The sequence below is a fragment of the Loxodonta africana genome, chromosome 8 (genome assembly GCF_030014295.1).
Source record: "Loxodonta africana isolate mLoxAfr1 chromosome 8, mLoxAfr1.hap2, whole genome shotgun sequence".
NCBI classification, from domain to species: Eukaryota; Metazoa; Chordata; class Mammalia; order Proboscidea; family Elephantidae; genus Loxodonta; species Loxodonta africana.
Window position 1 is genome coordinate 24,289,334 of NC_087349.1, and position 72,089 is coordinate 24,361,422.

At 37.5% G+C, this 72,089-nt stretch overlaps 1 pseudogene; it reads right to left on the reverse strand.

Moving 5' to 3' along the window:
* Positions 1–7,528: 7,528 nt before the first annotated feature.
* On the reverse strand, positions 7,529–50,255 carry LOC100668621 (large ribosomal subunit protein uL11-like; annotated as a pseudogene).
* Positions 50,256–72,089: the final 21,834 nt, after the last annotated feature.

The following is a 72,089-nucleotide window of genomic DNA, read 5'->3' on the forward strand; positions in this document are numbered from 1 at the left end:
AAAATTCTATATATGACTGTAGGCCCAAAGTAGATGTGCCTTTCCTGACTCTTCCCTACCACCACCCCAGTTCTACAAAAATTAAAAAGAAACAAAAACTCTCGAGCAGCTTATAGCTTGCGATAAAAAGCCCAGCACTCAGGGAATTAAAATGCATTTCTTCCCTTCATGAACACAGTCATGGGTTCAAGACTTCATTCTTTTACTCAAGTCATTCTCAAAAATCATATTTACAGTTTGATGAATAAACTATCCCAGAAGTTATCAATTTTGAAATTTCAAACATTAATTTAATGCTTAGAATATAACACAATAGGGAAAAGCTGTTGTTAGTTGCAGTTAAGTTGATTTTAATTCATGGTGACACCATGTGTGCAGAGTAGAACTGCTCCATAAGGTTTCCAAAGCTGTGACCTTTGGGAAACAACAGATCACCAGGTCTGTCTCCCAAGGTGTCTCTGGGTGGCTTTTGGCTAGTAGTTGAGCATTTAACGATTTGCACCACCCAGGGACTTAGACATGCTAATTTGTTAATTATTAATCTCTATTAAAGCATCGAAAATAAACAAGCTTTTTTTTTTTTAACCAAATATTATAAATAGCATCCAATGTTTAAAACAACTACTGACAGGTTTTGGGTATTTGAATCCCATTTTAATTTGAATAAAAAAAATTTGAATAGTATATTTTAAAGACAAAAATTATAAGAATCACTAATGAAATAGGAACCCTGGTGGTAGAGTGGTTAAGAGCTCAGCTGCTAACCATAAGGTCAGCAGTTCAAATCCACCAGCTGCTCCCTGGAAACCCTAGGCAGCAGTTCAACTGTGTCCTATAGGGTTGCTATGAGTTCGAACCAACTCGACAGCACCTAACAACAACAACAATGAAATAAATACATTGTCACTGTTAGGTGCTGTCCAGTCAGTTTCGACTCATAGCAACCCTATGCACAACAGAAAAAAACACTGCCCGGTCCTGTGCCATCCTCACAATTATTCCTCTTTTTCACTGAACATCTACTTTACCAAGGATGATGTCCTTCTCTAGTGACTGGCCCCTCCTGATAACATGTCCAAGGGATGTGAAACGAAGTCTCCTCGTCCTTGCTTCTAAGGACCATTCTGGCTGTACTTCTTTCTTCCAAGACAGATTTATTCATTCCTTTGGCAGTCCATGGTATATTCAGTAAAAAAAGTCTTCACCAATTCCGTCATTCAAAGCCATCGATTCTTATTTGGTTTTTCTTATTCATTATCCAGCTTTTGCACGCACTGTGTAGTGTCCAAGCTGCAATACTGATGGCAGGCATACACCACTAGTCTATATTTTTAAAGGAGAGATCTGGTATATCACAGGCCTACACTACAGTTTCTTAGTGTTAGTCCTGGGACTTAGCGTTAGTCCTGCCTGTTTTTGATTATGCTGTTTTTACGTGCTATCTTTTCCTATTCCTGTGTACTTATTCATTTGAATTTCAGGTGCATAAAGTTAAGTAAATTGTATTTCTTAGATTATGGCATACCACTGCCATTAAAAGATTTTACTCTTATTTTATTTTATTTCCCTTTAGTTTTTACCATCACTTCCATCCCCCTCCTCCTATAAGCACTCAGTCATAAGATTTTAGTATATTTTTGTTCATTTACTATCATTGTCTCCCATAGAGGAAATTCTAGAACAAGATACTAAAATAAAAATGATATACAAGAAAATTCTGTTTTACAAAGACCCCTTGTTTTCGGTGCTTCCCGCAAAACTAAAAACAACAATAATGAAACAAACTAAAAAAATCACTTCTTTCAAATGTTTTGGATTTATCAAATTTGAAAGACCTATTTTCCAGAAATATTTGTGTGAGCACAAAATGGATTTTTCCCACAAGTTATACATTACCTGCTTGACATGTCTTCATGACCTACATTATACAGTCATAAGCATTTATTTGTTTTGATGCCAATAGAGACGAAAAGAACCTATCTCTACTCTATGTGAGCTGTAGAGGGTCTGAGTCATAATTACATAATTTTAAGAGGCACAGAACAACATTGCCACCACTGATTTACCACAGACACCTCAATAAGCCTCAATTTCTAATGAAATAGCAATTACACAGAAGGTGGGGAGGGACAGAGAGTGACAAATAAGAGTATTCAATATTAATTATAAATTGATGGTGTAAAAACAGTAGTGACCTTCTTCTCAGTTTTCTGACAGAATATAATGCTGTCGGTTTTCTTCAGATAGTACAGAGCGGGTGGGAGAAGGGGAGCTGGAATGCGACCCACCTAACATTTAATACAAATCATTGCCTCATAATTCAATGAAAAATGAAATCTATAGCAACTTTATATGGGATCAGCCCTGTTTATATAATAAGCACAGGCTATTGATTATTGGTTTCTAAAATGCTTTTATAAAAATGAAGTTTAATGTTTTTGTTGGTGGTGATGGCAGTAGTGTGTTTAAAAATTAGTAGTGCTGTAACTCTTATAGGGGAGAGTAAAGGGGAAAATCGAACCAGTTATCCCAGCTTCTTGAAAGAAAGCATCATGTCTTACACATGTTTTATATTACTGATGGTCCTTTGCATGATATTAGGCAAATGGAAGGACATTAAGTCTCTATCATGCAATTGTTGAAATCAGTTTTTGATGTTAAAAAATTGTATTTATTGTAGATCTTTTGTATCATTGATAGCACTTTAACACCATAGCATCACTGATAAATTGGTAGTATAGTACTTTAAACTCTTAAAAGAAAACTTGCTTATAAATTTTTTAACATGTCTCTTTATTGAGTTCTTAGAATTTTTTTTTTTTTTAAATAGTAGCACTGCCCCAAACTGTTTGCAAGGAGCACCTGGTGAATTCAAAATGTTGACCTTTTGGCTAGCAGCCGTAGCTTTTAACCACCACACCACCAGGGTTTTCTAGCTCTAAATTTAGGGTTTACATGCAATAGGGATATTCCATTCCTTCCTAAACCCTCAATATTTTACCTCAGACTCATACTAGCACATCAGTTCTACAAAAAGAGGTGTCTACAAACCAGTTTTTAAGCTTAATTTCAAAGGAAATTGACTGTTGTTTCTGTTGTTGTTAGGTGCCGTAGAGTCAGTTCCAACTCAGAGCAACCCTGGGTACCACAGAACGAAACGCCGCCTGGTCCTACACCATGCTCACAGTCGTTATGCTTAAGCCCATTGTTGCAGCCACTGTGTCAATCCACCTCGTTGAGGGTCTTCCTCTTTTTCACTGACCCTCTACGTTACCAAGCGTGATGTCCTTCTCCAGGGGCTGATTCTTCCTGATAACATGTCCAATGTATGTAACTGGATATAGAACATAGTTGTTAGGTTTTCTATGGTGTGTTTTCTAAAAGTACTTTGATAGTATATGAATAATTTGGTTAGATGATGGATTATATAACCCTGGAAAAATCACAATGCTATATATTTTTATACGTCTATGCTGAAAACTTAAGTCCAACACATCTACAGGGATGGAAAAACATAGAAAATAGATATTAGACTTCTATATAGCCTTGTAGCCCATTCTCAAGGTTATGGTTAAGTATACAAATGACTCTCAGATTTTACCTGTAGTTTCAATGGAGAGGGCTGTGTGTGAATAATTTTAAACTGCAAGCAATCTTAAAATCTTTGTATTGAGGTGTATTATGATTTTATTTTTGAAACATATGATTTGCCAGGGATACTTTTTCTAGTATAAAATGCATTTCCATTCTTTCAACATATAATCACTTGAGTAATGGAGGGGAATGACCTCAAAGTACAAAGAAACATAGAAAAAAAATCTACTCCAACACTGCAAAAGCATAGGAATTGGAACAACAAAAAAAAAATTCTTATAACTGGATGTAATAGTCAGATATTAATTAAAAAACAAAAAAGACTTGGGACATAACATTCATTTGGGTTCTGTTTTGGGGTTTTTTTTTTTTTTTTTTCATTCTAAAAATTGACTTACCTAATTCAGGTGTTTGTTTGTTTTTTTTTTTAACATTAATGTTCCTTGTACTCATTTCTGCCTTCTTTTAGCTATCAAAGAAACTATATCTGACTGCAAACAAGTTTTCCTGGCCCATTTGCTACGAGCAGTTCAATACTCTTCTTGGCAACATTTACAACGAATGAAGGAAAAGATGACAAATTGGAGCTGTCATTCAGTGAGATTTCTCTTTAGCAAGCTTTCTAACTGTTGTGCAATAGATCACTTTTGTGGGGCCTTTCTCTCCACGGTCTTGGAATTCCCATCTAAGTGACTAGGCAAGACTGTGATAGGGTAATTGTGGCCCACCAAAGGGATTGGTCAGTTTTGCCATCCCACTGGAATTGAAATGAGCCATCCAAGAGGGGAAAAAGAGAGAAGCCTACCATCACCAAGGAAGAACAGCCAGGAGTAGAGAGCACTTGCTTCGGACCTGGGAATCCCTGTGATGAGAAGCTTCTGGAACCAGGAGACAAAGAGAAAAAGTGGGAGGAGAGACAGAGAGAGAACTTAAACTCTGAAGATGGTGAGAAGCAGTGACAGCAAAGACCCAGTGGCAGGAAACAGTGTGGTAGGTAGGCTTCCTGGCCCACAGAGAGAGAAAGTTAAGTGCCTTTGGGCAGAGGCTGAGGGCCAGGGAGGGGCGTGCCTATGAGCACTCCTAGGAAGAGGCTATCCTGATGGAAGAACTATATCCTAAGTGTTCCTGACCCTGAATTATAACTCTTACACCCCTAATGGAAACTCTGGTGGCATAGTGGTTAAGTGCTACGGCTGCTAACCAAAAGGTCGGTAGTTCGAACCTGCCAGGCGCTCCTTGGAAACTCTATGGGGCCGTTCTATTCTGTCCTATACGGTCGCTACGAGTAGGAATCAGCTACACGGCAGTGGGTTTTTTGGGGAGGTATACCCCTAATAAATCCCATAATTGTGAGTATTGTCTGTGAGTTCTCTCTGGCCATTGCAATGAATTATCAACCCCAGCAGAGAAGTAGGGAGTGCTGTGGGAGGGACAGTTGGTGTCAGAATTGGTAAAGATGGTGGAGAAAGGAGGCATGTCTGGACTCCTTCTCATAGGAATCAGCCTTGGGCTATTGGTCTTAATTCTCCTTCCCCCTTGTGAAGAGAGAGGAGGTCAGAAACTTCTCCCTTGTTGTTTTTACAATAATTTTTAGCAAATTCTTGTTTCCATTCAATTTTGAAAGCATGTGTTCATTCCTAATTTTGAATGTTGGTCTTTTGTCACTGTGATGAATAGGCGGGTGCAATGTTTTAAAGCTGTCAGCTAGGAATGGGTCTATGCTCTGCACATCATTGGCAGGTAGGCCAGAGAGTTGTTTTACAAATTACATTCCCAGCAGGAGGGGATGCAGACACCCTAACAAACCCTGACCACAGTGACACATGTATCTGTGGAAAGGGACCAATTTGTATATCATCTGGCACCAGAGAGTTGAGCTACTTGAAGTCATAATGGAGACATTTTGACTTTGGCAGTCAGGGTTGCCACTATGTGGTGAGTTAAATGCTCCACACTAAGCTGGTGACAGGACTAAATATTATAAGCCTGAAAAAGACAAACTGGGTGGTATCATCAGGCTGGCTGGAATTATTGCACAAAAAGAAGGCACTTAAGTTGCGAATTTCTATTCTCTGGTGGAAAATTCAGAAAGGCATATAGTATTTCGTATCAGTTCATAGATTTGAAGTTCATCCTTTAAAATATATATATTAATTAATATTTTTAAAGTGTTAGCCTTGAGCCAGGGATGTTCTTTCTAAGGTGCAGCATACTGTGTCTGTAAGTAACAGCTTGAGAGACAATTACAGTCATTAGGGTGCAATGGTAAATAGTTTTTATTTCTATCTAATTAAAATTAAATTGGATTCAAAATACATGGGGAACAGGGGTGGGAATTGCCAGGAATGCTATTAAAGCTTCTGTTCAGCATTTCTATAAACCCTTTATTAAAACAAGACTGACAGTACCATGCTCCATGGCCCTTCTGTTTACTCCCTACATCACTACCCTAAACAAAATGACTTCCGGTTGAGAGTAGAATCACAAACAGGGAGGCAAAAGCAAGGGAAGGGTGGCATGAGTGGAAACAAATCGCCATTTCCAAATTTGGGTTTATAAAGAAGAAACTCTGCACTTGGTTTGTGGAACTTGCATTGGTTTGATTTCCTACTTCTCACAACGTCTTGTTCATGTGAAAGTCATTTTCATATATATTTCCACTAACCTGTAAGAAAAAAATGCTTACTTTGTCTACTTGTTTTAAAATTTTCTTCCCTCAAATTCCTGTGTTATTTTCTGCCCACCATTATTTATGATGATTAATTCTCTCTATGCATTCAGTTTTTTGGCTCTTTTACTATGGCTCTTTTTTTCATACTACCCATAAAATTGTTACTTGTAGTAAAGCATCTATCTGTCTTCCTGTCTTATTTCCTCTGTTCCTTCTTCTTTCCCTTTTTTTTTTTTTTAATTCCTGGAACTTTGTATTAGTTTCTTATTGCTGCTGTAACAAAGTACCATGAACTCAGTGGTTTAAAACAACTCAAATTTATTATCCTACAGCACTGGAGGTCAGAAGTTCTAAAATCTGTCGGCAAGGTTGTTTTCCTTTTGGAGGTTCTAGGGGAGAAGATTTTCTAGGGAGTAGCCTTTTCCATCTTCTAGAGGCTATCCACATTTCTTGAATCATGCCCCCCTTCCAGCAATGGCATCATTTGACCTCTTTTTCCATTGCCACATCTTCTCTGACTGTGACTCTCCTGTCTCCCACTTATACAGATCTTTGCGATTACGTTTATCCCACCTGGATAATCCAGGCTACTCTTACCATCACAAGATCCTTAACTTAATAACGTCTTCAAAGTCTCTATTGCCATGTAAGGTGATATTCACAAATTTCAGAGATTAGAAGATAGACAATTTTGGGGGGACATTATTTTGTCTGCCACATACATAAAAAAATACATACATAGAAGACATCAAATGAGTCAATGTTAGAAGGTAAAAATTCACATCAATTGCAACTGCTATTTTATTCCGACCCATGGTGGAGTGATAGTATAATCATCAGCCATGTTCCCTCGGGTGGAAAGAAAAGCAAGCGGACATTTCTAGACAGACATTAAATCACATATGCATGGACTATATTACTGAACAATACTCTGATCCTATGGAAGAAACAAACACTTCGTCTTCTGAAGAAGCCTAAAATCTACTATAAGCAAAAATATATGGAAATCAGTAATTATAATATAGGACAATATGGTAAGTACCATAAGAGTCAAATCAAATGCATCAAGAGACAGGCAACAGAGAGAGAACTTCCTGTCAAGATTATCAATGAAAGTATATTGATTGTTTGATTTAGCAAATACTTTTTTTTTTGCAGAGCTATATTCCAGATAACCTTTCTTCATGTTTTGCAAATATTCTTATAGCAATTCTTTTTTTTTTAATCAAATGATCCTTTATTGGAATATTTTCTTTGTAGTTCTTAGCTAGCTGGGCATTCCACAGCATCACTGTTGAAGTCATCTATGATATCATGAGGATGGTAGCCATCAACATTGCAGTCCACAGACTGGGCAGTCTCTAGGATCTCTTTAATAGTTTCAGAGAGTTCTCCCTCTAAAAATTACTGTCACATCTGAAGGACAATACTGACAATCTCATTGAAAGTGATATTTTCACTGTGTTTAATATTTTTTTGCTTCTTTCTGTCTCCATGTGGTTTCTTGAGGGGTTTGATGATTGTGGGAAAGGCACCACCTCAATGTGGGCCTGTTTGTTCTGAATGGTTGGTTTAACTGTAATCCTTAGTCCCTTCTGGTCACTAGTTGCCTTGGCAATGTCATCACCAATCTTTTTTAGAGACAGGTCTAGGGAACTGATCTTGGGGACCAGAGCAGATATGCATTGACTTCTCCACCGGTGCACCTCAGGTATGCAACTTTGATCTCTTTGGGGTCGAACACGGGTGGGAAGCGGAGGCCACTGGTGTTGGATAAACCCAAATGTGGGTAACTGAAGAAAGGTGCACCTACGCCTCCTCCAAGTCAAAAACCAAGAGTTATAGCAGCTCTCTGAGAAAAGTATTACTATTATCCCAATTTTACAGATGACGAAACCGACGCACAAATAGGTTAAAAAGTTAAATAAGGCCACAACTAGAAAAATATTTGAACCTAGGCAGTCTTACTCCAGATTCCCTTTATTAACCCCTGCATTAGGCTACCTCCTAGAGTTAGACGTATAGGGACCAGGCCTTCCACAGTTCTATATTAATAAGCTTTTAAGTAGAAAAGACAATGGGGAACATTCTGAGAGATAAAAACAGATTATCTGAAGACAGGAAGGCAAGGAAGGATGTGGTTCAGCTGAATATTATGGCCCAATTATCTGGAAGGGCCTGAAGACATGCAACTGTATGTAATTTTGCACCTCCACATCTATAGATCAACAAAACTCCAAATCCTTGGACTGTGCCACCTGTTCAAGGACATCTTAAACTTTCAATGCCCCTCATCTGAATCTTTGAGTTCAGCACAAACGTACAGTGCACAGAATCTTACTTTGTACCATTCATTATTATTAACAATGACCTGTCAGGTTATTTATATTATTTCATGTCTGAAACTTCCTCCCTCAGTTTTTGGAATATGCTGTTCTCATTACAGGAATTATTGAATTATTTATAGTTTTATAATACCAAGGGGCAAGACATTACAGTGGTAAAGGTAAATAGCCTTAGAATCAAGCAGACCTGGAGTTGAATCACAATTCCATTTGCTAATTGTGTGTAACATATTGCCTTCTAAAGGCTCAGTTTCTTTATCCGTGAAATGCAGAAAATCATTACCTACTTCTTAAAATGATAGTTGTGAATATTAAAAAGTATATATTGAAGCACACAATATAGAATCTGGCACCTATTAAGTACTCAATAAAAGTATTTATATTACTAGCTGATCAACTAATTTTTACATTGACATGGTATGGTAGGGCTTGGGTATGAACGAAAGCATTGATAATTTTTCAAAGTGAGAAAGTTTGATGTTTATGAGAGCTTATTTTTGGACAACGCAGTTAGCAATATATATTTTAGGGTAAGACAGACATGGGTTGAAATTCTAGCTCCATAGCTTACCATACTTACAGCTGTGTGATTTTGAATATTTCACTTAACTCAATGAGTTTATTATCTGCATCTAATTAAATAATAAAAAAAAAATTAAATAATATCAATACAATATTCATAGCATCATATTTTCAATGAGTTATACATATAAGCCTTCACACATCTGTCAGCCTGTCAACCAGATTCAGAAGACGTGAAATGAGGATATGACTGCTGATGTCTGGTGGGGCCTGGCTGAAGCAGAGAATACCGGAAAGATATTTGCCTGTGTTTTATTGACTATGCAAAGGCATTCGACTGTGTAACTCATAACAAATTATGGATAACATTGTAAAGAATGGGAATTTCAGAACACTTAATTGTGCTCATGCAGAACCTGTACATAGACCAAGAGGCAGTCGTTCAAACAGAACAAAGGAGATACAGCATGGTTTAAAATCAGGAAAGGTGTGTGTCAGCGTTGTATCCTTTCACCATACTTATTCAATCTGTATGCTAAGGAAATAAGCCAAGAAGCCGTGCTATATGAAGAACACGGCATCAGGATTTGAGAAAGACTCATTAACAACCTACAATATGCAGATGACACAACCCTGCTTGCCGAAAGTGAGAAGGACTTGAAGCACTTACTGGTGAAGATCAAAGACTACAGCCTTCAATATGGATTACACCTCAACACTAAAAAAACAAAAATCCTCACAACTGGACAAATAAGCAACATCCTGATAAATGGAGAAAACACTGAAGTTGTCAAGGATTTCATTTTACTTGGATACACAAATACCACCCATGGAAGAAGCAGTCAAGAAATCAAATGATGTACTGCTTTGTGCAAATCTGCTGCAAAAGACCTCTTTCAGGTGTTCAAAAGCAACAATGTCACTTTGAGGACCACAGTGCGCCTGAACCAAGCCATGGTATTTTCAATTGCCCCATGTCCCTGCGAAAAAAGGACAATGAATAAAGAAGATTGAAGAAGAATTGATGGATTTGAATTAAGATGTTAACAAAAAATATTGAATATGCATAGACTGGCAAAAGAACAAACAAATCTGACTTAAAAGAAGTACAGCCAGAATGCTCCTTAGAAGTAAGGATAGTGAGACTTCGTCTCACATACTTAGGACACATGTTTTCAGGAGGAATCAGTCCTGATGAGAAGGACATCATGGTTGGTAAAGCAGAGGATCAGAGAAAAAGAGGAAGACCTTCCACGAGATGGATTGACACAGTGGCTGCAGCAATAGGTTCAAACATAGCAACTATTGTGAGGATGGTGCAGGACCAGACAGTGTTTCATTCTGTTGTACGCTGGGTCACTATGAATTAGAATCAACTCGGTGGCACCTAACAACAACATGCATACATATAAGGGACCTAAACAGTACCAAAAACATAGTAGGTACCCAATAATTTTTTTTTAACAATTACAACTGGACTCCTACTATTCCCCGAAAAATGTTATTTATGATAAAATCTTCAACAATGAGAACATGAATGTTGAAAAACAACAAATCATTGGCATATCAATGTTTGATCACAAGTTTAACAATGGTTTCAAGATAACACATCACTAAATTATTTTATATTGGGCCACAAAAATTATTTGACAACTAAACATTGTATCTCGTGAGTTATTCTTCATTACATACATCTGTGCCTGGATTCACCCATTTGGTTTTGATGAAAGCAGTCAAATTGATTATTGTTTGGGGACCATTTTGTGTCTAATAAAATGTAAACTGAAAGTAGTATTATACCCAATTTTATTTAAATCGGAGTCTTAGAATTTATTTACATACTGTAATTAATAGTTGCTGACCAAATTAAAGAAATCAGGTTTGGAAAAATGTGGAACATTTCCTGGCATCTGTTCTTAGGTCATTATTCACTGAAGCTGCACTTTTACAGCAGAAGAAACAATTATTATAAAGTTAATTGATAAACTTAACATTTCTGTCAGCAGGGAAGAACTGATTTTACAACTACAAATGGGCCTGAAAATTTTAAAGCACATACTCAGGCAGTCCAAGATTTATATATACAGCCTTCCTAACACCAATAATTTCAGCTAGCATCTATTGAAAACTTTTAGTTCCAAGCACTTTGCAAGTATCACTTTTAACCGAGAGATTGAAACTATGTTTAAATCATTTTATTTTCCCCATTTTCCAGATAAGTAAACTGAAGCTTGAATGGATTAAAAATGTGCTCCTATGATGAACACCTATGATGGGCCCAAGAGCTAGAAAGGGCCACATAAACCAGAGACTTAATCAGCCTGAGACCAGAAGAACTAGATGGTGCCCAGCTACCACTGATGACTGCCCTGACAAGGAACACAATAGAGAATTCCTGTTGGAGCAGGAGAACAGTGGGTTGCAGATCTCAAATTCTCGTAAAAAGACCAGACTTAATGGTCTGACTGAGACTAGAAGGACCCCAGAGGTCATGGAACTGGACCTTCTGTTACCCCAAGACTGGAACCATTCCCAAAGCCAAATCTTTAGACAGGGATTGGACTGGACTATAAGACAGAAAATGATATTGATGAGGAGTCAGCTTCTTGGCTCAAGTAGACACATTTGACTATGTGAGCAGCTCCTGTCTGGAAGTGAGATGAGAAGGCAGAGAGGGACAGGAGCTGGTCGAATGGACACGGGGAATACACACGGGAGAGGAGGAGTATGCTGTCTCATTAGGGGGAGAGCAAAAAAAAAAAAAAAAAACTAGTGCAGCTAGGAGTAAATAGCAAGGTGTGTATAAGTTTTTGTATGAGAGGCTGACTTGATTTGTAAACTTCCACTTAAAGCACAATAAATTAAAAAAAAAAAAAAGCTCTCCTTCACCACTGTCTCCTTCCCCACCACCCAGCCACCCCAGAGAGACCCCACACTGCCTTCTTACCTGAGTGCCTTTACTCTCTTGCCGTACCTCTGCTGCCCTGAGTATCTGCAGTAAGGCATGCTGGGAGAGAAGATCAGAGCAAGTAATTCCTACTTCTTTCCATTGCAAACCCTGACATGCTAATTTTGAATGTTACTCAACAATGTTGATAAAATGACATTGAGTCTGGGACATTCTCTGAAAAAATATACATATTTTTCATGACTCCACAAACTCAAACCTCTGTTTATCCTTTTTTTTTTTCTTTCATCACTTTTGGGTCTAATTCCACAAAGTAACTATAGTAGAAGCTAGGAAGGGAGATTTTAAATTTTGATGTCCTTCCCTTTATAGCTTTCAGCAAAACTCAACAACAAGAAAAAAAAAAAAAAAAACCCCTTCCAAAACATAGTCCTTATTGGTGACCCTAGGAAGCTTTAAGGAAACCCTGGTTGCACAATGGTTAAGTGCTACAGCTGTCAACCAAGAGGCTGGCAGTTCAAATACACCAGCCGCTCCTTGGAAACTCTATGGGGCAGTTCTACTCTGTCCTATAGGGTCGCTATGAGTCAGAATCGACTCAGTAGCAATGGGTTTGGTTTGGGTTTTCAGGAAGCCTTGTGGCTCATTTTCTGTAGAGGGTCCAGGATAACAAGAAGCCAGGTGAAAAAGGAAAGAAAGATCCTTTGGAATGAAAATAAAGGGAAACCCAAACAAGAGAAATAAAAAATATGGAAGACAGAAAACTCACTCAAAAGCAGAAGTATCCACAAGGGAACACTAGCGCAGACCCACCATCACTGTCCACCAGATCCTCAAAACATTATGTGTTATAATAAATTACAAACTTGAATACAAATCTCAGCTCAGTCCCTCAAAGGATTCCAAGCCTGGGAGTCATGTCACCTTCCTGGGCCTCAGCTTCTTGCTTTAGAAAGTTACAGTAAAGACCACATGAGACAATATTCTGTGCACTGCACAAACCGGGCTTTGCACAGAGATATGGTTATAAGCAGGAGGATCAGGAAGCTGGAGAATAAATATGGGACACGTCCATTCAGTGACAATCTGTTTTAGGAGTTTAAAATAGCATTTGCATATTAAAACAAAGATGCATATTTGAGAGTAGAGAGCAAAATACCACTGTTTTTTTTCCTTCAGGTAACACTGAATTTTTCAAAAGTTAATATATGTGAAGTAGTCCAAATAGTGCTTGGCCTACTAAGTACTACTTCTTACCAAAAGAATATTACATATTCTGCGAGCTTTTATAAGGAATTGGGGATTTCATGGCAAAATGCATATGAGAAATATGGTATGGTGCATTTTAAACTCCATCTTGATGATTCATAATGCACATTAGTGTTAAAGACATTGAGAAATCCTGTAGTAAGAAAACCTGTTTAATTTCATTCAGCCACAGCATGAATCAATGTATTTACTCATGAAATTCGATTTTTCTATACATTGCCTATTAATAATTGTGAAACCACTAATAGTCTGAGGGAAAAGTTTGATAAAGCTGTTCTGAGACCATTGCCCACCAGATACCATAAATACTCCTCTTTCTCAAGGAGCACACAATTTGAATTTCCAATAAATATATTACAAAGAACCTTTGTGAACATAACTTATGTGTAAGGTAAAAGCTATTTTATGTGATACTATTTTTTTCTAAGAGTTGGACCCTTCCATAACATAACCTGTGGCCATAATGGGAAAAGTACTTCTATATCATGAAAGCTGACATATAGTGAGATTAAATATCTTCAATTCTGTATATAATTTCTCCCACAGAGTGCAACAAAGAATTTTTGAAAAAATGAAGTGCCCCATTAAGATCCTGAATGCTTCTACAATGCAGGACTAATGCCATTTATAAAACTATTCAAATAAATCCTGTTATTAAAACAAACTTTACACTTTAGTAAATATTGTTATTTCTCTGGAACCATTAACCAAGAATGTTCTAGAATCTGCAAAGTCCTTATCATTTCAATAGGGTTACTGCTTATATAAAAACAAGTAGAGGGCAAAAAAATTGTGCTGAGATGGACAGATGGGGCATTCACTTGAGCTCATTCTCTGGCTAAATAGAAGAAAAATCACTGTGCACTACTATTAAAATTTTTACTTCACCAAAATTGCACTGTATTATATAAATGGACTTCTAGATCATGCAGAATGGTCAAAATTGCAAATACTGAATTTGTGACTGCCAAAGTTCTATTCTCCTACATAAAAATATGTCCTAATAATGCCAAGTCACAGTTTTAGCAAATAATGTGTTGGTTAATTCGAGGAAAACTTTCAAATCTTTCATATTTGAATACACCAGTTTTTATGATAAGAGGTGAACCTCAACTTTCTAATAGTCCATTATTTAAATAAAGATAACTAGGTGTTCTGTATGTTCATTGACTTGAATGTATCAGAACAAAATTTGCCATATAGGCTTCATGGTTAGATGACAATACATTCAGCGATGTAGAAAACTACGATTTAAAATCTCCTCAGACACTATTGATTGCTTTCTCTGACTGCATTACATCAGATGAAAACAACCATGCAGACAATACTGATTTAAAACATTTGATAATTCAGGTGATGTGGCTTAAATTTCCTCTATGGAAAAATAATATCGTGGGTTTAGGAAAACAAACTACTTTTAAGCACCTTTTATATTTAAATATTTGAAGTGCTAACCATAAACTTGGAGCCCTGGTGGCCCAATGGTTAAGAGCTATGGTGAGCTACAGTTGCTAACCAAAAGGCTGGCAGTTCGAATCCACCAGTCACTCCTTAGAAACTCGACGGGGCAGTGCTTCTCTGTCCTGTAGGGTCACTATGAGTTGGAATCAACAAGACAGCAATGGGGTTGGGTTTTGTTTTGTTTTTTGGGTTAACCATAAGTTCTGGCATCCTTCTACTTTGTACATTAAAGTTGGTTTCTAATCTGTCAATACTGATTTGGTCATATTGGAGTTACTAGATTTAAAGATATTAATTCTTATTCCAAAATTCAGACCTTCAACCAATTCAGATTTTATTTCTTCCTTATTATTCCTGTGTAAGAAAAATTTAGTACATGTTTCTAGTTTTAAATAACTGATATTTGCTGCTTTACTGTTGTTGTGGCTCTTGTTCTTAAGAAAATCTCTAAGGCACATTATAATGTTTTTCAGACAATGACGAGAGTATTCACTTCCTTTAAAAAACATTTAGATCAGGACCGTTGATAGAATCTTATGAGTTACTAGTTATCTTGAAATTAAAGCCTGAACTCTTAAAATAGTTACCATAATAATAAAAAAACAAACCCATTGCCGTCATGTCGATTCCAAGTCATAGTGATCCTATAGGACAGAGCAGAATTGCCCCACAGGGTCTTTAAGGCTGTAATCTTTAAGCAAGCAGACTGCCACATCTCTCTCCTGAAGAACAGCTGGGAAGTTTGAACCACCAACCTTTTGGTTAGCAGCTGAATGCTTAACCATTGTGCCACCAGGGCTCCTTAGTTACCATAATATACAATTTTAATACTTCTAATAATAGTGGCTGATGTTAAATATATTTAATTTTGTGCCTTATATTTAAGAATATATATTTCAGAAAATGTAGAATGAGATTTCTAAAAACAAACCTTGTCACCGTGAAGCTAAGGTTATCTCAAATTATTACTAGAATTAATCTCAAAATGATATTGGCTCTACAAGTAAATCATTAAACATCTTAAAACACATATTTTTGAAGTACAATTTAAATCTATAGGCAATGCAATAATGTATTCAATTGTCATCTTCAACAAAGAAGGAATTGCAGAGATAATCACAGCCTGCTGAGTTTTTTCTATCATCAGAATCAGGGGAGCAGGGAGATGTGGATGATTACGAGGTATCAGCCACTGTAAGCAGACTGAGAAAACAGAAACCCAGGTTTGTTTTACAGCTGGAAAATTAGGTAAATAATAGCTTCTTTCATCTACCATATTTTTACACAAATAACGCATGTTGCACTTTTTTTTTCTTCCAGTCACACCCTCCTTCTATGAGGTATTTTCATAAATAAGCTATGCTAATTTTTTTTTTTTTTTTTTTACAGCATAGTGCACTTATGAAAATAGTCACAAGGGGTTGGTTGGCAAAAAATATATATATATATACATATATAACACATGCATTAATTGCATAAAATATGGTAAATGGACACATTCAAAATAATGTAATATAGTCAATATTTATTTCAAAATATATTTATTAAAGTAAATTCTACAAATCCTATCAACTGTACAAAGTGCTACTAAAGGGCCAAGGAGAAAACTGGCTCTGAAGAAGGGAAATTATGTAAATGTAACTATATGGAGCTAAAGGAATAGATTTGAAATATATGACAACACATATTTTGTAAATTATGTAAACAATCCTAAACTTGTTGGAGTTTCCCATCAGACTTCCAATTAACTTGAGTTAGCCTCCAAAGTAGCCCTTAAAGATGACTGATGAAGATAACTCAATTGTTTTTATTTTGTTACATAAAGAATGAAATTAGATATTTTTTACCAATACGTACTATTAGCCAGAATAGGTTAGGCTATGCTGCAGTTATTTAAAAAAAAAAAAGAAGCCTCAGTGGACTAAATGTCTCAGTGGTTTAAAACCACAGATGTTCATTTCCTATACACTCTTGTTTTTCACTCATGCCCACTAAAGTTAACTGGATGCTCTGTTCCACCATCCTCATACCTGGACCCAGGCTGATGGAGCAGTTACAAACTGGAAAGTCATTTCCATTCCAGAGTGAAGAGAGAGCATGGTGAGTTATAACCTGAATCCTTAAAGCTTTCTCACCCAGAAGTGACTCAGGTCATTGGCACTCACATGTTTCTTGCCAAATCTAGCAGTATGACCATTCTCAACTTCAAAAGAGAGAGTAAGTGTAATCCTGTCAATTTGCTAACCAGGAATATTTGTTAATAAACATCAAAGACTGTCATAATCTGCTCTTTGGGTTACCAAATTTGTGGTGTATGCCACTAAATTTGTAGTAACTTGCTTCAATAGTAATAGAAAACTAATAGTGGGAGCATACATTTTCCTGAGACATTTTGTCCAGCTGAAGGAATCCCAGTGGGCGCCACCAATTTAATCTGTTTAGATTTTGTAACTACCAATATTATGTTCATAACATTTACTTGGCCTGTTCAGCAAGGCCAAGTTTCAAACAGCCTTCTATGGTCCAATTATTTTGAAAATTTTGTTTAATTTCATATTTAATTATTTTACTTTTAATATTCATTTTAATAATATTCAATACTATTTTAATATGCTGTCTATTTTAAATATTTTATTGATTTTTTAAAAATTTACTTATATTTACTTTGCAGTTGAGAAGCAGCTGCAGTTCTAACCCTACGAGTTCCTGACTTTGTGAGTTCTCTCTACTCCTTTTCATTCCTACTTGCAGGCTGGTCAATTATGTTCTCATTTCATCTTTTTCTGGAATACATTACCAAGTGTAGCCAAAAGCAACCAGCACATGCTCCCAACACTGTGTTTGTAACCTCCTCCCCTAGGGCTGTAAGTTCATTAGGTATTGACCTGCCTTCTAAGTTATCACAATAGTAGCTATACCAACTAATACATATGATGGATTGAACTTCTTCCAACATACAATAATTATTCCCTTGCTACCAACCAGTCAAGCGTAACAACAATTATGGGGGTGCCACAGGACCGGGCAGTGTTTCGTTCTGTTGTACATAGGGTCACCAAGAGTCGGAACTGACTCAACGGCACCTAACAACAAGAACCTACTAGTCAAACCCTAAGCAAATGCCACATGTATAAGTTTCTCCTCTTACGGCAGCATTCACTCATTCATTTGTCAGGATACTAGGTTAAGATGCAAAACAAACTACTTCAAATCTTAGTAACTTAAAACAATGAAGGTTAATTCTCCACCCATACTATTGTCCATCGCAGGTCAGTTGAGGGCTCGGCTCTGAGTTATTCTCATTTTAGGACTCAGGCTGACAAAAATGCCATTTCCTGGAATGTTGCTGGTTATGGTGGCAGAGAATATGGTGGATCACATGTTGGGTGTAAAGCTTCAGCCCAAAAATGATACAAGTCACTTCTGCTCACATCTCACTGTCCAAAGCAGGGACAGTCCACATAGCAACTCCCAATTGGAAGTGGGCAGGGAAGGAGAACTTTACGTAACTGATGGTCACCAACTGATGGACTACCAAAAATATTATTTGAACCAGAGTTGTGATGCACATATATTTAGTTTTCTAGTTGAAAATGAGAAGCAGAGTTTCTAAAAGAACCTTTACACATAATTTATAACTGCGTACACCCTGTATCTCAGACGTTCCGGTGTATGATGTCTCCAATACAGAGCACAGCAACAGAGAATTTCCTTGCACTGTAAGACACAGAATTTTAATGATGAATCCACTATTCTATCCACGCTTGAATTCCTTTTACATTACAGCTAGTTCCATATCCCAAGAATTTTAGAGGAAGTCATTAAAACATCATTTTTATGCATTACAATATTTATATAGAATGACACTGTTTATCACACAATATTGTTAATGCCTTAGAAAATGAGAGCGTAAACTACACTTTTACCTCATTTTTTCATATCTGTATAAAAAGATTCATGACTGTCTCATAAGAAGATCATTCTCATTTAAAAATTAGTTGCAAAATAACAGCCTAGTATGTAAGCAAAGCCAATGAGATTCCTTTCCAGAAAAATAAAAAGGAAACATAAGGGTACATTCAGGATATTTTGTTGCATTTATTTTAAGGTCAGTATTCTGGAGTCCCTGGATGGTACAAATGATTAAGCACATGGCTACCAACCAAAAGGCTGGCAGTTCCAACCCACCCAGAGGTACCCTGGAAGAAAGGCCTGGCAATCTGTTTCTAGGTTAAGATGCAAAACAAAGTACTTCAAATCTTAGTAACTTAAAACAATGAAGGTTAATTCCCCACCCATACTATTGTCCCTTGCAGGTTAGTTGAGGGCTCTGCTCTGAGTTACTCTCATTTTAGGACTCAGGCTGACAAAAATGCCATTTCCTGGAATGTTGCTGGTTATGGCGGCAGGGAATATGGTGGATCACATGCTGGCTGTAAAGCTTCAGACCAAAAATGATACAAGTCACTTCTGCTCACATCTCACTGTCCAAAGCACTCCAAGTAGAGACTTGAAAACCCTATGGAGCACAGTTCTATTCTGCAACACATGGGGTCTCCATGAGCCCAGATCAACTTGACAGCAACTGGTACTTTAGTGTCTTCCCCACAGGAATTCCCAAGGTTTTCTCTAAGCCATTGTGGCCTGGCCTTTGCTAGTCGGGGACAGAGAGGAGAGTTCCACTTTAGACAGTGTTCACAGCAGTATGTTCTTGTAAGTACCTGAAGAAGCTTTAAAACATGAGCCTATCAATGACATTATTTTCAGACTTCATTTAACTATTGAACTACATAATACAACCAATATTGGAAAGTAGAAAAATGATAAAGAAGGAAAGGAAAGGAATTAAATCACAGAAAAGACCAAGAGTCAGTCTTATCAATAATTTACATTCTGTATTCAATGCAATTGCCAATTTCATAGTATCTTTCAAACCATTTTATAGGCTTTCTTGTAGGAAAGGGAGCGCGTCATTTTGTAAACAACAAGCTGTCAGAATCAAAAAGGAAACACATTCTACAAGCAGCAATAAACCTCGGATCACCACAGAGCATAAGACTTATTAAAAATCCATGATTCTGTAAAGTTTGTAGGAGACAGAGAGGGGAATAAGTGAACTAATGACAAGAACCTCTAGTGAGTGATTACTCCTGTAATGATGCCTTGGTGACCCTCTAATAAATGCTTAATTTGTTTCTTGGCAGAATAACCCTCTTGAAAGGCCTAAGGTGATATGGTCAAAGCAATAGGAACAAAAAATTGCTTTTTAATAGCTATGTAATGAAGCTTGTAGGACTTTAAAACATTGCAATAAACTGAGTATTTCACATTGGTATTTTCCTACCCTGAATTCCAAAACTATAACAGTGCTACTTTAAAATCCTTGTCATCTATATAAAAAAAAAATTAACTCTTCACGCTGATCATAATGTGTGAATTACTTTAAGTTAAGATATAATACTTAATATAGCTTAATATACCTAAAGGTAATAGCAAATTTTACTAAATTAACAATTCTTGAGCATTGGTGTTAGATAAAGCATTTAATATTTTTCTATACCTTAATTAATTCTCTTCTATATTGTTATAAACATGGAACAAGGGATATTATTGCTAACGTCAGATGGATCTTGGCTGAAAGCAGAGAATACCAGAAAGATGTTTACTGTATTCTATTGACTATGCAAAGGCATTTGACTGTGTGAATCATAACAAATTATGCATAACATTTTGAAGAATGGGAATTCCAGAACACTTAACTGTGCTCAGGAGGAACCTGTACATAGACAAAGAGGCAGACATTTGAACAGAAAAAAGAAATACTGAGTGGTTTAAAATCAGAAAAGGTGTGCCTCAGGGTTGTATTATTTCACCATACTTATTCAGTCTGGATGCCGAACAAATAATCCGAAAAGTTGGACTATATGAAGAAGAACAGGCATCAAAATTGAAGTAGATTCATTAACAACCTGTGATACGCAGATGACACAAACCTGCTTGCTGAAAGTGAAGAGGACTTGAAGCACTTAATGAAGATCAAAGACCACAGCCTTCAGTATGGTTTTACCTCAACATAAAAGAAACAAAACTCACAACTGGACCAATAAGCAACATCATGTTTAACAGAGAAGATACTGACGTTATCAAGGATTTAATTTTAATTTAATTTAATTTAATCAACGCCCATGGAAACAGCAGTCAAGAAATCAAACGACATATTGCATTAGACAAATCTGCTTCAAAAGACCTCTTTTAAAAAAGTATTCGAAAGCAAAAATACCACTTTGAGGACTAAGGTGTGCCTGACCTAAGCTATGGTCTTTTCAATCACCTCATGTGTATGCAAAAGCTGGACCATGAATAAGGAAGACCAAAGAACTGATGCATTTGAATTATGGTGCTGGTGAAGAATATTGACTATATCACGGACTGCCAGAAACACGAACAAATCTGTCTTGTAGGAAGTACAGCCAGAATGCTCCTTAGAAGCAAGGATGGTGAGGTACTTTGGACATGTTATCAGGAGGGACCAGTCCCTGGAGAAGAACATCATGCTTGGTAGATGGTCAGTGAAAAAGATAAAGGATTGTGAGGATGGTGCAGGACTGGGCAGTGTTTCCTTCTGTCCCTATGAGTCAGAAATCAACTTGATGGCACCTAACAACAACATGTTATGGATTGAGTTGTGTCCCCCCAAAATATGTGTTGAAATCCTAACCCTGTACCTGTAGGTATGACTGTGTTTGTATACAGAAGTTTCCTTTTGTTATGTTAATGAGACACACCAATGTTGAGTGGGTCCTGAAACCTTATTACCTCTGCGTTATAAAAAGAACAGAACAAACACAGGGACACATGGGGAGAAGAAGCCATATGCAAACAAATATAGAGGGCAGATGCATCTAGAAACCCAGAACTCCCAGAACTGGTGTTAGCTACTAGAAGGTGAAACAGACAAAGCAGGACCTCCCCCTAGATTCATGATCTGAATTTGAACTTGGCAGTTCAAACTGACCCAGCAACTCTGGGAAAGAAAAGACCTAGCAATCTGCTCCCATAAAGACTGCAGCCTAGAAAACCTTATGGGGCAGTTCTATTCCATAACATGGAGTCGCTGTGTGTCAAAATCAACTCTATGAAGAAGTGCTACATACCCATGTGTACTTCTGCCACTGTTTGTCCTGTGATTTTACTTATATTCATTGTTTTACCTATTGCTGCTTCTAAAAAAGTCAAGCACCTAGCAAGTTTGTATTAAGCTTGATGTATATGTTGGAAAAGTCAACGTTAACAAAATTATTTTTAAAGCCAACCCTTAGCTCTTCTCCCACTGTCCATGAATAAGAACTCAAGTGTCTTGTAGGAAGCTTCCTTTGTAAGAGGACCTCTCAATGAATCAGCTTCAGATGCACTCCTGATCCTTTCTGACCAGTCTCCCTGACCATAACTGCCAATCCTTGGAAGCTATATCCAAGCTAAGTTACGATTTTTACCCTGTGCCTCCATCTTTGATTTGGTTTTGTGGTTTTGAAGTATCTTCTTGGTCCAAGAGCCTGTCATTCCCTGTCTGCCATCCGTTTTTCTTCAAGTTCTATTGTTACAGATCCACCCACCCCACTCACCCTAAATCTGACATCTGGGCTTTAGCTCAGGCCTGAAGTGTTCTTATTCTTGAGAAGGGTATTTAGTCTAGAAGGTCAGAAAAATCAGGCTGATTCAGCCAGTACTTAGAATAATTTAAAAGATGAAACAAAAAGAGAATAAATTATATACATGATAATTTCAGAATCCCATCATGGGAACAGGATGATCAATGAGAGAACCCAATCTTCTAGACAAGCATTGTCAGGGCAGCAAATTCTAATGCGGAAATCAGCAAGCTCATCCGCCTTAATTTATAGAATCAAGGGACAAAGTTGGAAAAACACACTGAGTATGGCTAGGTCAGATGATGGACATGGATGAAGTAAAAGAAAGAAAGGAGAATGAAGACTACTTCTAAAGCAATTTAAAATTAAATCAAAGATGGAAAAGTCATATAACCCTTGACAGGAGATTACGACTAAATTCCACTTTTAACTGAATTAACGCCCATGGAAGCAGGAGTCAAGAAACCAAATGTCATATTGCATTGGGCAAATCTGCTACAGAAGACCTCTTTAAAGTATTAAAAAGCAAAGATGTCATTTTGAAGACTAAGGTGCACCTGACCCAAGCCATGGTGTTTTCAGTCGCCTCATATGCATATGAAAGCTAGACAATGAATAAGGAAGATCAAAGAATTGATTCCTTTGTATTATGATGTTGGTGAAGAATATTGACTATACCTGGACTGCAAGAAGAATGAACAAATCGGACTCGAAAGAAGTACAGCCAGAATGCTCCTTAGAAGCAAGGATGGTGAGAGTTTGTCTCACATACTTTGGACATGTTATCAGGAGGGACAAATCCCTGGAGAAGGACATCATGCTTGGTGAAGTATAGGGTCAGCAAAAAAGAGAAGGCATTCAACGAGATGGACTGACACAGTGGGTGTAACACAGGGGCACAGCAAGAATAACGAGTGCCTATGGGTAATCTCTAAGTTGCCCCCTGCCCCAGTTTCAAGATGAATAGACAGTGATAGTAGCAACACAGTCAGCAGGAAAGCCTTCCCCCTCTTGACCTGCTGCCTCAGTCAGGCACCTTTCATATTTGTGGCACCTCAGAATGTCCTTCTGTGTCTCCTCTGGCTCCCCCTTGGAGTTATGCTCTGGGGCAAGTCACCCCTTCTGCCTCTGCACAACAATGCGCTCAAACACAGCAACAATTGTGAGGATGGTGAAGGGCTGGGCAGTGTTTTGTTCTGTTGTATATAGTTGCTATGAGTCAGAACCAACTTTAGGACACCTAACTACAACAGAATCAATAGCATAACACATTCCTAATGGATCCATAAAAAAATAGCATAGCCCAAATTGGAATTCATCTTAGGCTGAAAACCCAACACAATCTTACACGCCTAACCATTCAAATATATGTAAATGTCATATCAGAAAAAGCTTAGTGTTGCTTTCAATTAGTTAATAGGATTCTTAGTTAAGTAAGAAAATGGTGTAATGAAAATATAAAGAGTTCAGTATCAGGGTGTTCCTCAACATCCTCCAGGAAGCAACACATTCAGCATCTCAACAGCCATCTAAATTATTAACCACCTTCTTACAGTGATGTGATCCTTAATTTGAAACTGTGTCTTACTTATCTGAGAATATAGTTCAGTAACGTATAGTCGGTCATTGATCTATCCAAAAAGGATTTTCTGAATGTTGTCTTTGTACCCAGGACTTTTCTCAGTATGGAATAGAAGGCAGTTCTACTCTGGCTGAGTTTTGTTTTGTGTTTTGGCTTTTTTTTGGGGGAGGGGGAGAAACAAGAAAAACTGAAAGGTTACAGACAAGCAACGCAAAGCAACAGAGGAATTTGCCCGTCTTTATGTGAGTTAGCTCTTAGCCTGTACAGTAAGGACTTACGATAGCCAATGGAGGTCATTGTTAGAGACTTTCAACTCAATGATATTTATTGTCTGCCTCAATTACCATGATATTGTTATTGATTCATGAGAAAGAAATATAGAGTGTCAATTAGAACATCTGAGCTGCAATTAATTAGGCATTATATTTTGTGGCAATTTTTGCAAATCCTTTTCTGACTACATACTTCAAAACTTGTGCTAAACAGACAAGTATTGGAATCTTATTTGAATAAAAGTGGAGTGTTTTATTACATAAGATAGTTTTTTATGTAGTCCCTGGGTGGTGTAAATGGTTAATGTCTTCTGCTGCTAACCGGAAGGTTGGAGGTTCAAGTCCACCCAGAGGTGCCTGGAAAGAAAGGCCAGCCGATCTACTTCTAAAAAATCAGCCATTGAAAAACCTGTGGGGCACAGTTCTGCTCTGACATAGATGAGGTAACCAAGAGTCGAAGTCTACTCAGCAGCAACTGGTTTGGGGTTTTTGGCTTACAGTTTTTTTTATAAATAAACCTTTTAAGCTAATTTTAGATTTATCAAAGAGCTTCAGATAGAACAAAATTTCAGCATATCCTTCACTCACCTATTCCTAATGTTAAGATTTTACATAACCATGATACATATAAGAGCCCTGGTGGCATAGTGGGTAAGAGCTTGGCTGCTAACCAAAAAGCTGGCCGTTTGAATTTACCAGCCACCCTTTGGAAACCCCATGGAGCAGTTCTACTCTGTCCTACGGGGTAGCTACGAGTTGGAATTGACTCAATGGCAACAGGTTTGTTTTTTGTTTTCTTTTTGATGGCACACAGAAGGATCTCTGGTGGAGTAATGGTTAAGTATTCAGCTGCTAACCAAAAGGTCAGCAGTTCGAACTCACGAGTGGCTCTGAGGGAGAAAAGAACCAGCAGCCTGCTCCCATTACAGCCTAGGAAACCCTGTGGAGCTGTTCTACTCTGTCCTATGGGGTTGCTATGAGCTGGAATCAACATGACGGCACACAACAGCAACAAGATGGTACATATATTTGGAATTATCCCCATATAAGCAAGTAAGCATATAGTAAAAAGGAGCTTATAAATATTGGCAGATTGAGAGTGAATTCAGAGGCCTGACTGGAGGCTTTAAAAGTTGAGTCTTCTAAACTAAGGAACAGATTATTTCATTAACAAAAGAGTGCATTTTAGGATCTTTTAAGGCTTTCAGTGGCATATAAAAAGTTATTTAGAAACTAGAAACCGCTTCTGCATCTCATTTGCCTAACTGATGAGAGATAAATGAGCTAAGCATTTAAAGCACAGCCTTAAGGTACTTTTTTGCACATGAACCACAGTCTAGTTGTACAAAAAGACAAGACTCATTAACTTTCTGCTGCCTCAGTGCCAACATCAGTCACTAACCTTTCCTACCATAAATCGTTGCAGAAATAGTAAGAGGACAATTATAAATCATGATTCTCATCACTGATTTAGTACATTTTTGCAAATCTAAACCAGAAACCCTGTAAATGGTACTACTTCATTATGTGTAAACAGGATATTATTATTTATGAAAAATGTCATTAAATATCACTGTGATAGTATGAATATAACTCATGCTTCCTCTTAGGAAGTCTTTTATATGAAGCAAACTGAGAGATAGATATTCTGTAGATTGCTTTAAAATCAGATGAAATTTTCATTTACAGAGAACAACACCACCATTTGGGCAATGTTGAAATCAGACTTGAGGCTATTGGCCAAAACTAGAATCTCCCTTGCCGATACAAAAGCTGGTGGTAACATACCCACATTAAAAATGAGATGGAATTAATTTTAACTGGGAAATATGAGCATCCCTTCTAGCACTGTCGGTTCTGTAAAGCATCACTTTGCGCTTCCATTGTGCGAGATGGGTGACACTAGCATTGTACAACAGCACAGCTTGCATGGACCACTGGTTCAGGCCTTCTGAAAGCCTTACGACAGGCAAATGCTGGCAAGGAATCCCAGTGCAGACCAGGCATTGTATTTCTGCCCATTGTTTTCATCTTTCTTACTAAAACATGTACAAATAATATGCAACGTGCACACACATATAGGCACCCGCAAACATTCATGGCATCTTTACAACACTGACTCTCCCAATCTGTGGCCCACAGTATACCCCTCCATCTATTTAGGTCTTTATAAATTTCTTTCAATGTCCTGTAATTTTTAAGGCAAAGGATTTATAGGGATTTTTTTTAAGTTATACCTGGGTATTTTATGTATGATTCTATTGCTATGATAGCATTTTTTTTTTAATTTCTTTTCTATTACATTGAATTTTCTCTGTTGACTTTGCATACATCAACCTTACTAAATTCATCTACTATAGTTCCTAGGTTCTTTTTTATTTTCTAGGTACATAACCATTTTGTGTGTAAAAAATAAGAATTTTATTTCCTACTTTACAATCTACGTACTTTCTCTGCCTTTTTCCCTTCCGTATTGTACTGATGAAGGCCTATAATACAACATTAAATAAAAAGTATAATGGGGTCATCCCACCTTTGTACCACATATAAGGGGGAAAGGGCAGAAGGAAAGGGAAGCTTTTGTCAAATAATAAAACAAATCCAGACTTAGATACAGAGACACTTTATTCAGAAAGGGGAAAGGGATTATTCCTATAGGGGAGGGATCCATTGCAATAAGGGGAAAGCTCTGACCATAAGCACCTCGATAATTAGGCAAAAAGGTTTTTCTTTTATAGAGATGAGAGTAAACAAGGCTAGGACAATGCCAGACGTGAAGAAGGAGAATGAGGGGATGGCATGATTGCATAGCATATCAGAGAATGGTTTACTGTGAGGCCAGCCTATTTTCCAGGAGGGGCCTTAAGGAGGAATTGTGTATTGACTGAGGCTGAGTGGGCCAAAGTCCAGGCACTTGGGGGAAGGAGAAAAGCTTAACCAAAATTTATTGTTAACAAGCATTTTGTTTCTGATTCATCAGTGGTGATAAGCAGTTCAGCTACTCACCAATGAAGTAAAGAATGGGAATTTGGAGTCTGTGTCTGACCTTGTCATAACATAGGTAAACAAGGACACATCCAGGAGTCTTATCTAAGTCATATGGGAAGGGATGATTGCTTCAGTAATCCATTTTCCAGAGCACAAAAGGCAAGGGGATTTCTTTAACCATCACTATCTTCCAGGATCCCAGGGTTCAGGTAAAATTCAACATTGTCACTTTCAATTTTTCACCATCAAGTATGGTGACTGTTCTAAGATTTTGCAGACAGTCTTCTTCAGATTCAAGGAAGTCTATCTATACCTAACATGCTGAGACTATCTTTTTTAAATATGAATGAGTGCTGAATTCAGTAAAGATCTTTTATTGCACCTTTTGAAACAATCATTGTTTTTCTACCTTTTTTTTTTCTGTTATTGTGGTGAATAACATTGACTGTTATTTTTGAATGATAGCATTGCAAAGAGTGGGAATTCCAGAACATTTCATTGTGCATATGAGGGACCTGTACATAGATCAAGAGGCAGTCATTTGAACAGAACAAGGGGATGCTGTGTGGTTTAAAGTCAGGAAAGGTGTGAGTCAGGGTTGCATCCTTTCACCATGCTTATTCAATCTGTATGCTGAGCAAATAATCCGAGAAGCTGGACTACATGAAGAAGAAAGAGGTATCAGCATTGGAGGAAGACTCATTAACAACCTGCGTTATACAGATGATACAACCTTGTTTGCTGAAAGTGAAGAGAATTTGAAGCACTTACTGATGAAGATCAAAGACTGCAACCTTCATTATGGGTTACACCTCAGTGTAAAGAAAACAAAAATCCGCACAACTGAAACAATAAGCAACATCATGATAAACAGAGAAAAGATTGAAGCTGTCAAGGATTTCATTTTACTTGGATCCCCAATCAATACCTATGGAAGCAGCAGTCAAGAAATCAAAAGACACATTGCATTGGGCAAATCTGCTGCAAAAGATTTCTTTAAAGTGTTAAAAAAAGACCTCAGTGAGATGGATTGACACAGTGGCTGCTACAATGGGCTCAAGCATAACTGCGATTGTGAGGATGGTGCAGGACTGGGCAGTGTTTCATTCTGTTGTACATGGGGTCGCTATGAGTCAGAACTGACTGGACAGAATCTAACAACAAAAGTGTTAAAAAGCAAAGATGTCACCTTGAAGACTAAGGCGTGCCTGACCCAAGCCATGGTGTTGTCAGTTGCCTCATATGTGTGCAAAGCTGGGCAAGGAATAAGGAAAACGGAAGAATTGATGCCTTGGAATTATGATTTTGGTGAAGAATATTGAATATACCATGATAGACTGCCAAAAGAACGAACAACTCTGTCTTAGAAGAAATACAGCCAGGATGCTCCTTAGAAGCAAGGATGGTGAGACTAGGTTTCACACACTTTGGACATGTTATCAGGAGGGATTGGTCCCTGGAGAAGGGCATCATGCTTGATGAAATAGAAGGTCAGCAAAAAGAGGGAGCCCCTCAATGAGATGGACTGACACAGTGGCTGCAACACTGGGCTTAAGCATAACAAGGACTGTGAGGGTGGCGCAGGACCAAGAAGCATTTCATTCTGTTGTACGTGGGATCACTGTGAGTTGGAACCAACTAGATGGCGCCTAACAACAACAAGAAAACTACCCTTGAATTTTGGGGGTAAACCCTACTCTATCATTATGTATCATTATTATTATTGCCTACAATTGTGAGTTTGATTTGTTAATATATTTAGAAATTCTGCAAGTATGGTCATGAGAAAAATTTACCTGTTATTCGTTGGGGCCAGTTGCTATTGAGTTGATTTGAACTTATGGCAACTTCATGTGTGTCAAAGTAAAACTGCACTCCATAGGGTTTTCAATGGCAGTGATCTTTCTGAAGCAGATCACCAGGGCTTTTTTCTAAAAGTGCCTCTGGGTGGATTCAAAGAGCCGGCTTTTGGTCAGTAGCCAAATCTGAACTGTTTGTGCCTCCCGGGAAGTAGGTAATGTCCTAGACTATAATCAAGGTTGTACTGGACTCATAAGAAGAGCTAATTTCCTACCATGCAGGAGATTTTTGTTTAAGACTGTAGTGATTTCTTAAAACAATGGTATCAAAGTTTCATTTTTGGTAATTTTTTTAAAGGAATTCAATATCCTTAATATATATCATACGGTTTTGATTTTTTTTTTTTCCTGCATACTTTGGTCCAAACGGAAGTAATTTCATTCTGAACATTGAGTAAATGTATAGACAGTCACTGCTGAGTTGCATAATATTTATGTTCATCATTTTCTTTCTGATTGGTCAGTGGAGACAAGCAGTTCAGTTACTCACTGATAAGGCAAACAATGGGAACATAAAGAAAACAATGTAAAGAAAACAAAAATCCTCACAACTGAACCAACAAACATCACGAGAAATGAAGACAAGATTAAAGTTGTCAATCTTTTCTCCATCTCATGAACAAGTGGAAGAATTTCTAAATATTTATTAAGAAATCAAACACAATTATAGGCAAAAAATAATAACAATACATAATGATAAAGTAGGGCTTACACCAAAAATTCAAGGGTAGTTTTGTTGTTGTTGATACGTGCCACCAAGTTAGTTTCCAGTCATAGAGACCCCATGTATAACAGAAGAAAACGCTGCTTGGTCCTGCGTCGTCCTCACAAACGTTATTTTCGAGCCCATTGTTGCAAGAAACTGTAAAACTGTCTTCCCAAGTGAGTGGCTGCATAAGTTTCACTCTCACCAGCAATGAACGAATGCTGTTGTTGTGCACGCTTGCCCCCATTAACATTGTCATGTGTTGTTGTTTTGTGGGGGAGAGATGGAGAGATTAGCCATTTTAATAAGTTTGTAGTTGGTTTCTCATTGTTGTTTTAATTTGTGTTTTGCTACTAACAAAGGATTAGACCATTCTTTTCATGTTTATTTGTATCTTTTTGAGGTGTTTGTTCAGATCTTTTGCCTATTTTTTAATTGAGTTGTTTCTTTTATTGTTTTAAGAGTTCTTTCAGTAGTTTGACTCTAAGTCTTTTGTCATGTAAGTGTTTTGCACATATTTTCTTCAAGTCTGCAGCTTTTCTTTTCATTCTCTTTTGCAAAGCTGGAGTATTTCATTTTAATCAGTCCAACTTAATAATTTTATAAGTTCAGCTTATAAATGTTTTCTTTCATGGATTGTGCCTTTGGTATTCTATCTAAGAAGTTATTACAAAACCCAAAGTCACACAAATTTCCTCTTATGTTTCCTGCTAGATGTTTTATAGTTTTCAATTTTATATTTAGGCCTATGGCCCATTCTGAGTTAATTTTTGTGAAAGGTATAAGGTCCTTGTTTAGGTTCTTTCTATCACTGTGCATAAGAACGTCCAACTGTTCTAGAACCAATTGTTTAAAAGACTATCTTTTCTCCACTGATTTTTCTTTTTTTTTTTTATTCCTTCGCCATTCCTCCTGTTTATTTCATTCCTTTTTTCCATTCACTTTAATTCTGGGAAGTTTCAATTAACCCATCTGCAAGCACACTGATTTTTTCCTTGGCTTTGGCAAATCTACTGATGAGCCATTAAAAGACGTTTTAATTTCTGTTGGAGTGTTTTTGATTTCTAGCATTTCCTTTTGCTTCTTGCTCACAGCTGGAAACTCTAAATGCTTGTCTCCTGATGCTAAATACAAAACTATTGTTAGAACTTTGTTGTTAGATGCCATCTAGTCTGTTCCAACTCATAGCGACCCTATGTACAACAGAACAAAACACTGCCCTGTCCTGTGCCATCCTCACAATCATTGTTATGCTTAAGCCCATTGTTGCAGCTACTGTGTCAATCTAGCTCATCGAGGGTCTTCTTTTTCACTGACCGTCAACTTTAACAAGCATGATGTCCTTCTCCAGGGACTGATCCCTCCTGACATGTCCAAAATGTACGAAACCTAGTCTCACCATCCTTGCTTCTAAGGAGCATTCTGGTTGTACTTCTTCCAAGACAGATTTGTTGGTTCCTTTGGCAGTTCATGGTATATTTAATATTCTCCTATAACACCACACTTGAAAGGCATCAATTCTTCTTTGGTCTTCCTTATTCACTGCCGGCTTTCACATGCATGGGAGGCTACTGAAAATACCATGGCTTGGGTCAAGTGCACCTTAGTCTTCAAGGTGACATCTTTGCTCTTCAACACTTTAAAGAGGTCTTTTGCAGCAGATTTTCCGAACGCAATGCGTCTTTTGATTTCTTGACTGCTGCTCCCATGGGTGTTGATTGTGAGTCCAAGTAAAATGAAATCCTTGACAACTTCAATCTTTTCTGCATTTATCATGACGTTGCTCATTGGTGCAGTCATGAGGATTTTTGTTTTCTTTATGTTGAGGTGTAATTTGTACTGAAGGCTGTGGTTTTTGATCTTCATCAGTAAGTGCTTCAAGTCCTCTTCACTTTCAGCAAGTAAAGTTGTGGCATCTGCTTAACACAGGTTGTTAATGAATCTTCCTCCAAACCTGATGCCCTTTACTTCTTCATATAGTCCAAATTCTTGGTTTATTTGCTTAGCATACAGATTGAACAGGTATTGTGAAAGGATGCAACCCTGACTCACACCGTTCTTCACTTTAAACCACGCAGTATCCCCTTGTTCCATTCAAACAACTGCTTCTTGATCTATGTACAGCTTCCTCATGAGTACAATTAAGTGTTCTGGAATTCCCATTCTTCAAAATGTTAGGCATAATTTGTTAGGATCCACACATTGACTTAGCATAGTCATAAAACACAGATAACCATTTTTCTGGTATTCTCTGCTTTCAGCCATGATCCATCTATCATACACAATGATATCCCTGGTTCTGTGTCCTCTTCTGAATCTGGCCTGAATTTCTATCATTTCCCTGTCGATATACTTCTACAGCCACTTTTGAATAATCTTCAGCAAAATTTTACTTATATGTGATGTTAATGATATTGTTCAATAATTTCTGAATTCGGTTGGATCACCTTTCTTGGGAGCAGGCATAAACATAGATCTCTTCCAGTCAGTTGGCCAGGCAGCTATGTTCCAAATTTCTTGGAGTGAGTACTTCCAGCGCTGTATCAGTTTGTTGAAACATCTCAATTTCATCAATTCTTAGAGACTTGTTTTTCACCATCCCTTCAGTGCAGCTTGGACTTCTTCCTTCAGTACCATTGGTTCCTGCTCATATGGTACTTTCTGAAATGGCTGACCATCAACCAATTCTTTTTGGTGTAGTAACTCTGTGTATTCCTTCCATCTTTTGATGCTTCCTAGGTCATTTGATATTTTCCCCATAGAATCCTTCAGCATAATCAACTCGAGGGTTGAATTTTTTCTTCAGTTCTTTCAGCTTAAGAAATGCAGAGCATGTTCTTCCATTTTGGTTTTCTATCTCCAGGTCTTCTCAAATGTCATTATAATACTTTACTTTGTCTTCTTGAGCCGCCCTTTGAAATCTTCTGTTCAACCCTTTAACTTCATCATTTCTTCCTTATGCTTTAGCTACTTGATGTTAAAAAGTAAATTTCAGAGTCTCCTCTGACACCATTTTGTTCTTTTCTTTCTTTCCTATCTTTCTAATGACCTCTTGCTTTCTTCATGTATGATATCTTTGATGTCATTCCACAACTCATCTGGTCTTCAGTCTTTAATGTTCAATGAGTCAAATCTATTCTTGACATGGTCCCTAAATTCAGGTGGGATATACTCAAAGTCAGACTTCGGCTCTCATCGACTTGTTCTAATTTTCTTCAGGTTCATCTTGAACTTGCATATGAGCAATTGATGGTCTATTCTGCAGTCAGCCCCTGGCTTTGTTCTGACTGATGATATTGAGCCTCTCCATTGCCTCTTCCCACAAATGTAGTCGATTTGATTCCTGTGTATTCCATCTGGCAAGGTCCACATTTATAGTCACCGTTTACGTTGGTGAAAAAGAGTTATTTGCAATGAATAAGTCATTGGTCTTGCAAAATTCCATCATGCCATCTCTGGCATCATTTCTATCACCAAGGCCATGTTCTCCCAGTACCGACCCTTCTTCTTTGTTTCCAACTTTCACATCCCAATCGCCAGTAATTATCAGTGTATCCTCATTGCATGTTCAATCAATTTCAGGCTGTAGAAGTTGGTAAAAATCTTCAATTTCTTCATCTTTGGACTTACTGGTTGGTGCATAAATTTCAATAATAGTCATATTAACTGGTCTTCCTTGTAGGCATATGGATGTTATCCTATCACGGACAGTGTTGTACTTCAGGACAGATCTTGAAATGTTCTTTTTGATGATGAATGCAATGCCATTCCTCTTTCAGTTGTCATTCCCAGCATAGTAGACCATATGACTGTCTGATTTAAAATGATGCAATACCAGTCCATTTCAGCTCACTAATGCGTATAATAATATTTATACGTTCCTTTTCATTTTGGATGACTTCCAATTATCCTAGATTTATACTTCATACATTCAGTGTTCTGATTATTAACAGATGTTTGTAGCTGTTTCTTCTCATTTTGAGTCATGCCACATGAGCAAATGAAGGTCCCAAAAGCTTGACTCCATCCATGTCATTAAGGTCAACTCTACTTTGAGGAGGCAGCTCTTCCCCTGTCATCTTTTGAGTACCTTCCACTTGAGGGGCTCATCTTCTGGCACTTTATCAAACAGTGTTCTGCTGCTATTCATAAAGTTTTCACTGGCTAAATCTTTTCAGAAGTAGACTACCAGGTCCTTCTTCCTAGTCCGTCTTAGTCTGGAAGTTCTACTGAAACCTGTCTGCCATGGGTGACCCTGCTGATATTTGAATACTGATGACACACTTTCCAGCATCACAGCAACAGACAAGCCCCCATAGTATGATAAACTGACAGACACATGTGGGAATTTAAAACTTTAAGGAATTTAAAATACTATGATCAATGTAATAAGAGCTCTAATGGAAAAAGTAGACATTTTAAATTCCTTGTCTGATAATTCCAATATCTATCATATCTGAGAACTTCGTCTCCTCACACTGTGTTTTTTCTTACTTTTTGGCTTGTCTTGTTATCTTTTTTTTGAAATTCACACACGTATCAGGTACTAGGAACATTTTACACCTTCTACGGCTTCTGGTCCAGGAAAGACGATCTCCACTGGGACTCTCTGTATGTACCTAGCTCTCCAGGTTTTAGTGTACTGGTTTACTTTGTATCAGTTTTCTGATGAATCCAAGAAAAATCACTGATTTTCAGTGGCTTAGCTTTTTCTTGTTGTAAGGATGGAAACGATGACTTTCAAATTTTTTCCATGTTGAAGCTAAAGCAGGTAATCCCATTTTTTTATTATTGAAAATGGAAATTCTTAGAAAAAAATTCCGTGGCAACTTTTGATAGATATGTGAATGCTTCAAAAATGGGACTATTCACTTACCAAAAGATCTATTAAAAGATACATTGATCAATGTTTAAATCTATTCATTGATGAAGAATTTATATAGACAAGGTAGCTTGGTAAGTTTGACTGTATCTTTTTTTTTTTGTAGGAACTCAATAATTTTGTTATTAATATTTTTATTTTAAATTATTCAAAAAGTTAAGAAGTAACATGAACTTGACCTAGCCTCATGTGAAAGGGATATAATTCATTGAGAGGAACATAAGGAGTAATTTACTATTTGCCAAATGCCTATGAGGGATCAATTTGACTTGCATTTGCAAATTAAACTCAGACTCTCCTCAACAAGTGCCTTGAGTTTTCCCCCTAATTTAGGAATGTGCTATATATCATCTGGTTTTCCTGAAATGAAGCCCAACAGAACACAGGACAGAGCTATAAAACTACCATTCGTATGGCACTTTTAATTTTACAATTTTTTTTTTTTTTTTTTGCTATTTGTCATTACTAAGTATTTAAAGATATGGCAAGGTATTATTGTACTTTTCCAAAATACAAAATTTAAAATTTAAGTGATATTTCCAACATCATATTCTTAGTATATAATAGAGGAAAGAGGAGGCTTTTGGGCTTATTGCTGAAAGCTGAACAGTTAAGATCGGCTATTAAATGCTAAAGAATTGAACTGAGTTCCTAAAGCTGGTACTTGTATTTTTGACCACTCTCACTTAGCATCATTAAAGCCAGCAGTTCATTTGCAATTGTCTAAGCTGCAACTTCCTGTGCCTGTAAAGCACATATATGTTGATAAGTTAATTCTATATCTAATAACAGTTGCCTTATTGGTATTGTAATATGGCAATCTAATTCCTTTCTACAACTCAGCCATGTGCACATATTCTTTCACTTTTCCTTGGTGTCATGACGGATCCCAGCCTCTAAAATCTTAAACCGAATCCAGAGACGAGATAATAAACTAGTTCAGTGACTGGGCATATCTCTGTTGATTCATGCCTGCAAGCTAGAACTTCTTTAAGCTCTGGACTTCGATGTCAAGTGGAAGCTGTACTCAGTCTGATAGCATCCTGGAGAATAATTTTCTGTTATCTCCTGATATTTCACAAACTGCTGACATGATAACCAAATGATTTTATACCCTTTGCAGATAAATATTTTTCAAAAACTAAAGGAATGCCTTCTTCTCCTAACAGACACAGAAGTGGACTTAAAAAAAAAAAAAAAAAACCTCATTGCTGTCAAGTCGGTTCTGACTCACAGTGACCCTATAGAATGTAGAACTGCCCCCCACACTGTTTCCAAGGAGCAGCTGGTGGATTCAAACTGCTGACCTTTTGGTTAGTAGCCGTAGCTCATTGTAGCTCTTAACTACGGCACCACCAGGGCTCCAGAACTGGACTAGGTAACCAAATTCTATCATCACTAAGACTTTTCTTATTTTTGCCAGATGATTCTGAATACCCAAATATAAATTACAAACACATGAAGTTCTTAAACCAGAGCCAATGTCAGTATAAAAGCATTGCCCCCCATCACCTAGTCTATTTGGAATCTTCAATCCATTTTTCCAGTTGGAATTCCCTATTTGATTCTCACTGGCTGTAAAAATGAGAATATCTGCCTACTATGATAATCACATTCCAGGGAAATACCCAACGGGATCTTGTGCTGTCCAAATGTATCATGACCGATGCCAAGGCCCAAGGCCATTTAACAGCAAACAGTATTATTGGTAGTTCATAAAATTAAGTAAGATTACTCAAATTATGCAACCGTGAAGGCAAAATGAAGCTATGCACTTAAAAATGAAACTAACTCTAGGGTTTTTTTTTTAAAAAAAAGGAAAAATAGAATTTTGATTTCAGAATAATTTTTCCAAGATAGGTGACTCAGAATTAGATTTTTTTGCATTTTATTCTTTAGCCTTGATATAAGACTCAGTTGTCTTTATCATTGGAAAAATTTCTTTGTTTATATCACTGTATAAATTTCAGATTATGAATATGTTTGAATGTGTGAGAAATATTTTCCTCTAATGTAAATAATCTATTTTTTAGTTACTACATTTTTCCCTCTTTCTTCCTAGCTATAAATGTTTAAACTTTCTGTTGCCAAGGTTACTTTTTGCTTCACTTTTGCTGTTAGGGATTCCCTCTTTTATAGCTATCATTATGGCACCTAATCTTCTTCCTACCCATGTGTATCTCTTGTCAGGGCTCATTCTTTTCTCTTTCAATAGGCTTAATTGTTAAGAATCTTCTTTGCAGCTTCAGTTTCTAAAGTCAAGCCATTTATTTACATGAACTATAATAATTTGTAACCCTCTCCACACACATTGAGCATTGAGGTATCTGCGGATGGTGCTGTAAACAAAATTATCCGCTTGTCTAGGAGTAGCTTAAAACTTCACACTAACTAGTCCTGAAAGTATTTTGACTAAGACTAGCCAGAGCTAGCTTAGTCAGGGCAGGCTATCACTGAGTATTTTCAGGAGCCAAAGGAATGACTGTTTGCCTCCAAATATTTCCTGTATCAATAGGGTGTTTCTGTCATGAACTGGTTATTTATTATACTTCAGATATGTCAAAATTTGAACTTCTATTACAGCACAGTCATTCTTTTCAATAAGATATTATACTTAAAATGGCTTTGTTTAAAACAAGGAATACCACTGAGATATCATTACTACTTCATTTCCATCACAGGTGAGCCCTTATCTCCTCAGTTTGTTCCATGATATCTACTACCTGAAGGTTTAATTCCTTCCCAGCTATTGAACCAGACCTAACAGAGGCGGGCCAAATACTTGCAAACTCAACCATGTAAATTATACTCAAAATACAGAGAGGTTAAAACATGAGCTCTAGGGCTGGTATATGTGAGACTTAAACCCCAGAACATCCACTTACTAGCTATAAGCCCATGAGCAAGCTATTCGACCTCTGTGTATGTGTTTCCATATCTGAAAATTGGATACAAATCAACATACAAACATCGTAAAATTTTTCTAGAAATAAATGATTAGTAAATGAACTTCCAGAAACCCTGGTGGCATAGTGGTTAAGTGCTACGGCTGCTAACATAAGGGTCGGCAGTTTGAATCCGCCAGGGGCTCTTTGGAAACTCTATGTGGCAGTTCTACTCTGTCCTATAGGGTTGCTATGAGTCGGAATCGACTCGACGGCACTGGGTTTGTTTTGTTTTGTTTTGTTTTAATGAACTTCCTAGAGAAATACCTAACACGAAATAAGTACTAATTTAATCTTAGTTAGGATTACTTGTTCACTTAGGCAGTACTTGAAGACTATGATATTGGTTTTTCAATTCATATGGCCTGGGCCCATGTGGTCACTGTCTAGAATTAGTTTTCTCCAGTTTATTCATTGGAACTTCTTCACTTTGACTCTGTTTTTGTTTATGCCATAGAATAAGAATTCTACCTGTGCCTTGGCTTTATTTTATTTAGTTAGTTTGCCTATTACCCCAGACATTTTCAAAGACCACGGCCCTGGAGACTGGTCCCTTGGATGATTCCTGATGGCTTTCCTAATTAAAAGTGTGTTCTGTCACATAAACTATTCTGCTTATCCTATGTAAATAAAATTTAGGATAGATGAAGTTGGGCAAAAATTCAGGAGCAGGAAATGTCTAGGTGAGCTATTCATAGAAAGTCTCCCTTGACAAGGCATGAGTTCTTGTGTGGAAAGATATAATGTGTATGTGCTGGGGGTGAGAAACAAAGAGGAAGGGAAGTGACAGGGAGAGAAGAGGAAGGTTTCAGAAATGGAAATGGAAGTACACAGATGTCAAGTAACTAACTTCTTTTTTTCCCACAGAGTTGCCTTGCCAGTGGTTAGCCCTTTCTAAGTCATTATCGACTCTGTCAAATGTGTAAGACCATGTTTCTGATATGTCACTGATTCAATCCCTCTTACCACCATCTGTGCTCAAGTGCTTTGACCATAAAGTTCCATTCTAGCATTTACAGCTATGACACACTGCCTGGTGTTGTTTTTTTTGCCTGCCTTTAGAGAGTTTCTTCCTGCTGTTCTAACATCAGTGCTCCTCAGCTGTGCATACCCTTTAAAAAATGAGTAGGTCTAACTAGATCTTTGAATACGAGACAGGGATTGTTTAGGATAGAATGGGAATCTGTGGTCATATTTAAACGTCTTAAATAGCTTCCTTTTCCAACCAATAAAGATTTAAAACAAGTGTTTAAGTACGGAGTACCATGATCAAGTTTGGGGGAAGGATGAATCAGAGAGTAAGAAATATCACAAGTAGCCTTAGTTCAGTGACTTAAAATAATTGAGAAACTTAGGAAAGGGAATCTGAACTGATAGTGCAATGGAGGGTAGGGGATGAATTTCACAGGTAACACGGGCAATATCAACAGGAGTGACTTGGTGACCAATTGATATGGGACTTAAGGAAGGGATATCAAGGATGTTTGAGTTTTCATGTTTGGACACATCCATGAATAGTAATGCCATTGGCCTCATTAAATGAAGTAAGAGGCCCAAGAGACTTTATAGATACATTTAACTTTGACCTTTTTAATTTTGCTTATTTGAGAATGTCTCAGTACAGAATTTTAATAGATCATTGGATGTTCAGATCTGATAATATTTATAAAATCTGCAGAAGTAGACAGTATCATACACAAAAGCATGTCTGGTGAGTTAAGGTCAAAGATGGAACCATGGAATTCACCAACATTTGGGAAAGGGCAGAGGAGAAACCAAAAAGAGAATAATCAGTGAGCAGAAGGGGGAAAATAGAAATAATTCACTCAGTGAATGGAGAAAAGCCACATTATGATGTGATAGAAAAGTCAAATTACATAGAAAGCAGTCTATAGAGTTGATAATCACAAGTACATCTGTTATTAAAATCAGAACTCAGATTGAAGTGAGTTTAATAGCAAATTGACATGAAAGAGAACTAGTTTTTGTTTTTTGTATTTTTAACAAAGTTTGTTTATAGAAGTGAAAAAATTAAGGCTACTGCTTACAAGGAACGCAGCCTTGATAAAGTGTGTATGATTGTGTGTTTTGATTGAAGGTAAAAAAGATTAGGTTAGCACAAGTGGAAGAGGTGAACTTGAACAGTAAAAACAACAGTTCTTCCTTTAAGAGAAGAGGAATCCAAAACCAAAACCAAACCCGTTGCCATCATGTCTATTACGACTAAGAGCAACCCTACAGGACAGAGTAGAACTGCGCATGTGGTTTCCAAGGAGTGCCTGGTGGATCCAAACTTCCACATTTTGGTTAGTAGCTGTAGCTCTTAACCACGGGATAAAAAGAGTGGTAAAGATTGCTGGAGGAGAAAGCAGATTGACTGTAAATGATTTGACGAGTATGACTGACATGAGGGGGTTTAAGAGACTTTAAGGGAATATAATATATCCACTGGATGACATGTAATTGAAAACAAAAACCAAGCCCCACTTGACCAATCCACGTATGTGATCGGATCCACAGAAATAGTACCCGGCAACCAAAAGTAGTTAAAAAAAAAAAATCACTGTTTACTGACATGTCTTAAATAACGTCAAAGGTGAGAAACTTCATTACTCTGAAAATTTTTTAAATCTTTCATATTTCTGTCATTCTCAATATTTTTCCATTGGATTACAGCTGATTTCCTCAAAATCTCTCTCCCCAATTTTAACTCTGAGCTCCTGCTTCTTTTTTATTATGCTGCCATTTCTAATACTCTTTTGAGTAGATATAGCTCTTTCCAATGTTACTTAGGTGTCTCTCTCTCTACTTGGAGCCCTGGTGGGGCAGTGGTTAAGCATTCAGCTGCTAACCAAAAGGTTGGCAGTTCAAATTCACCAGGCACACTTTGGAAATACTTGGGGGCAGTTCTACTCTGTCCTATAGGGTCCCAATGAGTTGGAAGCTACTCAATGGCAGTAGGTCTCTCTCTACTTTTTTGCCCTAAATTTATGATGCTCTGTTTGGGTGTACCTCTATTCATATCTTAAATTTGTATCACAGAAGCCTAAGAACAGAGGTGACACAAAGGAGATACTAACTACATGTGGTGGAGATGGAGAATCTCAGCAGAAAAAAAATCAGAATCCCCTTGAATGTGGAAAGAGGAAGAAGATTTAGAATACTCAAATGCAGATATTTTTACCTTGTCACAAATGGAAAAGGAAGCCAACATTGCAAATAAATTGTTCATCATTTTCTGCTACAGCTGCTAAAATATTAATGATTCTTCAACGGTAATCCAAAGATTATATTGGTCATAATTTGAGCATGTATGTTTCTAGAATCAATTACTAAAGTATTATATCTTATTAAAATCTCATATACTGCCTCATAAGTCCTACCACTTTCCAACAGTATATTGTGAATAGTTAAATTTTCAACCTCATGGAAGTGATTGTAAAATTATATTACTCCCTATAGTAATAATAGGTTCTTAAGTATCGACGGAAGTGGGTTTTGGGTGGGTTATGTATTTGGTGTGTGCCAGACTGTTCAAATCTTTTACTCTTAACAACACCCCTAGGTAGTATGTAATATTATTATCACTTTTTACCAGTGAGGAAATGAAAACATAAAGGAAAAACACCAGAATTGAAGATCAAGCAGAATTGATCTAAACTGGTGATGCAGGAGCACAGTAGGCAGAACAATGGCCCCCAAAAGATATTTATGCCCTAATCCCTGGAACTGGTGAATACATTCCTTATATTTTAAAATGGACTTTGAAAATGTGATTAAGTTAAGGATCTTGAGATGGGGAGATTATCCTGGATTTTCTGGGTGGACTCAATGTAATTACAAGTCCTCATAAGAGGGAGACTGGAGAGTCAGAGTCAGGAATTAAGACACGTGAAGATGGAAGCAGAGGTCAGCATGATGCAATCACAAGCCAAGGCACGTGGGAAACCTGTAGACTAGAAAAGGCAAGGAATAGATTCCACCATAGAGCCTCCAAAAGGAGCACAGTTCTGACAATACCTTAATTTTATTCCATGAAACTCATTTCATATTTCTTATCTCTAGGACTGTAAGAAAATAAGCCTGTGTTGTTTTAAACCACTAAATTTGTGGTAGTTTGTTACAGAAGCCATTGGGAACTACTACAAGGAGAGACAGGAATAGTGAGAAGGAGTGAAGCTCTTGAGTAGATGTGAAAAAATGGACACCAGACTAAGGGGGGTTAGAGTTTTTTCAGAAAGACTTTTTTGTTGTTGTTTTTAATGTTGATCCCCAACAATGATTTATATATATTAGGAGTTCAGTAAATATTTTATGGGTTATAAATTATAAATTATCTCTCAAATCAGAGGCCAGCCCTCTCTATACTATGAAAAATTTATGTACATTTCTAGGACACGGTAGTGACTTATACACTCACATAACTTGCCTCCCCTGTGCTGTTGTTGTTGGGCATTGTCAAGTCAATTTTGAGTCATGGCGACCACATGTGACAGAGTAGACCTGCCTGATAGAGCTTTCTAGGCTGTAGTCTTCACAGAAGCACATCACCAGGTCTTTCTCCTACAGAGCTCTGGGTGAGCTCAAACTACCAAACCTTTTATTAGCAGCCAAGCACTTCATCATTGTGCTACTAGGGACCACTCTTGCCTACCCCTACCTCTCTTAAAATCCTGTTTACTCCAATATAATCTTGGAAATGGTTAAAGGGATGTTTTTGAAAATGGGTTGGGGAGAGATGCAAATGATAAAAAATGGAGAAAAGCACCATCTGCATGGCAGAAATACTAGGAAATTCTGCAAGTATTATTCTGATAACGGTAGATGAAGCAAAAGGCTAGCCATCTGCAATTGAGCATGTATACAGGAAGAGTGACTCTGGTCAGCATGTGGAAGTCACCAGGGAAAACTATGAGTATCTAATACCTCTGGAGGAAGGTAGGATGGGGTTACAGGAAAATGGGCTACTGGTGCTTCTTGAATGTACAGAGAGGAAACGCCATCTAGAGAATTGCCCTGATATCAAAGGGAAGAGACTGTATTTTATGTCCTCTAATGAAAGCAATCATTCCAGTTGAGTCATCATGGCCCATCCCAATTGATTTGATGATGGCATAAAACCAAATAAAGATTATCTTTGGCACAGATAATAACAGTCTCACCAGAACTAACCACCAAGGATACCTTACTCTTTTTTTTCTTTATTTTTTGTCTGTCAATGGATGCCATACGGTTGAAGTAAGACTACTACACATCGAAGCTCTTTTGCCTTCTCCCTCTAGGCCTGAAAAAATATTCATTATATATTTGTTTATGTACACAACTTATAAAAGAATTCCCCCTTTCCATATTTTTCCATGAGCAATTAGAATGATCTTTCTGAAACATATAATGTATTGTGATACTTCCATACTGAAAGCACTCACAAGGCTTCTTACTGCCCTCAAGATGAACTACTTAAGAAGGAGCCCTCCTTACCTGCTTCTGCCTACATCTCCAGCCTCAAAAGTCCCCTCACACATGATGTGCCAGTTATGAAATGACTTTTTGCTTCTCCTAAAGTTTAGTGTTTCTCATCTCATGGCTTTTGCACATAACACTAGTTCCTCCTGTTTGGAATTCTCTTCCTCGGCCACCTTCCAGGTTCCAGCCTTATAAATCTAGTGTGCCTGATATGGACATACTTCAGGTTTCAGCTGAGAAGTCACGTCCTCCCAAAGGTCTTCTCTGACCCTCCACAAGATATAGAGTGGCTGTGTCTCCTACATGCCCCCACAGAACTTAGTACTATCCTAAACATGGTGCCGTCATAGTCCACATTTTGGAAATGCAGAAAAATAAAAGCACTGAAAGCACTTTTTTTTTTTTTTTTGGTAAAGAAATACTTTGATAAGCTAAGCAGCATGATTCACAAGAAATTGGAATAACCACTAAGCTTTTATACATGAGTCTAGATTTTTTTTTTTTTTTTTCCCTCAGACAAAGAAGAAGCATGTAAGGAAAAAAGAAAGCAAAAGTGAGGAGGGGTGCTGGTCAGATGACACCAACTGCCATATGTTTGTTTGTGCCCTCAAATGGACCCCTTGGTGGTGCTGTGGTTAGGTGTTTGGCTTCTAATCAAAAGGTTGGCAGTTCAAATTCACGAACCACTCCTTGGAAACCCTGCAGGGCAGCTCTACTCTGTCCTATAGGGTCTCTATGAGTCGGAATTGACTTGACGGCAACGGGTTTGGTTTTGCGGTTTTCTTGTGCCCCCAAACACACCAACATGTCCATGATAATCATCTCTGGATGAAGGCATTATTGGTAATTTATATTTTCTTTTTACTTTGTTATATATATTTTTTTTAATTTCTAAAGTAAATATGTTTGTTTTGAAGTTGTAAAAGATCATTGATTCATTTATTTCTTGACTCATTCAACAAACATATTTTGGATATTAACTAAGGGCAGATGCTTTCCATGACACTGGGAGTAAAACAATGAACAAGACAAACAAGGCCCCTGCTCTCCAGGACCCTGAACTCTTGTAGAAAGTGTTGAAAAATAAACTAAAAATAAGGAAGACAATATCAGATACTAAAAAATAATAAGCTATATGAGGAAGTGGCTAGGGAAGGCCTTTGTCAGTGACAAGAAGGCACTGTCCATACGAAGATCTAGGGAAGAAGCTTCTAGGCAGAGGGAGCAGCTAATGCAAAATCCTGACAGTGGAAATGTCTTGGAATGTTACAGAAATAAAATACAGATTAGTGTGGCTGAAGCATGTGGCTGAAGGAGGCAGATGTGTAAGGTGGGAACTAAGTTATACTGGGGCCAGGCAATGCAGGGCTTTAGAGTCCAGGAAGATGAATTTGGATTTTATTCTGCATGTGTTGATAGCAATTTTATTATAAATATTTCCCACTTTTACTAAATATTCTTCTAAAATACCATTTTAATGACTTCACATCATTTCAGTATATGGATGTACTAAGATGCAATTAATCATTCCCTTATTGTTAGACATTTAGGTAATAAGACTTGGAAAAAATCCAACTTCAATCAATTAGTGAGAAAGAATGTACCTATCTTTTTACTTCTTCAATCAAATGTCAGTTAATAGCAATTAGAATGCACTGAAGATGATATATGAGACCAGAAATTGTAAACAGGTAAGAAATGTACATTATTTTTCCTAATATAACTTACTTTGACATGTGCAAAAAACAATAGATGCTTAAATTAATTTTATAGCATGTTTTCAACTATTGCTGGAGAGCTAGTACAAATCTAATAAGTGAATATGCTGGTATAAATAATGTGACTTAGTTTTAAGAGTGTTTCTTTTGAAATAGAATATTCATTTAACAGACTATATTCAAGAGCCGAAAATGAAACATGGATTATAGAATATTTGAAAGAATAATAGAGAGGAGTATTACATTTATAATAAGACCATCATTTTAAAGGAAGAGTTATGTTGATGTGACATGTGCCACCATGGTCGAGAATAAAGTAATCCAGTCTTACCTACCACTTCTGGATCTCTGAGATTTGAATTACATCTGCAACACCTTCCTACTCCTCTTTCTGCCTTCACCAGGTTCCCTAGAGCAGGGGCCTTAATATATTTAGTGCTGTCAACACCTTGATAGTTGGGCAAAGACTTTGACCAGCTCTCAGAATATTGATTTTAGCTGACTCAAATTACAAGTAGTCCCCAACTTTGTACATATTTTCAAGTTACAACAAATCACACTTATGACCACCTTTTTTTGTTTTGTACATTTTATTGTTAGTAATATGTACCACAAGCAATCTGGATTACGAAGACAACCCAACTGATGGACAACTCGTACTTGCCCTTTAATGTTATGTAAATTTGCCCTCACTTTGAACCTACCCCTACTCACAATAAATTCTTCATCACAATGACCTTCAATTGTTGCACTTGCAGTTTTACTTCATTGAAAAGGCTTCCATCTTCTTCCGCTAAAGTAAGGCCATATGTACCTGTTCTGATTCACCTACAAATTCTTAAAGACACACTTACGAACGGATCTCGTTTGTAACCTGGGGACTGCCTGTATATACAATATTAAAACATATCTGTAAGTTTATATGTAATGTTTCCAACCCCCAAAAGGAAATAAAAATCGGATTTATAAGGATACTGATAATAAAATAGCGATAATCATGAAAACTACTAAAAAGGAAAAATGAGACATTCAACCGAGGTCAGAACCGACTTATGAGAGAGTCATTGGAATGGAACCCCATGATAAGTCAGGGACTACCTGTAAATGCATACGGTTGTAAAGGAAACCGGTTATATTGAAATACAGTTCTATCCAGAACTGGAACCTGGCAGCCAGGTCAAGGCCCAGAGTCTCAGCCCTCTGTGGGCAATTTATAAGTTGTAGTAGAAGACCCTTCCAACTCTTGGCTCAAGTACATGTGTATGGAGTGTAGAGAATGTTTCTAATCTGTGTTTGTGTGTGTGTTTATAAAAATTGATCTCTTGAGCTACAAGAGACTGGATACACAGTGTACAATCAAATAAAAAATGCTCACTTTGTATCTGGGCCACAGAAATGCCACCCCTACCGAGTCCATTCCTTAACTTCGGTTCAGTGGTTGATGGGTTAGAGGAAAGACAGTTCCTGTATTTTTGTAAAAGCTGTCATCCTCTAAAACCAAAAATCAAACCCACTGCCACTGAGTCGATTCCGACTCGTGGTGACCCTGTAGAACAGACTAGAACTGTGTCATCAGGTTTCCAGGGAGCAGCTGGTAGATTTGAACTGCTGAACTTTTGGTTAGCAGCCGAGCTCTTAACCACTGCTTGGCTGCTAGGTCCCATATAAATTGGGAGGTAGCATCCAATGGCCTGTCATGTTAGCCCTGCAAAAATGCCACTGACTGTGAGACGGGCCAAATCTGTTCTGGTCACTGTTGGTGCTAAATTCCTATAGCAGCACCTGCTTCACTGAACAAAGGATAGCAGGCCCTGAGTCCAGCTGAGAGGGAGCTGCTAAGTGGTCACGCACCTCTCCTTACCAGCAGTGCTGGGTCCTCACCCACATTTCCCTTCTTCACACCCCAGGCAAAAGAAAAAAGGCACTTAAGGATCTTACACTACTTAGACCTAGATCCCAGGTTAAGCCATATCTTGCCATAGATTTCTGCCTTTTCATTTACTTGGTTTTATTTTCTTTGTGTTTGTCTGTGGGTTTGTTTTTAACCTTTGGCATCTCCTCAGACCCAGAAGCAACGTCTATTCCTCTTCCCCACTGTCTCCACAGATCTCCTTTGCTCTCCTTCCCAGAAACCAATTTTCATTCCTACTTCCTACAGTTTTGGGTCAGCTGCTTCTCTCAAAAGTCAGGCAATAAATTAGATTCAAATCTCATTTTTCATTGTCATGTAGTCTTATTAGCCTAGTTCAAGTTGTATAATTTTCTGCAAACTTTTCTTACACATGATATGAGTAACTTTCTCTTTATATGCCAGTTCTTCCCATATCCTGTTTTCTAATATACTTATACGTCCAGTGACATCACTGGGGGGGCAGGGGGTGAAGGGCTGCAGACTGCACCAGGTGACACTGCTTGACAGGGTGGCACCAAATGACTGTCTATGAAGTTTTTGTGCAATGTTTCAAAAGAAATTTATTATTTTTTATAAAAATATCCCTATAGTTAGTTATAACAACGAAAACATTTTTTGTAAGCCCAGTTTACTTGTGTCAATGTACTTACAAGGCTAAAACTCTATGTTAATTTACTTTTTGAATGTTCTAGTGTACTCAGGTCAGAGCTGTCGTTATTACCTAGTTACAATTATGCTTCAAATCATGTGGTTTCGTCTGCACGTGCTGTTATTTCTGACACAGTGTTTTTATAGTTGCTGATTTTGTCATTTTCTAGTGTTTTAGCTACAATGTTGTGTTAATTAATATTCATGAACCTATATCAATAACTTTTCTAAGAATGAATTAGTAATTAAAGAAAAGGAGAAAAATTTTAAAAAAGGCTTCCACTCAGTTACTAACAATGTCGTAACTAATAATGTAACTCAGTGTAGAAAGATTTTACAATTTTGTTCAGTATTCAGATAAATGAGGAAAAATGACATCTAATCAATTTTCAACTATATTTATCAAATCTTATCCTATGATTAAAATTGATAATAATTACTAAGGATTCTCTATGGTCTGGTATCAGAGGAGGTCGGTGGGGGGTGACATGATGAGTTACCGCACTGGGTGACATCAACCCTCGTGACACCACTGTGTGTGTCTATACTTATCAGTGAGTAGAGGGATACCTATATGTATGTCCACGTGCAGATCTGTTACTGGAGTTTGGACATCTTAAGAAATACATGTGTTTGTAAAGATACTTTTTTTCTTTGTACCTATATGGGGGATTGTAAGAAAAAAATATGCACATCTTTTTGGGGGGTGATTATGTCTCTGTGAGGGTACCTCTGGGAAGCCACATGGGAGCCTTATGTAAACGGGAAGTAAGTGAGACAGAAAAGTGAAGGAGGAACAGACACTCTCACATAGAATAATGCAGAGAAAGCAGTAAGGGCATTGGAGTCAGATGGCTCTGGAGTCTCCACCATCTGCCACCTACTGAGTTACCTTGGACAGTCTCCCAGGGCTTCAGTTTTCTCATCTGAAAACAAAGAACACATATGGTTACTTCAGGATTAAATGCCTGGTGCAGTGTAGGTGATCATTATATGTGATCAGTAAATAAAAGGTGCTTTCCCCTCCCTAAGTCAGCAAGTGTTTTTTTTTTTTTTTTTTTTTAAAGACCTTTAATGCTTAGTGAAGGAGTCCTGGTGGTGCAGTGGTTAAACTCTTGGCTGCTAACTGAAAGGTCAGCACTTCGAACCCACCAGCCACTCCACAAGAAAAAGATGTGGCAGTCTACTTCCATAAAGATTTATAGCCTTAGAAACTGTATGGGGCAGTTCTACTCTGTCCTATAGGGTCACTATGAGTCAGAAAGGACCCAGGGACAACAGGAATGCTTACTGATCAAATTTATATAGGTCCATAAAATAGCACCTTTTATTGAGTACTTAATATGTGGGAAGAGCTTGCCTGAGTGCCTTAAGTCTTTCATATCATTTAATACCAGTAGTAATCTATGAGGTAAATATCTTTGTTATTTGCACCTTACAAATGAGGAAACTGAAGCATAGAGAGACTAACCATTGAAGTCACAGAGTTCAAAAGTGGAGGATTTGGATACAGAGTCCATGCACTCTTACTGGATATGCCATGATACCTCTTATAAAGTGCGTAGAATAGAGGTGGTGAGGCAGGTTGCAGAAGCTAGGCTTTCCTGCAGATCCAGTTCTTACGAGATAGGAGGGAATAAAATGGTCTCGCCTCACAGAATAATGAGTAGTGAGTCAGTATCATGCAACAATCAGTACTGTTTGGAAAAGACACTGGGTGTTCACTCTGCCTTGCCTAGACAATGTGCCGACTGGGCCTCATGGGGCTCTATGTACTCCTAGCTAGAGAGGGAACCAAGTGGCACTTCCACAGGATTAGTGACCCCTCCCACTGGCATGTCACATCTCATGGACTTCAAGTTTCCCAGCTCTCCCCCGGTGTCCAGGAGCTGGGTAGCTGGATTTCCCAGATACTTCTGTAACCAAGTGGCACCCCATTACAGACTGGCAATGGCAAATGGCTGCTTATTTCCCCTGAGTGGATCCCTTCCTCAAAGTTAAGCTATATGAAGAGATTCGCAGGTAGAAGGGTATTTCCTGTAGTATTAGAATAGACCTCGCGCTCATGGGATGATGGGAAACTGCCGCCTGCCTGCATTCTCTGCTTTGTTGACTCTAATCATAAAGTTATTCCTTGGACTGTGCTGTGTTACATTGTTGGATTTGTCCCCACCCTATGTATGATAGGTGACAGCCCAGAAAGCACCCACCAGGTATTACTTAGTCAGCAATATAAGGTAACAAGAGGCTGAGCAGCTAAAATGAAATGCTTGTGACCTTATATCAGCAGAATGACAATCATGATTGATAAGGAAGATGATGATGTTGATGATAAGACTTTGCCTTTGCACATCACTTTGCAGTTTTAAAGATATTTTCTCATCTATTACCACATTTTAGCTTCCAGAAAAAGAATCTAAAATTACCCACATACTACAGCTGAGAGAACCGAGACACTGAGAAACAGAGACTTTTTCTGGTTTGAGGACTAGTAAATTCAAGAATCAGTGTTACAGCTCAAGCCTTCTTTGTTTTACAGTGGTGCCCAAGAAACACCAGGCAATTAATTAAAAACCATTACCTCGAAATGCCAGTTTAAGTTTAGATTGTTCCCTGATCCGTGGGAATCCCGAGTGTAATGAATAATAATAATAGCTAAATATAACCAAGATACATATAAATTATAAATACTCAGGACAACTTGACAGCTTACACTTGGCATGTTTCCTTTCATCAGGCAGCAAGTATGCAGGGTTATCTGATGTAAAAGAAATCTTTCCATTGACAGCGTATTTGAATATTGTTAGCATAATTCTGCTACCAGCATTCTTTTCCTTACCTGGAAGGTTGACTACTATCATGGTTGACTACTATCCTTTTGCAGGGCAGAGACATACTTAATATGCCCTTTCTAGCCATAGTCTGCATAACTCCCACCAAATGACTAGGTGAGAACTATGAAAATGAGGTGCTTGTAGCCCACCAAGATACCTTACTAATAATGTAAATAAGGTGTGTGGGACCATGCAAATAAGGTGTATGAAACCCTAACAAGGGGATTTGGCAGTTTTGCCATCCCGCTAGGCTTAAAGGGAAACATGGAAAGAGAGTGATGATTTGTAATATGAACAACAGTGAGAAACGGTGGCACAGCAGTAGCAAGAGTGATAGCAGCTTGAGATGGCTGTGGTGGGGCTTGCAAACCCATGGAGCTAAGAGTTGTAACACTTGCCCAGGAAGACCAACAGCAGGGCCCTGTGGCAAAAGGCCTCAGCAGGGCCCGGTGCACAGGGCAAGAAGAAGCTGTCCCAGTCGAGGAGCTGCATCCTGAATTGTTGTTCATGTTACTTCCAAGTTGATCCTGATCCCAAGTTGTACGTTGTTGTTCCCCTTATAAGCCATTAATTGTAAGTGCAGTTTGTGAGTCCTATGAGACATTCTTTCCCAAAGGCGGGAGGGAGAGGACTGAGGGAGGGAGAGCTGTTGATGTTAGAGATGATCGAGTGGCACAGCAAATCGGACAAGTTGGACATCTGGGACATTTTCAACCTCGTGTCATAGAAACTAGCTTTGTGCTAATCCTTATAAAAGAAATTATTCATTTACCTTTATTTGGTAAGATAATTTGATACTCCTCTAATTAAGTGAAGAAGAATGATTCTATTTTTTCCCCAAAAAAGTCAGTGTTTTTCTATTTCTCCCTTGCTTTACTTTTTTTGTACTCACTGTAAACTTGTTGTCTTTAAGTGGACATTTATAGGTATGTATCTGCTCAGGCAAGCTCCATATTTTGATACAAAAAGGCTTTGCATACAAATTGAACAGGAGGCTAAGGTCAACGTTACAAACAATAAACCTATAAGGGCTTAAGTAGCTGACAGCACCCTCATTCTTTGAGTCATTTGCTTTGCCACACATAGACATTTTGTCAGCATTGAAGACACTGCCAAAAGTAGCTAAAACTTAGCTCTGAGCAATATTGATCCCTTGCACATTAACTTTTTTATTGGACATCAGGGAGGACTACTGTCTTTTTTAGGATTTGTCATGAGGGATTCAGCATGATATTTAAAGTTTAAGCTTTTATAACAAATTAATAATAACATCTTCTTGTGTTCTTTTCTCTATTGGATTCGAGGTCAACAATTTTTTAACAGAAATAACTAGTCAAGGAAAGAACAAGTAACCTGTACCTGTTGTTGTTAGGTTCCATCAAGTCTGTTCTGACTCATAGTGACCCTATGTACAACAGAACAAAACATTACCTAGTTCTGCCCCATCCCCACAATCGTTGTTATGCTTGAGCCCATTGTTGCAGCTACTGTGTCAATCCACCACATTGAGGGTCTTCTACTTTTTTGCTGACTCTCTACTTTACCAAGCGTGAGGTCCTTCTCCAGGGACTGATCACTCCTGATAATGTGTCCAAACTACAGGTGATGAAGTTTTGTCATGCTTGCTTTAAAGGAGCATTCTGGCTGTACTTCTTTCAAAACAAATTCGTTTGTTCTTCTGGCAGTCTATGGTATATTCGATATTCTTCACCAACACCATAATTCAAAGGGATCAATTTTTCTTAGGTATTCTTTATTCATTGTCCAGCTTTCATATGTATATAAAGCAACTGAAAATACCATAGCTTGGGTCAGGCACACTTTAGTCCTCAAAGTGACATCTTTGCTTGTTAACACTTTAAAGAGGTCTTTTGCGGCAAATTTGCCCAGTGCACTACGTTGTTTGATTTCTTTACTGCTATTTCCATGGGCATTGATTGTGGATTCAAGTAAAATGAAATCCTTGACAACTTCAATCTTCATTTATCATGATGTTGCTTATTGGTCCAGTTGTGAGGATTTTTGTTTTATTTTGGAATCATACTGAAGTCTGCGGTCTTTGATCTTCCTCAGTTAGTGCTTCAAGTCCTCTTTGCATTCGGCAAGCAAGGTTGTGTTGTCTGTACATTGCAGGTTGTTAATGAGTCTTCCTCCAATCTTGAAGCCAAAGGTTCAAAAAGCAGCTAGAAAAGACAAAGTAAGTATTATAATGAAATGTGGCAAGACCTGGAGTTAGAAAACCAAAAGGGAAGAATGCGCTTAGCATTTCTCAAAAGATGATGGAAGGAATACACGAAGTCACTGTACCAAAATTTGGCCAACGTTCAATCATTTAAAGAGAATGGATATGATCAAGAACTGTGGTATTGAAGGAAGAAGTACAAGATGCACTGGAGGCATTGGCAAAAAACAAGGCTTTAGGAACTGACAGAATACCAAGTGAGATGTTTCAACAAACAGATGCAGTGCCGGAAGTGCTCACTCATCTGTGCCAAGAAATTTGGAAGACAGTTACCTGGCCAACCGACTAGAAGAGATCCATATTTATGACTATTCCAAAGAAAGGTGATGCAACCAAATGCAGAAATTATCAAACAATATCATTAGTATCACGCACAAGTAAGATTTTGCTAAAGATCATTCAAAAGCAACTGCCGCAGTACATTGACAGGGAACTGCCAGAAATTTAAGCTGGATTCAGAAGAGGACGTGAAACAAGGGATACCATTACTGATGTCAGATGGATCTTGGCTGAAAGCATAGAATACCAGAAAAACATTTACCTGTGTTTTATTGTCTGTGCAAAGGCATTTGACTGTGTGAATCATAACAAATTATAGATAACACTGTGAAAAATGGGAATTCCAGTACACGTAATTGTGCACATGAGGAATCAAGAAACAGCTCTTTGAACAGAAGAAAAGTATACTGGGTGGTTTAAAGTCAGGAATGGTGTGTATCAAGTTTGTATCCTTTCGCCATACTTATTCAACCTGTATGCTGAGCAAATAATCACAGAAGCTGGAGTATACGAAGAACATGATGTCAGAATTGGAGGAAGGCTCATCAACAACCTGAACCTAGAGTGGATTTTCATTGAAATTCCACAAAATGATATTTTCTCTGCCATCAGCAAAATATTATACAATGGTGTGTGCTGACACAGAAAACACACAAGAAATGCTTTCTTCAGTAAATTTTTATTCTTTGATCTATTGTTTTATACATAAAAATATAAATATTTAGAATTTTATTGGAGTTTCCCTTCTTGTCCATCAGTAACAGCATATTGTCTGAATATCATTAGAAAAATACTATATATCTGTGTCATTGGATTCTAGTCAAGATTCATCCACATGTATTTTGAAATAAATTTCATGAATCCCAAATTGCCATTATGATTATTTAAAAGAAAAGGAGACTTAAATACCAGAGCTTTAAAATTTTAATTAAATTCTTAATTTTTTCTGTATATTTGGTACCTGAGGAAACTTCTAAATTCTCACATTCAGGTATTTTGAAATTCATGTATTAACAAATTAGCAGTAACCCAATTATCTAAGTAACTCAGATATGAAGGACTGGTTTCTAGTACTGAGTTTTCCACCTTGCTTTTTAATGTCATAAGTGTCAATATTGACATATACAAAATGGTCTTTAAAAGAGAATGTAAATGAGCAGCCAATATTTATAAGCCCTTTTTTGTCTATATATAGCATATAGCCAGCTCTCTGTTGCCTGAATCCAGCAGAGAGCTAACCATCTTATATTAGATGCAAATACTGACCTAGATATTGTAATCAGTTGATGGTGACTCAAGACCCTTGACGGGTAAATAAAATTAACTGATTGCTGTTCACTCAATTTAATTTTCCACATATCAGAGTTGTTGTTGTTGTTGTTGTTGTTTGGTGTTTTTAAGTAGTTTTCAAGGTGAGTGATACTGTTTAGAGTCTTTTTAACTGGGGAAATTTCCTGAATTGCATGATTCCAAAAGTATCATCTCCTTTTCCTTTTTGGCGCTCCCTTTCCCTCTCCCAAAAACCCTTCCCCAACCAACTTGTAAAATGCAAATATTCTACCTCTACTCCTTCATTCCTTTCACCTCTGTTAAATGCAAATTCCCCTTGGCAGAATAATTTAAGAGATTAGTGTTGGTAAACTCCTCAGAGTACTTCTCCTGTAAAGTTTTCCACGAGGATAAGAGACAAACGTAACTCGAGGAATAATATAAATACACAATGAAGACAGACTTCACTCACTTCACTTTAAAGCCTCCGCCGACACTTCCCAGGCTCCGCCTCAGTTCCCCCTTCTTCTAAGCCCGCCAAGCCAAGGCGTCTGACTGCCCTTTGGCTCCACCATGCCTGCCATAACTGCAGTTTTAATTTGGCTCCAGAATACTGCGCATGCGTGAACCAGCACTTTGGCGCATGCGCAGGACCTGAAGAGCTGTGTCCTTGGACCTGAGCTTCAAGGACCTGGTTCAGCATCTGGACCTCCAAATGTGGACATGAGAGGGTTAAGGGCAGAGAATTAGGGCATCAAACACAACCCCCAGATGCCATTAGAAATAAAAAGCTCTGCAACTGCTTTGGTAGGTTGGGGAGCTCGTGGTCTTTCAGCTGCTAGGCCCTGTGTTGCTCCTTGTTTATGCAAAAAATAAATTGCCACTTTCTGTTTCCCTTGCAACTGGTGATATGGTGTCCATCTTATTTTGATTGGCTGATAAGGCAAGAACCCCTGTTCAGTTACAACTTCACTTCTTGGAAAATAGATGGCCCTCACTTAACTTTTTTCCTAGAGTCAGCTCTAGGAACTAAGAAGAGTTATAAAACATACAGTAGGATATAATAGCAGAGCTTATTACTACTGAGTTTTAAGCCAAACAATCACACAGACAAACATGCAGTGGACTTTCTGACCCACTGGTTTAAAAATTATCTGTATATCAATCAGAAGAGTCTAGAAATCTAAAAGAGAACATATTTTCAGAATATCAGAAAATACTACATTTGAAACTGGAAGTAAAACAAATGAAAATTTTCTGACATTAACTTAATCTTGGAAACATACACACACACGCGCACAACTCAGAATCACCAGAGAACATCATTCTAAAATGTCACTAACATAAAATGCAGTCTGTTTCATTTGTGTATATCTGTCATGAGATCATTTATTTTAAAACAGACCTCTGATAATTCTTAATATTGAAAACTGAAAAATATGAGAGAGAAATATGTATATCCAGCATTGTCTAGTGGATAAACAATTATTGGATGGATCAAAATAATTTTCTGTATTTTGTTCATCCCCTAGATTGCATCAGCCACCGGTAAATTACCTGTGGCAGACCGTTTTTATTGGCTTAAGAGTAAGAATTCTGCATTTCTCCCTCACCAACAATTATATCCTAATTTTGTACAAAGGAAAAATAAACCCAGCTGCAATATATTGATCATGATGAGGAAAAAGCAATCATGTTCCTTAAAATGTTAAATAGACACTTATTTTTTAACCCAGTAATTCTACTCCTAGGTTTTACCTAAGAGAAACTAAAGCGTATGTCCACAAAAGACTTGTTTGTCAACGTTCATAGTAATTTTGTTCATAATAGTAAAAATCAGAGCACCTCCCAGGTCCATCAGGTAGTTAACAGATAAAGAAATCATCACACATCATTATGGGATACTGCTCAACAGTATAAAAGTATATATAAGAATGAGTTGCTGGTAAATTCAACAATCTGAATGAGTCTCAAAAACATTAGGGTGAGTGAAAAAAAATCCAGGCACGGGAGACTACATAGTATATATATGTTATGACACAGTCCTGGTAAATTACACATAAGCAGAAGTCTCCTGGGGACCCCTGCAAAAGCTTTTCTTTCCATATTAAAGGAACAAATTCAAGAAGAGGGTAAGATGAAGTCATCATCTACTGGCTTGAAAGCCCCTAAAAGCAGAGCCCGAGACAGGGATTTACTTGCAGGTGGTTTATCGGGAAAATGTTCTCAAAAAGCCAATGTAAACAAACAGGCAGAGTGAGACAGGGAAGGAAGAAAAGCCAGTGAATATGTATTCTTGATCTGGTCACCACTGTATGTAACTAGAGCACGTTCTTGCTGGGGAACTATATTGTTGTTGTTGTGACATGGAGTCAATTCCAACTCATTCAAAAAAAAAAGAAACGATTGCCATCGAGTTGATTCCAACTCACAGCAACCCTATAGGACAGAGTAGAACTGCTCCATAGGGTTTCCAAGGCTGTAATCTTTACAGAAGCTGACTGCCACATCTTTCTCCTGTGGAGCAGCTGGTGAGTTCGAACTGCCGACCTTTTGGTTAGCAGCCAAGTGCTTAAGCACTGTGTGACCACGGCTCCTTTTCCAATACATAAAAACCAAAAACCAAACCCTTTTCTATCATTTTGACTCATAGCGACCCTATAGGACAGAGTAGAACTGCCCCATAGGGTTTCCAATGAGCCACTGGTGGATTTCAACTGCTGACCTTTTGGTTAGTAGCCAAGCTCTTAACCACTTGGCCACTAGGGCTCCTTTCCAACTCATAGTGACCCCAAATGACTGAGTAGAACTGTCCCATAGGGTTTCCTAGGGAGTAGATAGCCAGTTCTTTTCTCCCACAGAGCAGCTGGTGGTTTGGAACTGTTGACCTTTTGGTTAGCAGCAGAGCACTTAACAATTGCATCAACTATGGAGGAACTGTAATGCACCTAAGCATTTTCCTTTAAAGAATGTGAAATGGGGCATTTTTCCCCACTGGTGTTGAAGTTCTAGGGATTAAAATTGCTGGCAATTTGCAGTGGACTTAAATTTGGATTCAATTCCTTTCTTCATAGCTTTACTAGTACAGTCCCAATCCCCAGTTAGTCCTAGCTTTAAGCAGAGACAATTTTCAGATTCTCTAATCTCTATCCTATAAATACCTTGTTATTTTTTTTAGGTGCCATCAAGTCTGTTCTGACTCATAGCAACCTTATCAGGATTGGAAGGAAACACTGCCCAGTCCTGAGCATCCTAACAATCATTAGTATGTTCGAGTCCATTTTTGCTGCCACTGTGTCAATCCATCTCATTGAGGGTCTTCCTCATTTTCTCTGACCCTTTACTTTACCAAGCATGATGTCCTTCTCCAGGGACTGGTCCCTTCTAATAACATATCCGAAGTGCATAAGAAGTCTTGCCATCCTTACTTATAGGGAGCAGTCTGGCTGTACTACTTCTAAGATAGATTTGTTCATTCTTTTGGTAGTCCATAGTATATTCAATATTCTTCAACAACACCGTGATTCAAAGCCATCAATTCTTCAGTCTTCCTTTTTTATTGTCCAGGTTTTTTATGCATATGAGGCAATTGAAAATACCATGATTTGGGTCAGGTGCACCTTAATCTTCAAACTGACATCTTCGCTTTTGAATACTTTAAAGAGGTCTTTTGCAGCAGATTTACCCAATGCAATATGTCATCTGATTTCTTGACTGCTGCTTCTATGGACAGTGATTGTGGATCCAAATAAAATGAAATTCTTGACAACCTCAGTCTTTTCTCCATTTATCATGATGTTGCTTATAGTTCCAGTTGTGATGATTTTTGTTTTCTTTTTGTTGAGGTGAAATCCATACTGAAGGCTATAGTCTTTGACTTTCATCAGTAAATGCTTCAAATCCTCTTCAGTTTCAGCAAGCAAAGTTGTGTCATCTGTATATCGCAGGTTGTTAATGAATCTTCCTCCAATTCTAACGCCTTGTTCTTGTTTATATAATCCAGCTTCTTGAATTATTTGCTCAGCATACAGACTGAATAAATATGGTGAAAGGATATAACCCTGAAACACACCTTTACTGATTTTAAACAACAAGGTTCCTCCTTACTCTGTTTCAAATGATTGCCTCTTTGTCTATGCACAGGAGCACAATTAACTGTTCTGGAATTCCCATTCTTGCAATATTATCCATTGTTTGTTATGATCACCACAGTTGAACACCTTTGCATAGTCAATAAAACACGGGTAGACATCTTTCTGGTATTCTCTACTTTCAGCCAAGATCCATCTGATATGAGCAATGATATTCCTGGTTCCATGTCCTCTTCTGAATTTGGCTTGAATTTCCGTAGTTACAGTAATTGATGTGATATAAGGATGAAATATATTACACTACAAATCTGAAGTTATCAGTAGGTTTCAAACACTAGACAATTTCGAGGAAGTATTCAGAAGATGTCTTGTTCTACAAATAACTCAGGAAATAAAAAGACACAGATATCACATGGAGATTACAAAAGTACTTTAGAGGAAGATTCATTTAAATGCATGAATAGGGACTGTAGGTGTTCTAATAAAATATTTTTAAAAAGCCTATGAATTTCAACTGAACGGGAGAAATTGGGACAGCTATTTATTCCTACGTCTTAATACTTGAATTTCTGCATCTTGTGAGTCGCAGAGGAGCTTCATGCTTCTAAACATGGTATTCGTTCAATGAGTAAGATAAAGGTGTCTAAATGCCATAGTGAATGTTCCTATCTAAATTAAACAACATTATATAGAAGTTAAATCTTCAACACTTTTTAAGAACACAGGAATTGTTCACTGTGAAAAGCAGAGTTGTTTTAGAAATAGATTATGATAAAAAAGAAAATATTTTTCTAGGTCTGACTTTATTTAAAGGCTATAGGGGCAGAGGTTTTATAGCAGAGTGTTGTAACTACAAAGGATTTGAAAGTATATTTATTTGAGGAAATTCCCAAGAAAAAGATTCAAAAGTTAAAAATAAAGTATTCTTTTTACATGAAATTTAATGGGCAAGTAGCATTTTGGGGGAATTATCTCTCAAAGCTTCCTATTTGTTAAATGGACAAGATTTTGATTCACAGATGCTCTCACAAATAAAGTTAAGTAAATATGACTCACTTATGATAAAACTAATTGAATTTTGAAAAACAGAGAAAGATCAGTGTCTAGATATAATGATTCATTCATTGATAACAATTGATAAAAAGCACAGAGGAAAAAATGTTAGAAGCTCTCTATCATGATAATACCCTTTGATCACTTGATATCTCTAGTATAGAGAGCAAGTAATGGAAATGAAACGTTCAAGTACCTTGTATAAATAGTGATTTATTCTAACAGAAAAGCATAAAATGAAATTAGAGGTATGTAGGTGAATTGTTAAGAGGGTAAACAAGTCAAAATTTTATTGTAAAACTAATTAACACAAATTTATAGAATCAATCTCATTTATTCCTTGAATACTTGAGCTTCCAAGTATTCAAGGAATAAATGGTTTTTGCTCTAAAAGGTAGTAGTGTCAAAAACAATTTATAGGTAATTCCAAGGAAATAAGAAAAATTCTGTAAATTACATTGAACAATAGAGCTGGGAAAGACTGAAATCTTGACAATGATGATTCTAATACTGACAAAGCACACTGAATGGATCCTAGGCCTATGTGCCCTCAGATCCATTTCTGCACCTTCTTCTTCATGGCCTGAAAAATTGGTGAGTTGGTATCAACAAGCTGTGTTTTCAAGATTCTCTTATTAGCTGGGCTTCCAGTTGGGTTGTGCCAAAGAAGGATGAAAAAGTAAAAGGAGGGGTGGACGCAGAGTATTTTCAGTCTACCCCTGACTCAGACATCATCCCATCATCATCATCATCAGGCAGTAGTTGCATCTCCTTCAAGGTACCAGCTTCCAGTCATTTGACTCTGGCTCCTGAGCTCTGGAAACATTGCCTCATCCCTTTGTTCCTAATGTCTGTAGATGATAGCAACATCTTGCTATTTCCTATGTGTGGATTCCTGTTTGTTTTTTCAGCTTTTTCATCACTTGTATTTATATTAAATTCTTCAAGTGTTTCCTGTTTACCTTGTTAGACCCTGAGGATAAAAATAGCAAGTACTTACTGGATGCCAGGTACCATGAAAATGCTTTACATATGATATTGCATGTATTCCTTGCAACAACCTTAAGACAATCATCTTATTAGTAATATCACTTGGAAGATAAGAAAACTGAATCTTAAAGTACTTTAATAATTTTCTAAAGATCACACTACTGTAGGTGGCCAAACCAGGATATGAATCCAGGTAATCTGACTCCAAAGTTAATGCTCTTAACCACAAGAATTCCACGTAAAATTATCCTAGTCACCTAGCACGTGAGGAGAACCCAATAGGGATGAAGCTAGGCTGTCCAAATCCCTAAAAGATGAATCTGGTTCAAATAGACATTAATATCCGAGGAGGTAGGACGAGGTACCACGGCAGCAATTCATTTATGCCTAGGGAATGAATTTGCTCAAAATCTCCTGTTTTTTTTGTGTCTCTTGGTGAAGATCTATGGAGCTCTGGTGGCACAGTGGTTAAGTGCTCAGCTGCTAACCAAAAGGTCAGAGATTTGAACCTACCAGCCACTCCTTAGGAGAAAGGTGTGGTAGTCTGCTTCCATAAAGATTTATAGCCTTAGTAGCCCTATGGAACAGTTCTACTCTGTCCTACAGGGTAGCTATGAGCCATAATTGACTTGGCACTGGGATTGGCTTGGTTTGGTGAACAGCTAACTGGGGTTGTAATGCATTCAATTACACTGCTTGACATTTTTCCTTTCATCGTTTTCATTTTTTCCCACACATTTGCCCTGGATGTGTCCCTGCCAAGTGAAGTATTAGCACCCAAATCCTTTCCTCAGGCTATGTAAAGAAATTGAGGTTTATTTTCTCAAATAATTAGAAATTCCAAGAGAGGCAGCTGACAGGCACTAGATCTGTGTGTCAGATAAGTCACAGATGCCATCTCTGATATTATTTTGACCTTTTACTAAGGACCGAGGAAGGTCTGAAGATCTTCTCATTGCATTTCAATGTTTAGCAGAAAGAAGGGTACATTAGTTTCCTGGAGCTGCCATAACAAAATACAACAAACCGGGTGGCTTGTAAGAGCAGAAATTTGCGATCTCATAGTCCTTGCCCCTGTATGTCTCTCTTCTTTTTCTCCACTTACTAGGATACCACTACAATGGGTTTTTGTTTGGTTTATGATTATATTAAAACCAAAAACACTGTGGTCGAGTCAATTCTGACTCATAATGACCCTATGGGACAGAGTAGAACTACCCCATAGATTTCCAAGGCTGTAAATCTTTATTTTAAACACATTGCATGGTTTAAAGACAGGAAAGGTGTGCATCAGGGTTGTATCCTTTCACCATAATTACTCAATCTGTATGCTGAACTTTAACCACTGCACTACCAGGGCTCCTTATGATTGTCTTAGGACCCACCATATTCTAGTACAAGCCTTGATGGCACAGTGGTTAAGAGCTCAGCTGCTAACCAAAAGGTCAGCAGTTCAAATCCACCAGCCTCTCCTGGAGCTATTTAAGAAGGAACAGGTTTGAGAATGAAGTAGACTGTCTAGGCAGCAGAGTTTGCCACACTCATTAACAGGATATTCAACAGGAGAGAATAGAAGGATTGAAGCTAAGGCAATAATGGATGAGGTTGTCCAGAATTTGGTACAGACATGAATTATCAGATTAAAATGGACAACTTATTCACAAGCAAAATGACCAAAAAAAAAAAAAAAATTCACACATAATTAGTAATTAAATTGCCCTTCATGAAAAGCAAAGAAAAAGTTTTGAAAGCAATTATAATGAAAAGATGAGTTATTTAAAAAGGAACAACAATTAGATACTTTTCAGCTTCTACCAAAGGATGCTCAAACACAATGTAACCACATCTTTGTGAGAAAATAAATGTCACTTAAGAACCTTGTACCCAGCTCATTTATCATCCAAGAGTATGTATGGTATGAAGTAATTTTCTTTCAAATACTGTACAAGGTTACTACTTACCCAAACTTGCTGATACAACCACAAAGAATGTTCAACAATAAGAAGGAAATTGAAGTCAGGAAGATGGAGTAGAATGGAAGAAGCAGTTATATGATCTGAAACCAAATGACCAAATTTTTGTTGTTAGGTGCCATTGAGTCAGTTCCAAATCATAGTAACCCCATGTACAATAGAACAAAACACTGCCCAGTCACGCACCATCCTTGTTGCAGCCATTGTGTCAATTCATCTTGTTGAGGGTCTTCCTCTTCTTTGCTGACTCTCTGCAAGCATAATGTCCTTCTCCAGGGACTGATCCCTCCTAATAAAATGTCCAAAGTATGTGAGACTTAGTCTCTCCATTCTTGCCTTAAGGAGAATTCTGGTTGTACTTCTTCCAAGACAGTTTTGTTCCTTCTTTGACACTCCATGGTATATTCAATATTCTTCACCAACACCATAACTCAAAGGCATCTATTCTTCTTCATCTCTCTTATTCATCTTTCAGCTTTTGCTTGCATGTGAAGCTATTGAAAACAACATGGCTTGAGTCAGGAGCACCTTAGTCTTCAAGTTAACATCTTTGTTTTTCAACACTTTAAAGTGGTCTTTTGCAGTAGATTTGCTGCTTCCATGGGTGTTGATTGTGGATCCAAGTAAAATGAAATACTTGACAACATCAATCTTTTCCCCATTTATCATGATGTGGCTTATTGATCCAGTTGTGAGGATTTTTGTTTTCTTTATGCTGAAGTGTAATCCATACTGCAGGCTGTGGTCTTTGATCTTCATCAGTAAGTGCTTCAAGGCCTCTTCACATTCAGCAAGCAAGGTTGTCTCATCTGCATAACACAAGTTGTTAATGAGTCTTCCTCCAATCCTGATTCCCTGCTTTTCTTCATATAGTCCAGTTTCTCGGATTATTTCCTCAGCATACAGATTGAATAAGTATTGCGCAGTCCAATGCCATTCTTCCCTTTTGGTATTCTATCTCCAGATCTTTGCACGTGTCGTTATAATACTTTACTTTGTCTTCTCAAGCCACCCTTTAAAATCTTCTGTTCAGCTCTTTTACTTCATCATTTCTTCGTTTCCCTTCAGCTATTTGACATTCAAGAGAAATTTTCAAAGTCTCTTCTGACATCTGTTTTGGTCTTTTCTTTCTTTCCTGTCTTTTTAATGACCTCTTTCTTTCTTGACGGCAATGGGTGGTGGGTTTTTCATTCTTCATGGATGATGTCCTTGATGTTATTCCACAACTCATCTGGTCTTCAGTCATTAGTGTTCAAGGTGTCAAATTTATTCTTGAGATGGTCTCTAAATTCAGGTGGGATATACTCAAGGTTATACTTTGGCTCTCTTGGACTTGTTATAATTTTCTTCAGCTTCAACTTCAACTTGCATATGAACAGTTGATAGTCTGTTCCGAAGTCAGCCCCTGGCCTTGTTTGGACTGATGATACTGAACTTTTCCATCATCTCTTTCCACAGACGTAGTTGATTTGATTCCTGTGTATTCCATCTGGTGAGGTGCACGTGTTTAATCGCCATTTATGTTTGTTGAAAAAGGTGTTTGCAATAAGGAAGTTGTTGGTCTTGAAAAATTCAATCATTTGATCTCTGGCATTGTTTCTATCACCAAGGCTATATTTTCTAAGCACTGATCCTTCTTTTTTTCCATCTTTCACATTTCAATCACCAGTAATTATCAGTGCATACTGATTGCATGTGCAATCAATTTCAAACTGCAGAAGTTCTTAAAAATCTTCAGTTTCTTCATCTTTGGCCTTAATGGTTGGTGTGTAAATTTGAATAATAGTCGTACTAACTGGTCTTCTTTGTAGATGTTTAGATATTATCCTTTCACTGACAACATTGTACTTCAGCATAGATCTTAAAATGTTCCTTTTGACAATGAATGCAAAGCCACTCCTCTTCAAGTTGTCATTCCTGGCATATTAGACTGTATGATTGTCCAATTAAAAATGGCCAATACCAGTCCGTTTCAGCTCACTAATGCCTAGGATATCGATCTTTATGCATTCCATTTCATTTTTGATGATTTCCAATTTTCCTAGATTCATACTTTGTACACTCCATGTTCCAATTATAAATGGATGTTTGCAGCTGTTTCTTCTCATTTTCAGTCATGCCACATCCACAAATGAAGGTCCCAGAAGCTTGACTCCATCCACATCATTTTTAAAATATAAATTTAATTTTGAAAATAATTTTTGAGGAGAACTATTTTAAAGGCCCACCAACATCTCTACTTTGGAGAGGCAGCTCTTCTCCAGTCCTCTTTTAAGTGCCATATGATTACCTGATTCAAAATGGCCAATACCAGTCATTTTCAGCTCGCTAATGCCTAGGTGCTTTCCATTTCATTTTTGACGATTGCCAATTTTCCTAGATTCATACCAAATCGTGGCTGAGGACAACTACAAAGAATTACAAGGATAGTGAATGTAAAGTGACCAAATAATTTATTGTCCCAAACTGGCATATTTTTGACAGTGAATTAGGTTGCTAAAAAATAATTTAAACGTAATTTTATAAAAAAAAATGTTTAGTGACTGGTTGTTTATTTTTATTATATTGGTGGGCCTTTAAAATAGTTCTCCTCAAAAATTATTTTCAAACTTAAATTTATATTTTAAAAATTGAGCCTACTGATGTATATCTCCTTGGAAACTCTGTGGGGCAGTTCTACTCTGTCCTATGGGGTCGCTATGAGTCGAAATCAACTGTACAGCACTGGGTACTGTGTTTGGGTACCTATCTATATCCATATACATCAAAATAAAATTTTAAGTCTTTTTAGTGATTGTGTAAACACTTAAAAAATAACTTTAAAAATTAGTTTTTGTATATAGTCACTTACCTTAACTCAGTACCCAGTGCGCTTACCTTAGTACTTTTTTAAATGTGGTCTTGTTTTAAACATTTTTATAAAATTACCTTTAATCAACCTCAGAGTTGCTCTTGTTAGTCAGTGTATTTGAAACTGTTAACAAATTCTACTGATGATCCTCTACATATTTTTGTAATGAAAGTACTCTTTCTAGATGCTGAAGTTCCTGGTAAGCTCAAAATAAATTCTACGATACAAAGGATATTGTCATAGTTACTCCCTTTTTACCTTCAGTCAGAGTATATGTGTTCAGTCAATATTTTTACAAGACAAAACTCATGAAACAAATTCTTCCTATTTTTTTATATTTCAATTTAAAACATATCGTTGGAATAGACATTGAAGATAAAATGACATGGCACAGGATATTAATTTATCCAACTAAAAATAGAACTATCAAAAATTCCACAAATTGAGATAGTCCAAAGTGGAATTATAGAATTTTAAAATTAAATATTGTAAGTAATCATTTGAACTTTCATCATTTATTTGTCCAGTTCTTTTCTTACTTTTACAGGAATAAATATTAGTGTCTCCCTGTTTGCAAGCTTTGTTTTCAATTGCTGCAATTTGCTAAAATCTTCTGATCAGATTTTCTAGCAATCCATTCTTTTGACTAAAGATGCCATTTGTTTTTATCATAATGCAATAAAAACGTAATAAGAATATTTCCAAACAATGTCAATAATATTTAAGTGCACTTGAGTTGACTTACAAAGTAATTTTATACAGCTCAAACATTTCTAAAACAGAATGTATAATAGAATGCAAAGAGAGGCCAGCTGAGTTTGTGTGTGTGTGTGTGTGTATTCAACAGTGATTTTCTCAACAATTTTAAATTCATTTATTCTAAATGTGTATGTGCAAAAATTGCAAGTTTTGACAACTTGTTTGAGTATAATTATGATTAATGTGTTTTTCAAAACAAATTCCTAGTACATTTCTGCTTCATAGGTTTCTTAATTTAGTGCAAATATTGTTTTTACCAAAGAGCTTTGCTCCACAAAAATTCCTTAAAATAATTCGTCTTTCATGTTAAGTTTTAACTGAAATTACAGTGGTATGTTAGATGTTTAACTTTTTACCACATTGAAAGCTTTGTTTGCAATCAATGAATAGATAACAAGGAAGAATCATTTGATGGCACTAAAAAAAAAAGCACTCAAGTAGTTCAAGGATTTTACAGGTTGTTCTTGTGTTAATGGAGCCAACACATTCCTATCTAGCACTTCACTATTCATGAAAAAACAAAACCAAACCCATTGCTGTCCAGTGGATTCTGACTCATAGCAACCCTACAGGACAGAGTAGAACCGCCCCACTTGGGTTTCCAAGGAGCGGCTGGTGAATCTGAACTGCCAATATTTTGGTTAGCAGCTGAGGTCTTAACCGCTGGGCCACCAGAGGTCCTCACTCTTCACAGTGTAGAAGAAACCTAGGACTCAATCATCACTTCAGTTAATACTGAAGAGTCATTTAAATTAAATGAAAAGTCATACTTCCCAGAGTCTATTTAAATGCACCCTCTGCTCCTTCAGGACTGTCTCCCTAAAATAACAAAAATTTGGGGTAGATGATGAGACCAAGACAGAAACTAGAAATAAAAGGTTTTAGTTTTACCCCACTCATTCTGACTTATTTCAATGCAGTTATTATTTAAAAAAAAAAAAAAAAAAACTTTCTTAACAAAAAAAGAAAAATCTAGAATGAATACTAAACTAGATGTATGCTAGGACAACATACCGGAGCCAGAGCTGTTCCAGGCAAACTGAGAGGAGCAATCACCCACATGAAACAACACATTCCACTTGGTCATTTACCTACAGTATGGTGGCATTTGGGGTAATATGCTATAAAAATATGAATTTAATTTTACAAGAAGAATGGCCAGCATGATGAGCTTAAACCTAAGCAGTTTAGAATAATTTACATGGAGTATCAAAGAGGATTTTAAAAGGTTTAAAAACGTAGTTCCAAATGAAATATTGGATCATTTCACCCAATCAAATGAAGTAAATTATAAAGTTTTGTAAATCTAGTTATCATAATATTTCATTTTATGTTTCTTTGTCCTGAATAAAATGACCAAGTACTGTTGTTAAATGTCGGCGGTCACTTTACTGTCTCATTTCCCCCCATGCTAAAAACGAGAAACTATAATTTTTTCTCATTGATTTCTTTTTATATAAAAGTCAGACCACAGTTATGTTTTAACATAGGAACTATAATTTAGGTAAGCTTTTGAAGCACCATAAAGAGACTTGCTATACAAATCAGATCCGTTTGTGATCTCCACTTGTTATACACCAGCATTCAGGATAAAATTTATAACATAGAAGTAGGTTAAGGAATATGCTTTATTGAGAAAACTTCTGTAGGCCCAAAGTCAACAAGCAAAGTTGTAGGAGCCCCTGGTCCTCCCATCATTCCAGAGAAGTGTGTGAACACATTGGGCCGACCAAAGCATTGAGCCCTCTCCACAATGTCTCTTTTTTGATATGACAAGCATGAAAAAACAACTTTGTCATTGAGGGAAGAAACAAACTGTTGAATTTGGGGGGCATCTATTTATAGAGGTGTTCTGGGATAACTAATTGTTCTACATCTGGAGACTTTGGATCTCAAGGAATCCCCTTGTCTGGAGGAGGAAGCCCCAGCCTCAGGGGAAGATGACTGCTTGAATGGGACTCCCTCGCCCCAGTGACCTGATAAACGGGCATCACAGAATGAGTATCTAAGGTTACTTTCTGCAATCCTGTTAGTGGCACCAAAATTTACCACAAACTTAGTGTCTTGAAACAACAAAAATTTATTATCTTATAGTTTAGCCCACAGGGCTAAAATCATGGTGTTGGTGGAGCTGTGTTCCTTTCTGGAGACTCTAGAGGAGAATCAATTTCCTTGCATTTTCCAACTTCTAGAGGCAGCCTGCATTCCTTAGCTTGTAGCCCCCTTCCGTCTTCAAGCCAGCAATCTTATCACTCCAACCCCTGCTTCCATCCTCACGTCTACTTCTCTGCCTCTGCCTTTCCTACCTCTCTTTTTTCATTTGTAAGAACTCTTGTCATAACATTGGGCCCAGTGGGATAATTCCGGATAATCTCCCAATCTCAAAATCCTTAATTGAATCACATCTTCAAAGTTCCTTTTGCCATGTAAGGCACTGGGATTAGACATGGACATCTTTGGGGTGTTATTTTTTTGCTTACTGCAGTGATCCTTTTGTTCACATTCAAAAAATTATAATTTGCAAACTTTCTTTGATTTAGCAATCATATTTCACAATTTCCTGAACACCAGCAGTAATGATTTAGATTTTCACAGTATTGAGAGATGATTTACTTGCCAGATGACTGAATTGTATAAATAGCACCAGCTACTTAAGAAATAGAGGGCATTATTTAAGAGTGTTTATTGCATAGGGCTTACATAGACACAGAACAATTTTGTTTCACAGCTACTATATCCATCAAGTCAATTTTATCAGTTTGCTTTGCTAAACAAGAGAATGTTTTATAAATCATATACATCTGTCACCCTGTTTGTTGCCCTAAGAGGCATTATGTGTTAGGAACAAGTGTTTAGAGTTCAAAATGATGTAGTCTCTTTTTAATAACTAGTCTCTGCCCAGTATTTTTCTCATCTTGCAGCAAAATTTTAGCAGTTGCTATGTTCATCAATGAGATATTATAAATCCAATGAGATTTACCACATCAAAAAAACAGCATCTGTTTCTTTGAGAATTCACCAAGTTTGTCATTCATAAAAGATAAATGCTATTTGACCATGTGAGATCTAATAAAAGCCTATGTCAATTTTGTTCAAGTCCCCCTCTCCCGCATCCATGCGTGGGTCATTATATACTTTCAGCACATTGTGTGTGCTGGACATTAGAGCCAGACTTGGCTCATCTAGGTCAATTTGTAATTTATGTAGTGCTGTCACAGATTTTCATCACTAAGGCTTCATACTATCACTCAAGTATTTAGTTGTTCTACCAACTGAGACAAGATGCAGCTGTACACAAACTGAGAATAATTGCTTTCATTTTTGGGTTGTCGACCACTTCATACAGCTTTGACTCTCATTTTGCTTATATTCTGGAATCAAATCAACTCACACAAATTGCAGACAAAGGTAATTTGGGACTTCCACAGTAAGAGTCATCAGTGTGATCAGGAAACCTGTGCTGCGGTGGAGTAGTGGACACCTTACAGCGCAGTGCCCTGAGCAATCTGCTCTACATCATTATAGGAGAAACACATAATGAGGTTATTTAGACATTTCAGTAATTAAATTTTCTTTGTAAAGCTCTAGGTAGACCTAACTTACTGCTAATTCTACCCTAGGAAAATGCATTTTTAAGAAATGTTTCATTGTATTCAGATATCCAACTGGGATCCTTCAGAAGAACTCAGAAGAAAAGGAACTCATTTGGCCACTATTCTTTCAAAAATGGTTATTCAAGGCTAGTAAAAAAAAAAGGATAAATTACTGTTTCTAGGGGAAAAAAAAAAAAAAAAAAACATTGCCATCGAGTTGATTCAGCCTCATAGCGACACTACAGGACAGAGTAGAATTTCCCCATTGGGTTTCCAAGGAGTGACTGGTATTTTCAAACTGCCGACATTTTGGTCAGCAGCTGTAGCTCTTAACCACCATGCCATCAGACTGTTATAGAAGGGATGCTATTTTAACGTGGTCAGGTTTAGATAACAAGTACTATGTGTCATAGATGATACCGTACTTGACCTCGAACTTGAGCTGGGCCAAGACCCACTCCTTGAGACATGGAACAACAACTGACTTGCTTCTCGAGAGTACCAGCAAGAAGTTCGTGGTACCCTGAGCACCGAGAAGGCTCAGACATTACCACATCCCCGGGAGGGACTCCATTCTTCACTGAGACTGTGACACCACGTGGTATGCAAAGGAATCTCTAGCATGAGGGAAACTGGACAGAAGACTAAGCTGAAGGCCACTCCTTCAAATTGAATCAATGAATGAGGTGACTGAGGATTATTCTTCAGAGACTCCATAAGAGACCCCTGGTGCACTCCAACTGGTAAATGAGTCTTTGAGGAGAAGATGAGGCAAAAACAAAAAATATTTTGTCTCGTTACCTGGATACCAGATCTGAAGAGCATACCAGCTCACAATCTATATGGGAAAGTGTCTTAGTCATCTAGCACTGCTATAACAGAAATACTACAAGTGAATGGCTTTAACAAAGAGAAATTTATTCTCTCACAGTTTAGGAGGCTAGAAGTCTGAATTCAGGGTGCCAGCTCCAAGGGAAGGCTTTCTTTCTGTGTCAGCTCTGGGAGAAGGTCCTTGTCATCTATCTTCCCTGGTAGAGGAGCTTTTCAGGACAGAGACCCCAGGTCCAAAGGATACACCATTCTCCTGGCCCTTGCTTCTTGGAGGTATGAGGTCCCCTTGTCTCTCTGCTTGCTTCTCTCTTTTATATCGCAAAAGAGGCTGTCTTAAGACACAACCTAATTTTGTAGATTGAGTCCTGCCTCATTAACATAACTGCTGCTAACCCCACCTCATTAAAACCATAGAGGTAAGATTTACAACACATAGGAAAATCACATCAGATGACAAAATGGTGAACAATCATACAATACCGGAATCATACAATACTGGGAATACAATATCATCTATGACACATAGTACTTGTTATCTAAACCTGACCAAGTTAAAATAGCATCCCTTCTATGAACAGCCTGGTGGCCTAGCCAAGTTTACACGTTTTTAGGGGACTCAATTCAATTCATAACAGAAGGCGAAGATGAAAGTGAAGTGAGAAATACAAATGCTCACATATGTCCTACTTCAATCGTATTTGAAGAGAAAACTAGAAAAGATTGAAAGATAAAAGAAAGAAAAAGAATAAAGGCAAAGGCAAGTTCTCATTTTGAATTAGAAAAATTTACTAGTAATAAATGGCCTTATTTAGTTAAAACTTATGAGCATATCAATTATTTAATCTTGCATAGAAGATTACTTTTTTCAAACAATGGATATTGGGTATCCAAGACTGCTAGTCACTCTGTTCTTAGTTGCCCTCAGGTTGGCTCTGACTCATGGAGGCCCCATGTACAACAGAATGCAAGGTGTCAGAAGCCGTCTTCACAATCTTTGATATGCTTGAATACACTGTTGCGGTCACTGTGTACTTTGAGTGCCTTCCAACCTAGGGCTCATCTTCCAGCCCTATATATGATCCAAAAGTTTTTCATGGGCTGATTTTAGGAAGTAGGTTGTGAGGCCTTTCTTCCTAGGCTGTTGTGGTCTGGACACTTCCCTGAATCCTGACCAATAGGGACGAACCTGCTGTATTTGAAATATCAGTGGCATAGTTTCTAGTACCACAGCAACACTCAAGTCACCAGGGTTCAACAAACTAGTAGACAGGTGGTGGCCAGTCACTCTAGGAACTAGAAAAAATAACACTGGGATGCCAGCTCAGTACTATCCTATCCATCTCAACATCAGTATACCTTACCAGTTAGGGTTTCACCCAATGGCTGTTTTTATCTACTTTTCCTCTTTTTAAAATTGTTTCCGCATTATATTCTTCTAGTCACTGGCCTTACTCTTGGTCTCCACCATCTAGTTTAATATTTACTGATTTGTTTTTGTCTTCTCCAATGTTGAGAAGTTAGGTGCCCTGTTAGTCTCAGGCCTCCACAACTATTTCCTGCTCTTGGTTAACAGCATACTCTACAAACCTCTATTCCCTCGCTCAAATTACCTTTGATGTCGCATGTTGTCAGTTCTCCCCGTGAACCTCCTACATCAAAATATCACAGTGCATGTTTGTTAAAATGCATATTACCAGGCCTCAATTTGAGATTATGAAAAGGTACATTTGTCAAAAGCATCTTTAGGAGATTGGTTTGCAAAATACATTTTGACAACCACTGTGTTTAAAAAAAAAAAAAAATTAGGACTGCAAAATTCCTAGAAGGAACAAACTCCTGTCCTTTCTTTTCCCCACCCCCAACTGCTTAACTGAATGTTTTAGATAAATTGACTCATATGGAAATAAATTAAGGGAACAGAAGCAGTCTG